Genomic DNA, 72,089 nt, shown 5'->3' on the forward strand with positions numbered 1-72,089 from the left:
ACCGAAAGACGAGAGCTGAGCCTCTGCGGAGGTGGGGACATGTGATCAAGTGGTAAGGCTGATGAGAGAGACCTGGTGAGGCAGTCTCAGCGCTGAGAGGAGCGGAGGCCTGGGCAGGAGTGGCCCGTGCTCTGCGCTACATGGAGGACAGTCCCAGTATGAATCGGTGACAGTCACCCTGACATCATGAGGATTGCCGCAAACACCAAATAAATGAGGAACTGATCTTTACAGGCGGGTTGCCGGTGACTGAGGCCCCTTGCTGCCTCAGTGCAGTGCTGGAATACAAGCCAAAAGATCACAGATATAATTTGGGGACTCACAGCGTACGCAAAGAAATTGCCACTGCCCTGCTGAGAGCAGGACGGAGGAATCTCTCTGAAATACGCAAGTAGACTGCTCCATACCAATAAACAAAAATAGAAATAACAACAAAAAAAACAAGAAAAAAACAAAGCTTTGCCTTCCGTTATTACCAGGTGATACGCTTGAGAAACTAGCTGCACAAGCGACAGGAAACTGAACAATACATATTAAAGCTCCAGTGCATCTCCCATTGCAAGACACCAGAGGGAAGGCAGTAGTGAAGCCTCCAGCTACCTAGTCTGAAGCACATGTAGTGCTTGAGGATCTGCAGAACCGCAGCATTGCATCTCAGCTGCCTACACCCTGCCGAGGAGGGAGACCAGACAGGAAACTCCCAAAAGTACTCTGACAGGCAGCTTGAACCAATATAACTGTGATTCACTGCACTGGCAAAATGGGCAGAACTGAGGGCAGACAGTTAAAATTGCAATTTGAATCCAGACAACTGGCAAAACAAACAAATGACCCCATGGGCTCCCCAGAAGAGCGTGAGGGATTGCCAGATGATTCCCAAGAATATTTGGGCATAAAACGCTACTAATTGCCATGAAGTGCAGCCTGGCATCCATTGAGACAAAGATGGGTTCTGTGTGCACAAGATTAGGCTCCAAGGCGCAGAAACTAGACAAGAGTGACTGGTGAATACGAGAGGCGGAGCAGAGGATCTCCATCATGGAAGCTCTTACAGCTACCTGTTGGGAACAGATACTAAACTTGGACAAGGTCCTCAAACTCATAGCAGCTAAAAACGAAGATCTAGAAGCGCAATCGAGACGCAAAAACCTGCGATTATGGGAATACCCGAGTCCACTGATACTAGGAAAATGGGGGAATATGTTGAAAAGTTGCTCCTCACGCTATTTGGGGAAGACTCCTTTTCCGAACTATTTATTGCGGAGAGAGTCCACAGATCGCTTATGGCTCACCCGCCTCCGGGTGCTCCAGCACACCTAATCATCGCCTGGCTATTAAATTACAAAGACCGGGACCCGGCCCCTAGGCTGGCAAGTGAGAAACAAGCATTAAACTTCAACAGTATCCCTGTGTCCATCTACCCTAACTTTACCATCATGGTGCAGGAGGCCAACAAAACAATTTGTTGCCATCAAACAGAAGCTGCATAAAGCGCAGATCGCATATGCAGTGCTGTATCCAGCCCAATTGTGAATGACCTACAAGGGGAAAGACCTAATGAGCCCTCAGCAAGTTCAGGAATTCCTGCACAAGCACAGCATTGACCAGCAGAGAAGAAATGCCAAGGAACCGCTATCAGGGCAGAATCATCCACTTCTGACATTGACTAACATACTGATCTAACGACTCCTGAGGTGTCAGCTCCAATATTTTCACTGTGGGAGGGCCCTAGGTGGTGTCCCTGCCCTCCTCCTCTAGCCCTCAGGGCACAATGCATATCTGGAGGGTGCACCTCTCACAATGCTCGAATATGAAATGCTGAGACCATTGGTTTACCCATAGGCACCCTCTTCAATGGAGGAGGGAGATCCTGCCTGGCTCCTGGAAGAACCCAAGCAGGTTACCCCTGTTATATCCAGTCTATTGTTTGGTATACGTATTGCTTATGGGAAAGTTCATTTATACATGGTGAGTTTATGTATTCATGATGGGATTGGGTCGTCAGAGTGGGAGGAGGGTGGAATTCTAGAGATTAGATAAGTTGTGCCAACTTCAGTATGTTTTGAGTCGGTCTTATCAAAGGGTTCAGTTGCTGATTTCGCACTACACAAAGTTCCATGTAGAACATTGTCCTCTCATGCCTGATGTAGGCAGACAGCACACCGCAGAAACATACAAGACCCCCTCATGCGAGCTTCTAAAATGTCTGACATGTAACATTCGTGTGCTTGGTGATCCACACAAGCGCTGGCATGCTTTAGCCTACCTGGACAGGCACAACATTTATGTGGGTCTCTTGCAGGAAATGCACTTCTCTCCCTCAACGTGGGGAACCTCTGCTGCACGATGAGCCATATGTAAGCAATACTCCACCTACTCCACATATGCTCAGGAATCCTTATCATTATCCGTAGAAGAGTGACATTCCAACTACAAGGTTCCCTAAATGATGACCTTGGGTGTTGCACCATAGTCTGGGGCAGCTGTGGTCCCAAAAGGTTATTATTGTCATTTGTTATGGTCCTAATCCAGATGATCACACATTCTTTAATAAACTGTGGGGACTTGTAGCTGACATTGGCCCATGCCCTATTCTGCGGGATGGGAACTTTAATCTAGTAGTAAATGCCACCAAGGATAGATCGGATAAACCCACACATCAAATGGAGTGTCTGCAAAACATATTAGGGCTATTATGAAATAAAACTCCCTGATCGATGCCTGGAGAGAGGATAACCCAATAGCCAGAGAGGGCACATATTACTCTGGGATCCATAACAGCTGGTCTCGAATAGATGACTGGCCTATTTCTAAGCAGCTTAGTTCCTGGGTAGGAGAGGTCCGGCACCTTGCGAGAACCTGTTCTGACCATTCACCTCTCCTGGTGGTGATGGTGACGCCAACCAGGGCCACTGGTTTCAGTAGTTGGAGGCTGAATCCTGAAGTTCTCCTTGATGTGCCAGTCCACGAAGTGCTTTGGCAAGAGGTGGTGGACTTCCTGGGCAGAAAGATAGCCTCTGTTCCTTCTATCTCTACAGTTTGGGAGGCTTTTAAAGTAACTATCTGGGGCTTCTGCATTGCGAAGAGCTGCGGAGTGCTGTGCACCCTTCTCACTGACCTCCAGAACCTAGAGAAGGGACTTACACAGTTGGAGACCCTTCAGGGTACCTCAGCAGAACCTCAGATACAGGCACTATATGGACCACCCTATTGGAATATAAGGAGGTGGCATAGAGGGAGCGAAGATATAGGGAGAAATATGCCAGAGCCTGTGCCTATGGCGAAGGTGAAAGACTGGGCTGAACCATCACTACCATGACCCACAAGGTTGTGTCAGCAAATGGCATTTTCAAGCTGATGAAGTAGTGTTGGGCTGGATCACTGATGCTCAGCAAGAGTTTTTATCATCTGACTTCACAGAGGATGAAATCAGGGAGGTGATTATGTAACTACAGTCGAGTGAAGCGCCGGGGATTGATGGCCTCCTGGCGGATTGTTATAAAGCATATGCTGACTTGCTGATACCTATACTTGTCGAAGTGTTTCATGAATCTTGACATAAAGGCATAATACCACCATCAATGCGAGAAGCAATGATCCTTGCCCTGCTGGAACCAGGCAAACCACTAACTGACTGCAATTCCTGCAGGACACTGTCTTTTATCAATTGCGATGTCAACCTTTTTGCAAAAATACTTACCAATCACCTTTACATGCTCCTCCCATTCCTATTCGTGCCTGACAATTCTGGATTTGTTCTGGGATGATCAACATTCCATAACCTGAGAACACTCTTCGCAGATATAGAACTGGATCTGGACGACATGGTGAATTTTTTGGACACCATCAAGACCTTTGAATCACTGAAACAGGACTTCCTACTGGTAACACTGTGATGTATGGGCCTTCCCGATAGATTTCTAGTCTGGATAGCTCTCTTATATACTCAGCTCTCCCCAAGGAATGTGAATAAGTGTCTCACCCTCTGAACCGACATGGATCTCTAGGGGTACTAGACAGGGGTGTCCACTGTCGCCCCTTGTTTTTGCGATTGCAGTGGATCCCGTGGCTGCCAACCTTCAGCAGAAACACTGAGATTTTGCTATTAGATACCCCTCTAGGCACTTGTTACTCTTGCTTTACGCAGATGATATTATATTGTCCCTAAGGGAGCCGCAAAGTAGTATGAACACAGTACTTAGGGAATTTGTCCATTTTGGGGCACTATCGGACATACAAATTAATTGGGGAAATCGCAGATTTTTCTACTAACTTCCCACATGACATCATTTACACCCGACTACCCTCCACAATGGTGCAACTCAAAATTAAGGTATTTAGGAGTAATGGTTATCCTAAATAAGGAACAAATGCTTGAGGCGAACTATGGTGTAGTGCTTTTGAACATTACATAGTGTTACGAGACGGATATCTTTGCCGCTATCTCTGGCTGGCCGCACGTACTTGATGAAAATGATTATCCTCCCCAAGCTCTTGAAAGTCTTTCTAAAAATTACCTTACAGGCACAGGCGTGATTTCTTTCAGGGACTTGGCACCCTAATGATCAGGCTAATATGGGCGGGTAAGCAACTTCTCATCAGTTGAGATATCCCGGTGCTTCCCTTCTCCCGGGGTGGAATTTAAGTGCGCACTTTGAACTTTACTTATTACTATTGTGCAAAAGCCCACTACGCTATATACTGGTATAAACCCACACCCTACTTACCACACCTGGCCATAGAGGAAGGATATAAGTCCCCACTTCCACCTACATCCTATCTGGGGGCCCGCTGCACTTTCCTGATGCGGTTGACTCTACAGTAGCATGAACTACAGCTGCCTGGCATGGGTTGGCATGACATGCAAGGAAAGCGGTACTATATTCACCATTACTTTCACTTCTCTATAATCCCTTGGTACTGATCACTCATGAAACAGCATGCCGGAAACTTCTGGGGCGGCTCCATTGTACTAATTGGGGAAGTTTGTATGAAAATGACCTATTTGGAACACAAGAGCAGTTGCCTACGAGGGACCTGTGCTCTCCATTAGATGTGTACGTGTATATACACCTCAGATACAATGTCAGGGCTGTCACCCCCAACTTCCCTGAAGAACCCCAAACACTGCTTATATTACAAACAATGTTGCAGGCGGAATCGCAGCTTCGACTTGTATCCAACCTCTTCAACACTATACAAGTGAAGGCACCTCCTAGGGGTATTGGAGCAAGGGATAGATGGTAAACTGAATTGAATGTAGAACTAACAGATGACATTTGGGCCGCATGCTGTGTTCACACGAGATATGTCGCCTCAAGAAGTTGTCTCCGTATTACACACTATAAATTTCTGCATAGAGTGTATTACACTCTCCCTTATAGACTATATCAGTATAGGTTGCGGAAGATAACAGATGCCAGCGGTGTCACATGTAGGGAGCTGATTTTCTCTATCTGGCATGGGCATGCAGTGCTATTCAATCATACTGGCAAGATGTGGAAAGTGCAATGAGGGAAATGGTAGACTCCACTCTTACACTGACACTGCTGCTAGCCCTAATAAAATATGCCCCACAAATCAAACCTTGCTATGAAAAATTGGTTGTGTTGGCCTAACTATTAGCAAAACGTAGAGTTGCATGTCGTTGGGGCAGGGATCGAGCTCCCAAGTTCAACAAATGGCTACTTGACCTAGTGTACAGTAACAAACAACTAACATTATATGCTGAAAGCTTGCCCCTAAACTCCAGGCAGAGAGATATTTGAGACCCTCTGCGCAATTACTTGTTGCTGCATCCAGACACTACCACTTCTATCAGCCCGAATCATCGTCAGACTATGCACGACTCATTGAGCGGTGCATGGAACGGAACGCAGATTGAGCTGTCTTGAGGCCCCTATTGAGTGTAACGAGTACCCAAATGTAGATACTGTGATAAGCCTCATGCCTGAATGACTCTTCTATAATTGCTCCTTGTTACTTTTTGATGCATGTTTGATAGCTGAGGGGATAGCAAAATAATGAATAAAGATTTAAAAAAATTGGTTGCTGTATTGATTGATATAGGGAGGATTGTATGCAGTTAACCACACTCCCCACTGAGTCCAAATATCCCATCAACCTCAAGGAAAGTGTTTTTGAATCCTCACCGGGAGAAAAAAACACATTACCAGCCTCACTGCTGAAGTCTCAACTCTTCACACAGCTCACTGAACTTCACCTCAGAAACACCAGCCCCTGCTACTCAACCTGCTCTCCGATCTCACCCTTGGATTCCTTCCGAGCATGCTCACCTCACCGCATAAATCCTGCGAAGGGAGATTCAGCATTACCCAAAGAACCAAGCAAGTACAACCAACAGATTCACGGCCATTGAGAAGAGGTGGAGTCAGCAGAGGACAGAAGTCAGAAGTTGAGTACAGGTGGTAACATTGTCACCAGGGTCAGCTTTAGCACTGGTGGCACCTGATGAAACAGTTTATTTTGTCACCCACCTCCCAATGACCTCCTTCTCCATGGATGTCCTCACTACAACTCTCCAACAGTGCCCCATATCACTCCATAGCACCCTCTCACATACATTTCATTTGTTTTATAGTGCTACTCATTCCATGTCTTTGGAAACCGTCTGGAATGGGGATAATCACCCTGAACCCTATTCACAAAAGAAGTAGTAAATCCTCACCTGTAGATTTACATCCACATGATATTTTTTCCCTTCACCAATGTTCCTCTTCACCAGTATTCCCTTTAGCAAACCTGGAAAGCCTCGACTGGCGTAGGTTTCAAGACTTGATAGTGGGAATGACTGTGCTTTGCGATCACCTCTTTTTGTATTTTTTTTTCATTTTCATTTATTATTCTAACATGGTTATCCACGATGTGAGAAGGGTAAATCGAAACTTGCTTCAGATTTAGGTACACACATGTCACAACACGTAATTGTATGTTCACAATACGTGTATTGACACGTGAATGTGCATGTGTTGTGAGACATGCTTATGCTTTGGCAGTCATTTCGAAATGGGTTTTCTTTAATGGAAAATCCATTTCAAGTTTTCCGGATGATGCTTGCGCACACATGCGATTGGCAATAAGCGTTGCCAAAGCCAATAGCTTGTTCTTTTACAGTCAGACTCAACGCTTGATTACGAGCTGCATGTAATATTTCGAACCATGCATAAACTCCTGTTTTAGCACGGGACATTATTACGAGTTTAAAGATATTTAACGCATCCGATAATTATGGGATGTGTTAAATAACTCAACATTTGTTACATTTCAGGAGGTCAAGCGTGCCGAAATGTAACGGGGGACATACGATATTTACCATATCATGCGAAATCCGGTGATTTATACACCAAAATCCGCATGTTATTCCCCATGAATTCGTTATAGGTGTTATTTATCGTATCCAAGAAATAACGAACCCTCTGGTATTATTTTTTATCAGCAGCGATAAATCACAGCTTAACTCGCAAACATGCCTTTATTGGCTTTGTCATTACTATGTGTGAAAGCATCCGCATTAGGGACCCGATTCACAAAATGACTTACGACTCAAAGCTACGATTGCTGCATTTCTCAGTGCTGAGATTCTGCCCCAATCGTGGAGACTCCGTCTGAGTGCAAAGACTTGCACTCATAACTTTACAATTCTTAAATCCCACTGTGAATAGGCCCTAGGTTTATTATTTGGCAAGTAGATGTAATGAGTTTAAATTTGGGCTGATCTGTTATAGTCAAGATCAGCTCCCTCGTGGAGAACCAAATTGTGTTCCTGTCTGGATTAAATATTGGGCCAGATTTAGTGAGGCTTTGCACCAGTGCTAGTGTGGTTCAAAGCAAAATATGGTGATGCAAATAGGCACGTGTGAGCTACTGTTCAGCGCAACAGTTATTTTGCTTTTGAAAGGTAACCTTTTTACAGCACCAAAACCACGTTGACACAAAGCTCAGTCAACTAATATAACCAGACTGGGCTTTGTGTCAAAAACATCAAAGCAGGTGCAAAAAAGAGGAAATGTGTCAGCACATATCCAGTGCACATGACCCATTTGCTGTTGTCCACATGTAGGAATTTGTACTGGAAGACATGTTTCCAGTAAAAAATGTATACTGGACTGTGCACTCTCGCCTCGGTGCCATGATGCATGGCAGTCTGTGCACCTGTGAAGACAGTAGAAGGTCAATTTTAGTAGATATGACTCTGCTTTGTGTTTTTCCCTACACTCAACCAAGTGCAGCTAACTTGGAGGCTGTGCTCGGTTGTGTGAAAAATGTATTGGTGCTTACAGTTTGGTTGGCTCAGCCACTAGAAAATGTAATGCTGTGTTGTTCATATCTGGCTTGGATAGAAAACCATCACTAATCATGTTCTTAAACTTAAGATATTTGAAACTTACATCATGCGATAAATCATGGTGCACCCTGTATTTTATCCCCATGGTAAATAGGATCAAGCAGAATCAGAAAACAGTGGTAGCACTCAGTTCTAGTTTCTTTCAACCATTGACATCAGTGCTTCGTTTAAGTTGGTGGTTGCAGGTGGGGCCCACTATCACTCATTTTTGGAGGATGAGAAAGACAGAAAACCAGTAACAAGGACAAAACAGAGATGAAAAAGAACCCACAAGAGTGAAAAAAGGGGGATGGAGAGTGTGGTGGCAGGACAAAGGGGCTTCATGTGTAAAGAAGACTATCAGCATTGGTATTCAGCAATCCAACATTCTCAGCTCTGGCCTTCTGAGAAAAAAACTTTGGGCACCAGTACCTATTATTTTACCGGGTGAGCACCACACATGTCAACATTTTAGAAGAGCAAAGTGGGAGATTTTAAAAACATAATTTTGAGAATGTATTTCCCCCATTGACTTCTATTGGAGGAGATGCAATTTGAGGTGGGAGAAAAATCGTGAGTCTCTCGCCTGAATCGGGTCTGCTGGCATGTATGAAGCACTGAGGCACATGCATACCTCAAAACCAACACCATGACAGCAGGTGTATTGAGTTCTGAAGCAAGAGGGCAGAAATATATTTTTTATATCTCAAATTATAGGCATATACCACATTGTGATTTACAGAGCAAGAGCATGTGAGAAGTGTCATGCCATTTTATTACACTCTGTTGACTTAAACATTGCACCAAGGTTTCTGTCAATTTCCCAGCAAGGCCAGGTAGTCAAATATGTGACTGTCTGATCTTTTCTATAGCTCACAGGGAACAATTTTGCCATGTATCATAACATGAAGAGCTTTTCACAACACTGCAAATTTTATATTTGTTTTTGCTTTTTAAAATAATTAGGAGGAATGGCATAGTTCAAGAAATCCATTCGATTTCTGCCTTGGGATAATGTTGTCCTTCGCCTTGGTTTTACTAAATCAGTACCAAGGGGGAATTGGATAGGGATGCAGAGGAGAAAGCTCTGTAGCAAGATTCTGTGAGAAAAACTTTTGTAAATTTCGGACAGGGAATTTGCTGGAAATGCCCATCACAGGAGAAAAGGAGAATTACACTGTAACTGAAGGCAGCATTCGAGTTAAGAGAGTTGATTAGTAGGAACATCAACCCTCTGTAAAGGTGGCTACACTGAGGTGTGCGGAAATTAAAATTATGATGGGCATAGGCCGTAACAATGCCTACTGGAGTAATCGGTTGCCCTCTTGTTGCCAACTCTTGCATTTTATTTTGCATCACTAAGGAGCGGATTCAAAATCTGAAGGGCCCTAGACCGAGACTGCTTGATAACACTGCTGTTAAAGGCCATCAGGATATAGTCCACAGCTCTGGTGCTGCGGCACTGATTAAAATTGCAAATGGCAGTGAACCCTGTAAAAGAGAACCCTATAGTCAGATCGAAGGGAGGCTCTTAAAATACTGCCTAGGAGCTTGAAGTTGTCAGTGCAGAAGCAAACGGTTTTTAGCAGCAATGAACCATAGCATGAGATTATTTATATAGGACTGTAGACTGCGATTAGGATGTGATTACAAACTTGACTTTTTCCTGTAGCTTGTAGTTCGATGCCAGTCCCTCCGGAATTTGCACAACGCTTTGGAAGTGATTAGTCTGCATGGTGCATGCCATTCTATCAGTTCTAATGGGGAGCCCATCATCAATTCACACACTGTATATTTTGAGCAACTATGAAGTAATCTAGATGTTAAGCAAGTATTATAAACTGCATCATGATGATCCAACCCGGTACAGAGTTTCTCATATACAGGGGGTTATTACAACTTTGGAGGAGGTGTTAATCCGTCCCAAAAGTGACGGTAAAGTGACGGATATACCACCAGCCGTATTACGAGTCCATTATATCCTATGGAACTCGTAATACGGCTGGTGGTATATCCGTCACATTTGGGACGGATTAACACCTCCTCCAAAGTTGTAATAACCCCCATAATGTTTTTAATTATATTTTAACAGTGTTTAAAAATAGTATGGGTACTTATCTGGGGATGGGTGGGCGGTGCTCACAGAGTTGTACTCCACAGAATACCCTGCTTAGCGCTTCCGAGATCAGGCACATTCAGGCCAGGGTGGGTCACCATAGGCAACGAAAGCTGCAATTTCAGGCCTCTCGTGCTGACACAGCCCACCGGCCCGGATCCTGCGGCTCTCAATCACACCTGCACACTCCCCTTCACCAGCTGCCCTCCTTCAGAAACTTGCTACGGAGGGCCAAGCACGCCCCATGTCTTGCACCAGCCTTCTAATCGCTTCCACAGCACTTAAACACAGCCTCAGCCTGCCCTTTTGTTAGGGCCCCAGTACAAGCAGCAGCAAACCACCTCACCACCAGCAGTCTGGTATCTTCACAAAGTGCCTAGCCTTGCTTGCCACTGGACTCGATGGCACTCTTTCAGGCCACACACTGTTTCTGGTGGGGCTGCAGGACTACCACTCAGCAGTTGATGCTCCCCCAGTCTCCAGATCTCACTGCTGGCCTCTAAACCATACCATATAACACCACTTCCTTTCCCAGGGACTCTGGAGAGGCAGGTTCTTTTCAAGTGAGCTTTAACTGCAAGTTTCCTTTTTTTCCAAGTACAGACCCCTCTCCTTTGTAAATGCTTTCCATGCCCACTGCTGGACCCTGTGTGCACATAGAAGCAAAAGCAAAACAAGGGTCTTACCTGCTGGATCCTGGGTCCTTATTGCCATCGGCCTGGCTCTGCCCCCTACTTCCGGGCTGCTGAAGACAATGAGAGGAGGGAGGCCTGCTTTCGGAGCTGACGGTGCAGCCCCTCAGCAGCAGCTCCATGTCTCCGACCGGCAGAAAGCAAAGCCTTAGCTGGGGGTCTCATTGCCTGTTGTAGGGCAAATGCTGTCTTCATTTTGGGCTGAGTGTAAACTGCGCTTGCACTGTGTGGCCCATAACTGGGCTGTAGTGCGCACCCATACTGCTGAGCTTTGCTCCGCTGCAGGGCTAGCAGAGTTTTTGGCTGATCTCAGCTCTCCAATAGGAGTGCGGTGTGCCAAAAACCCTGTTAAACCCCGTCAGTGGATCAGAGCTCACCAACTACTCATAGTAATCACTTGTCAAAGAAGAAAATTTATTATAAGTTTTTGATGCGTTCATTATTGTTTGATGACGCTTACAAATGGCGATGTTGGCTGCATCTCTGTGGCACTTTCAATGAAGGCACATTTACTGAAAAGCAAAGAAGATCTAGATTTCAGATTATTCTAGGTACTTGACAAAACTGTCAGTGTCAAGCTGATGTTTTTTTTTATTCTACATTTCCCTTGGGCAGCTCTCCGCCGGGTGTATTTTTCTTTATCCATTTGCGCTCACCATTAGAGAAACACAGTGACCTCTGGTGACTGCAGCCTCGAACTAGCTTGAGATGCGACTATAGTATTCACAAGCAAGATAATAGGAAATAGCGATCTTTCTACTAGCAATTCCACTCTGGCAGTTATCTCAGCAAATGAATGCTTTAATTTAATTTTCTTTTCTATCCTACAGCTCCTCCGGTTCAAAGAAATGCACCGTGCCCGTCTACTGGGAACACGTCCAGTCGCCTGCAGTACATTAAAGCTTAGAATTTTTTTTTGTATTAACCAGAGCAACGGTGTCACAAAACGCCAATCTATTAAGAGTACATTGACAAATATTCATGTTGAGCAGTTTATTTTACAGTTAGGGATAATATTGTGAAGTGCTTATACTCTGGCAGGTGAATTCAAGAAAACAGTGAATGGGGTCTTTTCTTTGTCACAGGTGGAGTTGGAAGGTTGACAAAAAAGCGGGTTGCAAAATGAAACCTTTCCTGAAAGCCAAAAAGAGTGTTGCCGACAAAAAAATGAAACATATGTTTGCTCTATTTTCTTTTAATGAATCAATCACCCCTTACGTTTAGGGAATTCTTTGGTTGCACACAGTCCTATTTGCCTGTAAATATTCACTGGTTGTTTGGGCGGTCAGTAGAAAAAGATCACAAGTCACTAGTGCATGCTCAGTTCCCATCCTGGTGACTTTAACTGTGCCTTAACAGCGATGTAAATTGGAGTGTCCGTGCAAGAGTCGAAGCCTGCACCCTTTTCAGCCCTTCAGCTGCACCCAAGCGCTGGTTTGCTCTAACTGTGTTTCTTCCATATGCCACACGGTGTTTGTACCACACTGCAAATACTAGGGTGGGGCTGGAGATTGCCCATGGCCCACGAGCTAACAACACCACCTACCAAGGACTGTGGGCCACCACTAACATCCCCAGAAGCCTGAAGGGTGACTTTGTGATGGTACAGATTATTGGGTGCCCTTGTGTTCTTGCCTGCAACACCACCACTTTGGCCTTCAAAAAGATCAAATCTAGCTTCTAGTACCACAGCTGTATCTTCTGTATATGCTCAGCCAGGTACTTTTTCTGGCACTATTCCATGAAGGGCGACTGCACCAGAGCATAGTCAGCATTGCCAGCAGGAAGAGACAATTTTCCCATATAACATTTTATTATTCTCCGTTATTGTTTCTAGGTGCCCATTTATCCACCGAACTTAGATTAATTGGTGCTAGCCTGCACAACAGTTGTGACATCTTTCTTAAAAGCATCTTCCTTTTTAGGTGGGGTGATGTGATTGCCAATGCCTTGAAAAATTCAGTGTGGATGCTGAGGGGCATATTAGAGCATGCGTTTTAATGTATTTGGCCCTGAAAATTGCCTGATATGCCTGCATTGATACATAAGACATGGACATACATCTGATAAACCAATGAACTGATCATGACTAAGGGCCTGATTTAGAGTTTGACAGATGAGTACTCCAATGCAAAAGAGAAAGAGTACCCCATCTGCAAAACCCTAGGTCCACCTGTCTTATTTAGAGACAGACATATCTTATATTTTCCATTGATGGACCCCCATTGGTTCCATAGATGAAAAACTTAATCCGATGGCCTGATGGGGTAGAGGCCACAGAAGGAAAGACATCACACTGCCTACACTATTTAGGGTGGATGGTGTAATGTATATTATTTCTTTGGATCACTGCAAAAAAATAATGACCACCACACCCTGGGAGAAAACTCCCAAGGTATGTTGGTCATCAGTTCTTTTGTTTTAAATGAAACAAACTCATTTCCACTTTGGTAGTTTGTTTGGTCTTTTGTTATTGAAAAACAAAAACTTTGAAAAGGTTTGGTGAATGACTGGGTTTGGTAAATGGCTGTCAAAATCAATGACGGCTATCCATCAAACTTTGTGTGCATTGAAAGGAACCACACAATGGCGGTTCTGTTCAATGTACAGAATGACTGCTAGGCTGGCGGTCATCTGAAAATTTGATGGACAGTACTCTGTCCAGATAGTGCAGGTATTGCACTCCACCACTCTGATGATCAGAGTACTTACTATCTGTCAAATCATAAATCAAGCCCTAAGTCTCATGATGGAAGATAACATCCTCCGCCACCCTGACAGATGGAGTACCATTGCCAAACTCTAAATCAGACCAAAAGCCTTGTAGATCCCAAGCACCAATATAGAAACCATGGGCCAGATGTATGAACATTTTTTGCACTCGCATACGGTGCGAATCGCAAAATTCGGCCGTTTGCGAGTGCAAAAAAGTGGTCTGCGATGCATGAAAGGCATTCGCAGACCACAAATAAGAAATCGCAAAAATTGCGATTTCTTGCGTTGCGACCTGGTTTTGCGATTCGCAAAATCCACATCGCAAGGCGATGCTGCAAAAAATCGCAAATTGAGATTTTTCGCAGAATGGCATTTTCCACATGCAAAATACCATGAAATGAAACCAGGTGGTAACCTGGTGCAAAAATTTAAAAATGCATTTAAAATGCATTTTTAAAATGAACATGTAAAGCACACATGCCCTTTTGGCATGTGTGCACCTTACATGTCCCCCAAAACATTTTTGGGGTGCAGCAGAGGGGGCCACAGGCCCCCAGCACCCTGGGCATTTGCATTTCCAAAATTGCAGCTATGGGCCAACAGGCTCATAGCTGCGAATGGGGCCGGTATCACAATTTGCGATTCGGTAATAGCATTTGCGATTTTTAAGAAATCGCTATTACCGAATCGCAAATGTGATACATGGCACTTTGCGAGTCGGAAATATCGATTTCTTAAAAATCGCTATTTCCGAATCGCAAAGGGCTGTGATGATACATCTGGCCCCATATTCCTAAGGTCACCAATAATTACACTACAAAATATAATGGGCGCCAAAAAACATGTTTCGCAGTCTGCTACCAGCTCACCAATTCTCCGCACAAGTTTACTGACTTTTTTCAAACACAAATCTGGAATAAAATTGAGGCTAAGCTTATCTCGCTCAAAATCAGCCACACAGAAGCATTTGCAGCCCAGTAGGCCTTGGTCAGAATGCATGAAACTCCAGGGTTTCCCCTGCCCCTATTCTTCATGTCATGAACCACAGAAAATGAACCTAAAATAAAGAACACATATTGGGAGAATTATCATATCGAAAACACTGGCCACCTACACCTCCTGCTTTATCTAATCAGCAACATAATTGACCCCCAAAGAGTACCAAAAATATTTAGTGCCATCACACACTGAATCTGCCCATATTCTATCTGCTACATTACCTATCGCATAAAATGAACCCAACATAAAAATTGTGGGTATTCAGTATCCACGAAAGCCATTCAATTATGTCTTCCTTGTCTTCCAAAAGAAATGTGCAGCTAACACACACACACACACACACACACACAAACACACATATACACATTTGAATAAAGACATTCACAAACAATATCAACAATTCTTATAACATTGTTTCTAGACCTTAATATCCTGGAACTTCAGTGCATGTACCTTTAGGTCCTTCTTTGACGCATGTCACCAGCTGTATAAAGTAGACCACAAATACACAGAAATGCCCAACAAAACATAAAAAAAATGTTTTGGTACATACTCCCACCATGTCGCAGCCCTTATTCAGTGTGTGTCTTACTACAATTTAAAGAATAAAAGCCCAAATTTAGCACAAAATTGGAGTTGCACTCTTTGCCGCAACCCCACCACTCTACCTGCATCACGCCACCAACTTTAGAAAATGATCCAGCAATAATTAGTTTTTTCTCATCCTCTGACAGCTCCAATCTTTCTCCCTATTGTACCAAAATTGTAAACTGAGTGGAAGCTAGTAACACAGGTCCCACGTGCCCCAAATTAAACAGACCCATGCAAAACAGAGCACACAAAAGTATGCTTATAGCACCACAGGCTTTAATGTGTAATACATGCAACACCAGGACCTCCCATTAACATCTGCCTTCTGAGACCAACCACAGAAAATTAACCCAAAACAAAATAAAATATAGGGAGCTGCCACCTGCCACGAAAACCCCACTTCTTTCCTTTTTGTCACCAACAACATAAATGACACAGGAAAATTGAGAAATAAATAATCAGGCCCTCCACATTTCACAGACTCCACTCTCCCACTTGCATCTCCAACTGCAGAAAATGACACACAATATTTAATGATTTATGTCCTATCACAAGCTCCCTCTGACGATTTTGACATCCTCCTAAAATTAGAGAAGAATATGATGTAAGTTGGGCCTTGGCTGGACACACGTATACACACACTCATTCTGCACACAAAACAGCTTCATGGCCCCGTTAGGTTTGTTACGGATATTTGTGCAGTTCTAGGGTCTCCTGCTCCACACCTCTAACTGGCGAAAATCATCCCTACTAAAGAAATGGACACCAACTACCCTTCTACAGACTCCCCCAATGCCTTACCCTGTCCAGGCAATTTTGGCAAACAAAATAGAATTGAGATATTACAGAACAAAAGATGAGTTCAGTTACATCACCTGTCAAGGATGTTTGATTTATTCTTGGTGAGAAGAGAGGTAGAATCAGACTAACTATTAGCTCCATATCCAAGGACAAGTAGATACTCCATGTAATATTATCTGCTTATACTTTCATCAATCCTTACACTGGTTCTCATTTTTTGCAGCTGTCGGCAACAGCCCCTCTCAACCGACACTCAATCAATCACCTACTCACCATCCTCTCAGCTATGTTGCCCTCACTCTAACTTCCCTGGATGGGACTAGAGGCAGAAATGCTAGAAACAGATGTGCTCCTCTTACAGACAGATTGATCTGTTGATTCTTATCTGCTCAAAAAGTTACTTGACCAAAATACGATTATAGTATGAAACTTAGAACAGAAGCAGGGATCGGAGGTGGTAGCTCTATTGGCAATAGCGCAGATGTTAAAGTGCAGCCATATTTTAGCTTGGAAGTTAAAGACATATTGGAATAGAAATTCAAATAACCATGTATTGTGTCTATCCATTCAAAGTTGCCAAATTCAGGGTCACGAATAATGCAAAAAATTTGCAGCTCCTTTTAGATGTCTGATACGGAGGAGGTTTTTACAGAAAATGTTGCTATAGTCTTCTTCTTAATTAGACCTACACAAAACTAATGAACGAGCAAATGTAATGCTCTTGATAGCTCAAAAATACCAGGAGAAGCCAAAGCTTGTATTAAAACTACCAAATATACCAATTCAGTGTTGGAAATGGCTCTTGGTGCGGGGTCATCCCTAAACATTTGGCTTCTGACCTCCTGCTTTTGATTCTGTGTTGAATTTTGTTTTTGCTGGCTTTAGGACTCTGGGCACTTTACCACTGCTGAACAGTGCTAAAACACAAGTGCAGTCTGTCTAAACTGTATTAGTGATTGGTTCATCCATGATTGGCATATTTGATTTACTAGTAAAGTACAGTGCACCATGTGTGTCCAGGCATTGTAAATCAAATGATACTAGTGGACCTACAGCACTTGTCGTGCCACCCAGATGAGTAGCCCTGTAAACATATCTCAGACCTGCCACTGCAGTGTCTGTGTGTGCAGTTTTAAACTGCCATGTCCACCTGGCAAGCATACCCACTTGCCAGGCTAAACCCTTCCCTTTTACTATATGCAAGTCACCCCTAAGGTAGGCCTAAGGCAGCCCCATGAGCAGGGTGCAGTGTATTTAAATGATAGGGCATGTAATAGTGTATTTTACATACCCTGATAGTGAAATACTGCTAAATTCAATTTTCTCTTTTGCAAGGCCTATCTCTCCTATAGGGTAACATGGGGAGTGCCTTCAAATATTTTTTAAGTGTAATTTCCCATTGGGAGCAGATAACAATTTGGAGTTTGGGGTCTCTGAACTCACAATTTAAAAATACATCTTTTGGTGAAGTTGGTTTTTAAATTGTAAGTTTGAAAATGCCACTTTTAGAAAGTGGGCATTTTCTTGTTTAACCATTCTGTGCCTCTGCCTGTCGGCATACCCATCTGGGTCAGGATGACAGTTGGGTTATTAGTGAATTCCCTGTAGACAGTCACACAAAGGGAGCTGAGGTGTGCCCTACATATCCTGAAGGGTCTTCATGAGCTACAGTGATAGAAGAAGCTGACACTTGCACCTGAATAGGGCTGTGCCTGTCCTTACACAAAGCAGTCATCAACCCCTGGGAAAATCAGGGTCTTGTGCACTACAAAGTCTTTTCTTTGAAGTTTGGCTACTTCAAAGGGAGAAATGGATATAAGTACTGGACTCTTGACCCCACACAGATAGACTCCCTCTGGAAAGGGGACATTCTGCCTGGAAGAAGAGCTGCATGCTGTAGGAGGGACTGTCACTCTGCCTGTTGTTTTGCTGTGCTGACCTGCTGCTTGCTGCTTCTGTCCTGGGAGTGACCCAAGCTCTGACTACCTGCAGCTCCCATGGCCCCATGGTGTGATCGTGGCAATGCGAAGTCGACGCGTCACGTCTTGACCTGTTGGATTCATCGACCCCTCGGGATTGTATGGAACCAACGCCTCACCATGCAACCAAAAGGAAGCATCACCTCACCTCCCCTGCCTAGCAGTAAGGTACCAACACCTCACTTCCCTGGTAGCAGGAAGGAACTGACGCCGCACCTGCTCCACCAAGGCTCACCTCCCCAACTTCATGCAATGTCTTTCTTTCCTAATTTTTCAAGGTACTGTACCTGGGGTCCATGCAACTCCATGACTAGCCCACACTCCCTCGCGAGTGCTGTCAGACTGTTGGGAACGCCTCAGTCAAGACGTCATGATAGCCCCAGTTGGAGCTACTGTTTTTCTAAGTGCTTTACTAAGATTTCATCTTTGAAAATTCATATCTTTGATTGTGTATTTTGGATTTTTTGTCACTTTGGTCTTGATTTACTTGGATAAATGTTGGCTATTTTTCTAAACTGGTGTGGAGTACTTTTGTGGTGTTTTTACTGTGTTACTGTGTGTGTGTGTGTACAAATATTTTACACTTTGCCTCTGAGATAAGCCTGACTACTTGAGCCAAGCTACCAATGGGATGAGAAGGGGTTATCTTGGGTGTGTGATTCCCTTACCCTGACTAGAGTGAGGGTACCTACTTGGACAGGGTGCAAACCACTTCCAACTAGAGAGCCTATTTCTAACAGGCAGCTAATGGTCTTCCCGCTGAACTTAACCTTATTTTGTCTCCTGTTTTCTTTCTTATCTTACTGAGACTATTTGACTCTATATAAGAAAAGTAAATCCGACCTAGGTAATATGGGAGAAGCTGTTATAACGATCATTTCAAATCCAAAAAGATTCCCCCTTCTCAGTGGAAAGTATTATTCTAGCTCTATTTCACAGATTGATGCTAAACTGGTAAAAATTGCCTTGTGTGTCAATGACATCCCAAATCATACTTCTGACCTTGCCCTTTCTTTTTCTGTACTTCAACAGTTAAATGCTGAATGTACTCAACAGTTGTGTAATAAGGCGATGAGTGAGAAGTTATAGGCGCTGTGTTTGTGTTCCAGCTATCAATCAGCTCTTTTTACCAGATCTTAAATATTTGGACATATACACAGACCCACTTTAGATGAGCTAATTGCACTAAATTGTGATACTAAATAAGCATGAACACATTGGAACAGACTTCCCTCAACACATACTGGAACTGTAAATATTATAAAGATGTCAGATCTTCCAAATGCCATACTTCTGCCTGACATATTACCACTCTATTTTGACATAACTTTATTACAAGAAGCACAGAGCTTATTAGTTCAGTTTGCTTGGGCTCATAATTGAGTTAGACTTGCATGGAAAAAGTGGAGAGGAACAGTGCTCTGGCCTTGCCCGGGTTACAGTCATTCTGCTGGGTTATCCAGTGCAGGCAAATCTCATCTCTATTTAAGCCACAGACTAATTTAAGGGCTTATGATTAAATCCAATTTATATCCCATGATCCCTTAATAAAATCAATACACCTAAATGTCTTAAGAACATGAAATATGCAATTGTACCCTCATGTTTCCAAATCTGGTCTGATGTCAGTACAACACATTCACTTCCATATTATTCATATTATTCATATTATGCAAATAGACTTTTAAGATTCAGGTTCCTCCAGCTGGTCTTGTGGTTTGGAAATTTTAAGCTACAGAAGGATCCAGATACCTGCTTAATTGTTCTGGTACTTCTCCATTCATGTCCTGGGGCGACATGTGACCTGAACTAACATACAGCTATGCAAGTTTCTTACTGATTGTACACCTGACAACGATTCCTCCTTGGAAGGTGGCAAGAGTAGTTCTCCAGCAACTGCCTGGCTGGCACTTCAAAATATTTTTGCATTTGCTATACCTTACTTTGCAGCCAGCCAGGTTAAGGTGGGACTATTTGTATAGCATGCACAGTTTTAATGGACCCCTGTGAAGAGGTCCAGAGTGAATCCAGAGTCTCCTTGGAGCCATTACAGCTGTAACATTCGTCTAACAGATGACATGCAAATGTTCTGTAGTTACCTCACACTGAGTGAGTATTGAAAGGCAATATTTGTGATAGCTCAGGACATGTTTTTTCCCAGAGGTGCACTTAATACTTCACTGGTTCAGTTTCACACTTTCTTTGCTCAAGCATAACATGACACTCTTGTACAGATGTTGCTGTACCAGTTGTTATTGTGCCTTGTCCTTTTGAGCACAAGTTCAGATTAGTGTGAAATGGATTGAGTAGTGGTCATGCTGAAATCATCTGAAACTGTAATGGCCTAATTTCCTTCCTCAGTCTAGGTATACTACCAGACTTTCCACCAACATCCCCTCTCTCTTCCACAACCAGAACTCTTGGGGTCCTTTTTGATTCACAAATGGTATTGGATTAAGTTCTTGTAAAAATAGACATGATACTGGCAGATTAATACAAAAATATGCCTTAACTTCACATTTAACTTTGTATGACACCCCTTAAACTCACTCATACAGAGTAGTTTGGACTACTCCAACAGCATGCTCATGAGTGTTGCTGAATATCCCTCACTCCCATGGACCAGCTTATCAACTTCTCAGTCAGGGTACTTTTTATCCTTTCTTAATAAGAACCCACAGGCGCATACCATCTTGGAGCCCATTAGCTCTCAGCCACTTATTTGGTCTAATCTAAACTAAAAACACAGATTTTCAAATCTATCAATATTATGCCTCCTTTACCTCACCAATGCTCTCTCCCAACATTACAAACAAATTTCTGAGATCTCCAAAACTTCTCCTACTCAGAATACCTAAAACTTCTTGTGTCCACTGCTTTAACCCCTTCCCTGAGAAACCTTTCCTTTCAAGCTTAAAGCTTCTCCCACCTTTCTTGCTATAACATTATTGTTTGAAACTCCTTACAGATGTGTACATATGTATATATACTTTTGTATGACAATCCTCCTACTCATTTATTCCCATGTTCCATCCACCCTTTCTTTTCACTTGTTTTTTTTCTATATTAACAAAGGACATTGAAATCTATCCTATGTACAAAAACTCATTCCTGTTCAAAATGTTGAATCGCCTACACAAATAAATGATTGCTGCTTCAACAGTACCCCTCTGCAAACTACAAATGAAGCAGTTAAACTTGAATTAGGCATTGTGCACTTTTTACCTATTCTATATTGAGGACTTAATTCACACAGGTAACTTACACTTTACACTTTTGAGTAAGTTTACTACTTTTCAATTTCACAAATTCCAAGTGTAAGTTACTACTAAAAATACAAGCATTTGCAATGCAATAGGTCTCACATTTGCTTGAGTTAGAGCTATTGGCATTGTAAATGCATAACTGGACTTGTCTTGCCCCATAAATTGGTCAAACCTGCTGCATAATGTGTTCCTCTCTGCCAGATAATTCCAGTGGCCCTGCATTTAGCTAAAGCACTTCCATTTATCTTCTTCCTCTATCTGCAGCAGAAAATGAAAATATTGCCTTTATTATATTTTTTATATTATTATTTTGGGGTCCCCCAGCCTCGTGTGGGGACTCAGAGATGACCTAGACGGAACGAGCAGGACGTGTAATGAGTTATGGGCAAAAATGGTTTGTAAATCTGCAAAACATTATGAGGGGAGTTTCTGAGTGCATAGAATATTGTAGTATCCTGACTGTAATGCTCAGAACAGCCACTAGAGGGCACCATAAAAAAAATAACATTTGAAAGAAATATGGCCATGTAGCCATACGGTCAGCATCTAGAAGGCATAACAATATGAAAACAGAATGGCAGAAAATAATGCATTGTAACCATATATTTAGCTCTTAGAGAGGATAGTGGCTCACACATTTTCAGGTGTAGGAGGCCTACTGCAATACTAATACAAACAAGGCCCTTAAACCACAAATACTCCCAGTTGTAAAACAAAAGTTCCAGCCATGAGAGAGCTTAAAAAGACACTGGACGGTGGGAGAGGTTACTATTTTTCCACACCTCATCCTAGGGTGGGGACCCAGAGATAACCCAGAGATGACCCAGACAGAAAGAGCACATTGTGCTGAATGGTTTGGTGTTGGTCCCATTGTCGTAGGACCACCAGAGGCTGAATTATGGGCAAAATTGTTTTGAAAAAGAAATGCCTCACAAAGCATTATGGAGAGAGTTTCCCAAGTGCAGTGAATAATGTAGTATTAGCCCTCCCACTGTGCCAGGAGAGTCACATTAAGGATTTCTGAGTTTATTTCTGTTTTAAATGCTCTAGTTTGTATATTGTTTGTAGTTACAAAACTATCAAGATCACAAGGACCAAACAGGTGGCAGCTTGAAAAATGCCATACTTCACAAATGTAAAATGCTTATTCTTGATGGTTAGGTTGATGGGGCATTCCAGTGACAAGAAAATTACAGTTCTCTTTATCCAGTCCAGCACCACTAACAACAATAATACACATTCCAGAAAATTCCTTTTTTCATGGCAACATTTTTCATCAAATGTCCCTTTAAAACCACACGTAATCTGCTCTATCATTGAAGCGAAAAGAAGAGAGACCTCCAGAAAACTTAATTGGGATGCTTTTAGTAAAAGGAGTAGCCAGGGCCCACCACATTTACACTGTGACACCGCTCACCACCAACAACATGCAAAGGAGACTCTGGGGGTCATTCTGACCTCGGCGGTAAAAGGCCCTTACCGCCGGTCAGAAGTCCGCCATTCTACCGCCGCGGCCGCGGTAAACCGCCACGGTCATTCTGACCACCAACTGTGAAACCGCCAACAATCCGACATCCAAGGAAGGCCGCCTCATCAGCGGGCCGCGGAAAACTGGAGATGACCAAACCTCCACCGTCACGCCAACACAAACACGCCCATGCCATTCTGACCCACAAATCCACGCGGCGGTCTTTCAACCGCGGTATTCCATTGGCGGTACACACCGCCGCGCTCAAAATACACACACAGCTCCAAAACACAGCCACATTGGACAATTTGAAATACACACACCTGACACACATACAAACAACACTCCCACACATCCAATCAACTATAAAACACACACCCACATCACCCACAAACCACCACTAGTTGGAAATCGGAGAGAAGGCGAGAGAGATAGAGATAGAGAGAGCGAGCACAGCAATAGAAAACCCCAACACACACAGGAACCCAACTTCATCACCCACACCACATCTACGCACACATCACCACATATCACCACGCACATCACCACAAACACCACCCCACACCTCATCCACACCACCCCATGGCACCCCAAAGACACCCCAGGTTCTCGGACCAAGAACTCAGGGTAATGGTGGAGAAAATTATAAGGGTTGAGCCCCAGCTCTTCGGCACACAGGTGCAGCACACCACTATAGCAAGGAAGGCTGAGCTATGGCAAAGGATCGTAGACAGTGTCAACGCTGTGGGACAGCATCCCAGAAATCTGGAAGATATCAGAAAGCGATGGAACGACCTACGGGGGAAGGTGCGCTCGATGGTGTCGCGACACAACATCGCTGTGCAGAAGACTGGCGGCGGACCCCCACCCACTCCACCCCAATTCACAGCATGGGAGCAAGAGGTGGTAAACATCCTGCATCCTGATGGCCTCGCTGGAGTACACGGAGGAATGGACTCTGGTAAGTCGAATCTCAACTACTTCACCCCCCCCCAACCACCAGCATGCCAACCCCCTCCTCACCCCCAATCTCAACCCCCCAGCACACAACCTCCCTGCCAATGTCTCACCAGCACAACCCACCCTAAACAACACCAACCCCTGAATGCCAACACAAACCATAGACAGCCACCACCAAAGTATGACCATTGCACATACCCATAAACCCCCCCCCACCACCCTCACAACACCTCCCACAAGGGAATGCCAGCACTGGGGGCCAAGGGCACTCAAAATGCACGCCATGGCACACACCGAAACAATAACCATACTCCTTTACCCCTGCAGGGCCCGAACGCCAACACACCGCCACGGAGGGTCCAGATTTGTCCATCCCACCCCCAGAACAGGCCCCCAGCGAGGACAGCAGCTCTGTCGACCTAGAACCTGATGACCAGCCCGGACCATCGGGGACCTCTAGACAGTCGGTTCCCCACACACAGGCACAGGCCACAGCAGACCCAACCCCCTCTGGGAACACAAGCACAGCTCCCACCCAGCGGGCCCATGCCTCTGTCTCGCGGACGCATCAATCAGCGGTGTGTCCGCCACTACAGGGCACCCAGGCTGACCCAACACCCCAACAACAACAGGGACCTGGGGGCAGTGGTAGTGGGCACACCGTCCAGGGGACAGAGGCCCGGGGAAACAGGGCAACTGGGAGGGCTGCTGTGCGACAGGGGGGGGAGGACAGGCCCAGGGAACCGACTCTCCAAGAGGCCCTCACCACCATCATGGGAGCATACCATCACTCCCAGGAGACGATGGCGACGGTACTGGCCAGGTTCACCGAGATCCAGGCACAGCAGGAGGAACGGTACATGGGGTTCAGCAATGAACTCAGGAACATCGCTACCGCTATGGGGACCATAGTCCAGGCCCTCAACCGTATAGAAACCACATTGCGGGACCATGTGGCACCCCAAAGGGCCCCTGTCACTAGCCAGGAACAGCCTACCACCTCCGCCGGCGCTAGTGGTCAGGAGGCCCCCACAGAACGACGGCCCACCAGAACCCCACCTCCTGCTGAAGAACAACCACCCCGCAAGAGGAACCTGAGATCTCAAAGGAAGACAGAGTAGGATGCCAAGACCCCCGCCAGCCTAATATCCCCCCGGATGTCATTCCACTGTCCCACAGTGTCACCCTGTCCAACCTTGAACTGCCCCTGCTCCATCCTTCCACAGGCATATGGACAATGCACCTGTGCGACCGAGAACTGGACTCTGCCATGGACATAACTCCACCCTCACCCATCACCGTTTTAATATCATGTACCAATATCTAGCACTAAAAATAAATCACTCATTGCACTGAAATCATTCTGGAGTCAGCCTGTATTATTTACAAATGTATAACACATTACTGATCAATAATGTTCTGTTATTTATGTGATGACAACATACCGATGTCAATAAGCATTAGTCCATGGGCTAACCAAGCAGAAGTCACGCAGTGGGTCATACAGCACTGAAAAGGGAAGGGAAAATCAAACATCAGTTTAAAAGAACTGAGGGGAAATACACAAAGTAAAGATGCAGGGGGCTTTCAGTAAATGTTAAATGGCGTGGGTGATTCCTACCTGTGTGCTACTGAAAATACTGTTGGATAACTCTGTCCCTGTTGTCTGGGTCGTCCTCTTCGTCTTCCTCCTCTTCACTCTCCGCAGGCTCCACAGCTGCTTCAACACCACCATCTGGACCATCCTCCTGCAGGAAAGGCACCTGACGTCGCAATGACAGATTGTGAAGCATACAGCAGGCCACGATGATCTGGCACACCTTCTTTGGTGAGTACATCAGGGATCCCCCTGTCATATGCAGGCACCTAAACCTGGCCTTCAGGAGGCCAAAGGTTCTTTCAATGATCCTCCTAGTTCGCCCGTGGGCCTCATTGTACCGTTCCTCTGCCCTGGTCCGGGGATTCCTCACTGGGGTCAATAGCCAAGGCAGGTTGGGGTAACCAGAGTCACCAATTAGCCACACATGTTGTCTCTGTAGCTGTTCCATCACATAAGGGATGCTGCTATTTCGCATCACATATGCGTCATGCACTGACCCAGGGAACTTGGCATTCACATGGGAGATGTACTGGTCAGCCAAACAGACCACCTGGACGTTCATAGAATGGTAACTTTTCCTGTTTCTGTACACCTGCTCATCGTCTTTTAGGGGTACTAAAGCCACATGGGTCCCATCAATGGCACCAATTATGTTGGGGATATGTCCAAGGGCATAAAAATCACCCTTCACAGTGGCCAAATCAACCTCCTCAGGGAATACAATGTAGCGCCGCATGTGTTTCGTCAGGGCAGACAACACTCTAGACAAGATTTTTTAAAACATAGGCTGAGACATTCCAGATGACATGGCCACTGTTGTCTGGAATGAGCCACTTGCCAAAAAATGGAGGACTGACAGAACCTGCACTAGAGGGGGAATTCCTGTGGGTTGGCGGATGGGGGACATCAGGGCTGGCTCCAGCTGGGCACACAGTTCATGTATAGTGGCTCGGTCAAGTCGGTATCGTAGTATGATATGGCGTTCTTCCATTGTCGACAGGTCCACCAGCGGTCGGTACACGCGAGGATTCATCCTTCTCCTCGCAAGTCCCAGCGGACGGTGCCTAGGAAGGACAACATGGAGCACAGAGTCAAGCAAATCACAGGTACGTTCACCACTGCATGCATAGCACACGATTATCTATGTATTGAAAGGCGTGTATGTGTGGCAATGCAAGGCCTAGGCCTGTGTGACGCAGTACAAATTATGCCATGTGGGCCCTTGAAATGGCGGCTGCCTGACCTGTGAAGTGGGACAATGGGATGTGAGGTCAATGCGCTGGCGTGGCACACCGTGGCGGTAGGCGGTCGAAGACTGCTATACGAAGCCGCATTGGCTAACATTGAAGCCTATGGGTTTCAGGAGCCAATGACGAGGTGCGCCGGCGGTCGCGGTACGCACCGCCGCGGTACGCACCGCTGCGGGCGTGACCGCCATTTTCTATCTGCTTAATCACTCGAGACCTGATCATCCACAGGAGAGGACCTATACTGCAAGTGCTGCTGTGACCTCGGTCTGGAAGTGACAATGGCTGCTGCGACTGGGGAAAGGGCCCCTGCCTTCACGTCTGAGGAGTTGGAGAAACTTGTGGATGGGGTCCTCCCCCAGTATGCGTTACTCTACGGTCCTCCAGACCAACAGGTAAGTACACTGGGTGCACATTGAATGGGCTATGCCTGTGTGGAGTGGGGTGGATGTAAGTTGGTGGGGTGGGGGGCGAATGAGGAGTGCAACGCACGACAGATGAGAGCATGTGCCATATGGCAAGGTTGGGGAGGGTGGGCCAATCGCATCTAACATGCAGAAAATTGATGATTTTTCATTCCCACCCTGTACATGTCAAATAGGTCAGCGCCCATCAGAAAGTGGACATTTGGCGTGCCATCGCCAAGGAAGTCCGGGCCCTTGGGGTCCACGTCAGACGGGGCACCCACTGCCGCAAGAGGTGGGAGGACATCCGCCGCGGGACCAGGAAGACCGCCGAGTCACTGCTGGGGATGGCCTCCCAACCTAGGAGGGGTGCCAGTCGTACCCTGACACCTCTGATGTCCCGGATCCTGGCGGTGGCCTACCCTGATTTGGATGGGCGCTTGAGGACATCACAGCAGACACAAGGGGGTGAGTATCAGCACATTCTGCTATCTCTCTGCGCAGTGGAGGCGTCTGGGTGGGGGAGGAAGGTTGTGGGTGACATTATGCCAGGGCGCTTTCTGTAGTGTAGTCCTCTCCTTTAGGCATGGCCCTGTGCTCCCGGCCCCCACCTCTGTAGGGTGACAAGTACAGCTATCGATGGTCCAGCATCACACATGTGCGCCTTTGTCGTCTCTAGACCTGTTGTCCCAGTCAGAAGTACTGAGTAGTGTACCCCGAATGCGCGGCTTAGTGCATGAGGCTCCTGTGTCTGTCCTCTCCGCCAACGGTGTTGACATTGCATGCACTCAACCTGGTCTTCTTTTTTTCTCCCCCCACCCTTCTTCTTCATCTTCTTGTGCATGTGTGCATTAGCATCATCAGGCGGAGGAGAATTGGCATCGGAGCACGAGGGAGCTGCAAGTCACAAGGCCCCGGTGGGAACAGGAACAGACACCGAGGGCACCAGTGATCCGGAGGGCGAGGGGAGCACCACAACGGGGACCGGTGGTGACACCAGCGACAGCGACACGTCCTCGGATGGGAGCTCCCTAGCGGTGGCGGCAACATCCGGGCCCCCCGCCTCTACAGGTACAGCCGCCACCCAGCGCACCAGCCCCGCCCTCCCAGCAGCCCCTCAGCCTACGCTCCGTGCCCGCTCGCCCAGGAAGGCGGGCGTCTCCTTCGCCCCAGGCACCTCAGCCCCTGCCCCTGTTACCCCTGCTGCCCTCAGTGAGGAGGTCATTGACCTCCTTCAGACCATCATTGTTGGGCAGACTACCCTTTTGAATGCCATCCAGGGGGTAGAAAGAGAGGTGCATCGGAGCAATGCCTACCTGGAGGGCATTCATTCGGGTCAGGCTGCTCATCAACGATCGTTCAATGCTCTGGCCTCAGCACTGACGGCAGCCATTGTCCCTGTTTCCAGCCTCCCTCTTCTGACTGCCTCCAGCCTGTCTCTGTCTCCTGTTCCTCAGCCTATCCCATCCACACCATCAGACCAGCCTGCACACACCTCAACACCCAAGGGCAGCTCATCCAGACACAAGCACCACAGAACCCACAAGCATTCACGCAAGCAACACCCAGATGCAGACATTCCAACAGTCACTACCACCTCTGTGTCCCCCTCCTCCTCGTCTCCCTCCTCCCTCCCTGTGACGTCTACACTCACACCTGCATGCACACCACCATCAGCCAGTGCTTCCATCACCAGCACACCCTCCAGTTCAGTCCGCACACGTGCAGTCACCACCCCCACTACCATTTACACGTCCCCTGTGTCCTCTCCCACTGTGTCTGTCACCCCCTCTTCCAAGACACACAAACGCAGGCAGACACCCACCCAACAGCCATCCACCTCACGACAGCCTCCAGCACAAGCACCTGCACCCAAAGACAGCACACCTGACTCTCCTACAACCACATCCTCTTCCTCCACTCCCATCACCACTTCTCCTACCTTTTACCTTGGTCCTAAGAAAGTTTTCCTCGCTAATCTTGACCTCTTTCCCTCCACTGACCCACCCCCTCCATCTGCAAAGAGTCCCAAGAGCACCTCAGCCACCACCAGCCCAGCTTCGAGTGTCACTGTGGTGCATGGGTTCTGGAGTCCACCCTTTGCCAGCAGTGACACTTCAATCAGCAGCAAGGGGACAGCCAGCCCCCCCCCAGGCAAGAGGACCCGGAAACTAAAGGGCCGCCGTGAGAGGACTGACACGGCGGCCCCCAAGGAGCCAAGTTCGCCCACTTCACCAGCCACAACAGCTAGGGGAGGCAAGGGCCCGAGAGCCCCATCTAAGGAGCGAAAGGGCAGCAGGGCGGAGAAGTCAGCCAGCAGGAGCGCGGAGCAGGAGGGGCCCACAAGCCCCATCCCGGGTGTTAGGGAGAACACCAAAGGGCCCAGGACTCCGTCACCGAAGGGTCCAGCAACAGCACGGTCAGAGGGCGACTGAGCAGGGAGTCCAGGCCAGGTCTGGCTCCCTTGACTTACTGGACTAGCACCGCTGAAGAGGGCCCCGCCGTGCAGAAGAGCACCGCTGAAGAGGGCCCCGCCGTGCAGAAGAGCACCGCTGAACAGGGCCCCGCTGTGCAGAAGAGCACCGCTGAAGAGGGCCCCGCCGTGCAGAAGAGCACCGCTGAAGAGGGCCCCGCCGTGCAGAAGAGCACCGCTGAGGAGGGCCCCGCCGTGCAGAAGAGCACCGCTGAACAGGGCCCCGCCGTGCAGAAGAGCACCGCTGAATAGGGCCCCGCCGTGCAGAAGAGCACCGCTGAACAGGGCCCCGCCGTGCAGAAGAGCACCGCTGAACAGGGCCCCGCCGTGCAGAAGAGCACCGCTGAAGAGGGCCCCGCCGTGCAGAAGAGCACCGCTGAAGAGGGTCCCGCCGTGCAGAAGAGCACCGCTGAAGAGGGCCCCGCCATGCAGAAGAGCACCGCTGAACAGGGCCCCGCCGTGCAGAAGAGCACCGCTGAACAGGGCCCCGCCATGCTGAAGAGCACCGCTGAACAGGGCCCCGCCGTGCAGAAGAGCACCGCTGAAGAGGGCCCCGCCGTGCAGAAGAGCACCGCTGAAGAGGGCCCCGCCGTCTCAAGCACCGCTCCGCTGGGCCCTTCCTGTCAAGCACCACTCCGCTGGGCCCTTCCTGTCAAGCACCGCTCCGCTGGGCCCCGCAGTCTCAAGCACCGCTCCGCTGGGCCCCGCCGTCTCAAGCACCGCTCCGCTGGGCCCCGCCGTCTCAAGCACCGCTCCGCTGGGCCCCGACGTCTCAAGAACCGCTCCGCTGGGCCCTTCCTGCATGCACTGTTAACGGTTCACTGTGCCCACCATGCCTCCTCGACCAGTGGAGACTGTAATCCACTTGGGAGACTGTGGCTTTGCACTCCCCAGGATGGCACAGTGGGCAACCCACCCACTTGTGAGACTTGAGAGACTGTGGCTTTGCACTCCCCAGGATGGCACAGTGGGCAACCCACCCACTTGAGAGACTTGAGAGACTGTGGCTTTGCACTCCCCAGGATGGCACAGTGGGCAACCCACCCACTTGTGAGACTTGAGAGGCTGTGGCTTTGCACTCCCCAGGATGGAACAGTGGGCAACCCACCTACTGTAGAGACTTGAGAGACTGTGGCTTTGCACTCCCCAGGATGGCACAGTAGGCATGGTGGCCCCTTCGTGGTTCTGGCGTCGTGGACTCATGTGGCTGTGGTGCCCCCCCTTTCCCTTCCCCCTGAGGTGCCTGTAGTTGTTTCATCAGATGCCCCTGCAGTGTTCTCTCCAGAGGACTCAGGTCTCCTGTGTGGGCTTTGCCCTTGTGTTGTTACACTTTGGCCCACGGACACTTCGATTTTCTTTTGATGTGCAGGACTAATTGCCTTGGTTATCCATTGCACTGTATATAGACTTATTTTGATATTGATTTTTTGGCTAGTTGACCATAACTTTTCAGAGCCTATTTTGTACATAAATTTTTATTCACAATTTAATTATGTCTTTGCATTTATCAGGGGGGTTTGGGTGGTGTCACTGTGACTTGTTGCTCTGCATTGGTGTGTACATAGTTTGGGGGGTGGGGGTCTCATATGTGTGTGCCCGTAAGCTTTCCTCCTCCCCCCTCCCGTGTGTCGTAGGTGCAGTACTCACCGTTGTCGTCTGCGCCGGCGTTCGTACTCGTGGTAGATGAGCAGGTAGACGAGAGCAGGTAGTATGTTTATTTCGGGTTCCATGCTGTCCTCCTTCCTCATGGAGTGCGTAGAGGAGAGCGTTTTCCCGTTCGTAGTCTGTTTCCGCCGTGTTTTTATCGGCGGGGCTCCCGCCCCGGAAAAGGTGGCGGATTGGTGAGTTATGATACTGTGGGCGGTACATTGTCTGCCGCCTGCCTGTTGGCGGTGACCGCCGCGCTGTTTGTCTGTACCGCCGCGGCGGGCGGAGTGTTAATGTGGCGGGCTGTGTTGGCGGTTCCCGCCAGGGTCAGAATTCCATTTTTTGGACCGCCAGCCTGTTGGCGGGTTGGCCGCCGCTTTATCACCGACCGCCAGGGTTAGAATCACCCCCTCTGTGTCAAGAGATGAATTCAAATGATGAACACAAGAAACTTAATAGAGGCCCAATTAAGTAGTTGAATGGAGTGATGGTGTGATTTCCATGCCAACAGGAAAGAAAATGTTGAAATCAATACAGCTGAGAGATCAAATTTTATTAAAATATTAGTGCAAAAGAAGTTACCACATGGTGACTAATTAACCCACATTCAAAAGCCTAACAGAGGAAATAACACGAGTTGTAAAATGTGCACGTTTGAATTATGGTGGACCATGTGGCCACCATTCGTAATAAACATTACATCTTAACATGAGAGTTTTTCATTTATATTAAATTAAGTACTAATATGGATTAATGTTAGGAATGTAATTGAAAGTATTTAATGAACATTAAGTAATAGAACTTATATTGAATTAAATGAATTTTATTCATGTGAGTTACATGTGTGCAGAAAAATAAATGCATGTTTAAAATTATTTTAACATATTAGAAATAATGTTTGCAATTAAAATATGTTGCTTTGTATGTTTGATCTGAATTGTAAGGTGCAGAATAGGTTTATTAATGTATTGAATGTATTAATGTATATTGTGCCTTTTTTATCTTGACCAGGCCTGAAAAGTTTCATTTTGCAGCAGTAATGGAAAATCACTTCTTTTTCTGTCCCCTCTGACCTGAATTCTTCCCCTTGGTTCTTAATGTGAAGTTTAATGTCCTATTGTATTGAAGGTAAGAAACATGTTTCAGAATTAAAAATGTTGCATTATTTGTTCTACTGGTCGAACCAGAAAGGAACCTTAGGAAGCTCATGATTCGAATGTAAAACAGGAGTTATTTTGCAAGAGAAAACTCTCATGTAACAAACAACTAGATTAATGAAATATTTTGTTGGGATTGTGTGAAATCATTCAAATGACAATTCACTTTTGCTGAGAAGATTTGGAATAGTTGCAAATTCGCTGATGCCATCGAGAGTCATTGGGCACTGAATCTGATGTTTAGAGTGCTCACACCTGAAGGACCAATCGAGAGGACTGTGATTATTTTTATTAGTGAGAGTTTTTTAAATTAAGAGTTAATTCTTCTCCTGCCTTGAAGCTGTTCAGAACCCAGTTTAAGTCTGCTGTCGCATTCTGTTTCCTTATGTCCCCAGATAAGTTTTCTCATCTTAATCTTAATTGCCCAATTTTGTTATTTTGTTCAGTATTAATATACCCAAATAATTCTGAACTGCTAGTCTGTCCTATGTGCAGCCTAAGATCTGCACTGTCCTAATGCTGCTGTCAACTTACGTTGGAAAAAGGTGACCATCCTGCCTGATGCTGCCACATCTATACTAAATGTGGTTACTTGTTTCCTTTTCAGTTAGGTATTTACACCAGCATATTTTTATAGTGAGTTGTCCTATTTAGGTGTTTTTTCAAATAATTATTGTCTTTCTTTTATTTTTGCTTTTGCCCACATGTGTTTGTCTGTTCCCACACATGCAAGTCTAAATTTGTCTTAGTGATAGGGATGGCCCAGCCCTGAAACCTGCAATCTGAAATTGATTGTGTTAACTATATTTTGATGATTTATTGATGTCACCATCATCTCCCCTGAAGTCCGGTAATAATGAGCATATATTTTATTGTTGCTGATCTATATTATTCTTTTGGAGTGTTTAACAGTGTTGATGATTAGTAGGTTAAATCTTTTCAGATTTCTTAGTCAGCCTATGGTTTTCATTTATGTTCATAACTTACTTTTGCGCACCATATATGTGACATTGATTATAAGATTGTAACAAAGCTTTGAAACTTTATTCAGTTTGGAGTTTGTTTATGTTAAATTGTTTATGTGTCTAGAATTGGTTATTATATAATGTAATTTATTTGTGATTGAATAATTCTGACTACTACACTCTTCACCAAGCCCAAAGATCTAATCAATCTCTAAAGGTGAGAATAGTGATGGTGTCTCAGCTTCACGCTTGGGGTTTCTTAACTTGAGCCAAGGAGAAAATCTTCCTGGCCCAAGCGCGGCAACACAGCCAACACAGACCAAGAAGGTTAGACCTTCCTCACATGCAAGATGTTTATTTGGACATATGGGGCTGGGGCAAAAGCCAGAGGAGAAAGGCCAGTTATACATTATAGGCTGGTCCAGATCACTCCATACCCACACCCGGTGTGAAGAATCATCATGGAAAGCAGAACAACATGGCCCAAAAAAGGAGGGTTATTTTTGCTCTGAACTAGTGCCGATAGACAGGTGTTGGGGAATTCCTAGCACATTCTGTGACAGGAACTGTTTTCTGTAGTGCTAAATATGAAGGTCACAGACTCTGAGCAGAAGGAGAGAAAGAGAAAGAGAGAGAGAGTATATGTGTGCTTGTATATGTACATGTGTAAGTGTGTGTGCAAAGGTGTACATTGCTACATTGAAGTGTACACCCGGAAAATGAGGGTGGTTTACATTGTCTGCAGTGCAATGCAATGTGATTGTTTACAGAGTTGAATGAAGATGGTGTGGCTTTTTATCTGTAGCATCCTTAGGTAGGGATAAGAATGTGACCTTTCATTCATCAACTGCCTTCCCCATGGTAACAAGCAATGATCAGGATGATTGTAGGTCTTTCCATTATCTCTTGCTGCCTCTTTTGACACTGCTTGAGCAAAACTCTCTGGTTATTTCCTTGTGCACAGTTCAATTTCATATCAACTTCCACGACTAGCCACTCAACCAGCGTCTGTGAAAGCCTGAGGTCCTTTTCACCAGATCAATGATGTGACCTCTGCATCTACCAGTTCCCTCCCTGCCATTACTATACACGCTGATTTTAATGTGAGTGAGTCTAGTTATATGATAAAGGAGTTTAAAGGCATGGGAGAAGGAGTAGTGAAGGTCAGGCACCTTATACTCCCTGTGCTCCTGTAAGACAGCAGATGGCGTTTTTAGTGCTTACATGTATTTTAGTCAGAGATGAAGCCACCAGGCTAATACCACCCTCCTTTACTCAGTGATTATGCCTAAACAGTACTTTGCCCCAATTGCCAGAGTAGCTCTGATGTTGGTCCTATCAGGGTTGGCAGTTATTTGTTGTCATCCATGTTGAAAAGTACGATGCATAGCAAGTCTGCTGCTTTCAGTGGATGGACTCAGCTGAGGCAGCTTTCCTGATCTCTATCCCTAATAAGTCTTTGAACACACCAATGGCTCATTTGACTGTGCATTGCATAGGTGGATGACTCATGTTGTTGTTATTTTATGGTAATGTGTGAGCCATGAGAGATTGTAGTAGTGGATACGTTTACACTGTTATATGTGTTTGCACATGCAGTTCATTTTATAGAGCACAGTTCCTATACCTTTTTCTTTGTATTTCAGCGAGGCCTCTGCTTTTGGCCCAGATGGAAGCATCATGGAAGGAACCTGGGATGCATTTGAAGTGTAGCATAAAACATGATTGTGCTCAACTTGGCAGCTGTACATTAGGGTTAACATATGTTTTTGATTGCATTAGTGAATTGGGGGCTACATAGTTGGAGGTGAAATGTATATAATCTATGATTTCTACGTTGAGGGGAAGCAATCTTTAAAATATGTCTATGGTTGCATTAAGAGTAGCGGTGTCACTGAAAGTTGGCATGGCATACCCACTGCTTAATTTGAGCCAGAGGTTTCCGGTCCTCAGCACCTGCACCTAATTGTCAGTTCTGGCTCTTATTAAAGTCTGCCACATGGTGGCACTGTTTGCTTAATTTAGAGACAAGCATAACAACAGTTGTTTGCTAATTCATTACACCTTAAAAATTACCAATACCAGCTGCCCAAGTCATTCTTATAGTTTTGGGGGCCTGGAATAGTCTGATTTGTCACACTTGAGGAGTGCAATGCTTATTAGTTGTCAGTACTGGCAGAGGCAATGGGTGGTGCAAAGTGCGATGCCTTCTGACAGTACTCAGTCACCTATTTTTTCACAAAATAAGCAATGGGCATACCACATTAAATGGTGTTGTTTCCATTGATGCAGTAGGTGCAGTGGTGCCACTTCCCAGAAGCCTGAGGGGCCCACAGATCCTTGAATCTTTTTATATGTGCAGTTGAAAAAGCTGCGCGGGGCCCCATTCCCTTCTTTACACTATGGGCCATAGCACACTGGCTACGCCACTGAGTCAGGGTGCAAGAGTATGAATTTAGGGACATGTTTTTTTTCCTTTACATTGAGGGTCTGCATGTTTGCAATGTTCTTTCCTATCCAATCCAATGTTTATACCTATTCTTTTCAGATTCTTTCCATATTCTTTCCATCTCTTTTCACTGTAAATCGTCAAGTGGATGTTTGCTTCAGAATAGGTTTGTAGAAAGTCATTTGTAGTTCTGATACCTGATTTGTGAAGTTAAAATTGAAGGTATCCAGTCATGCATGTCAATACACAGTATCAACAGTTTAGACAATAATTTCAATTTCTGCATTAATTATTGTCCATACTGTTGATACTGTGTATTTCAAACTACTTCATAAAAACATCCTCAAATTAATTTGGCTAATACACCCCTCCACCGTATATTGAGTTTACTCCTAGGTTTAAGGCACTTTACCTAGTCAGGTGCTGCTGTTAGCCACTCCATTATTTTTCTAAAAATAGGGTATTAGACATTTGGTCTCAGCAAATAGCTCTTCCCTTCACAATTCAAGTTTGAATTCAGACTATTTGTCAAAGAGGAGAGTTTTGATAATTTTTACATGGCATTTAGTGCAACTGTCTTTTCAATGGCCTTACCCAGGAATGGTAATTGTGTAATAGGCTGGCAGTTTGCAAGTTCATAGGAGTCTATGTCTGGTTTAGTTAGGAGGTGTATTATTTTTCTTGTCTTGAGGTCATTGAGTAGCATGCCTTGAATGAACCATGTTGATGATGTTCAGAAGTGGCTTAAGGGTGTTGCCACAGAGGACCTTCACTATTTATGCTGCAATAATGTTGCCTTGGTGCATGTTTCAGTGAACTGAGACTTGAAGTGTTCTCATGGCAGAGGGAGTGGAGTGGTTTCATTTTGGTCTATCCCCGGGTAATACCACTGGGCAAATGTCTAAGAATTATGTGCTGTCAATTTTGTGTCTAACTATCTTGATCTTCCCCTTGAAGAATGTGTTGCTGGAGGTGGATTACTCATTTAAATGCTGGATGGATGGGCTAAATGTTAAAAGATTTTAGGGCTTGAGTCCTCCGATTTGCTTCTCTGCGTCTGTTGGAGGCTTACGTGATGATTGTAATGGCATTTTGTAGCATGCTTCAAGTGGGATACAAGGTTGTTCTTGGTTGGGTGGTCCTCCTCCAGCTGATATTGACACCATTGTGTCCCGTTCCATCTGACTTAACATTTGCAGGCAGTGAATCATTGTGTGTACTGTGGTGCAGATGGCTTAGCTTCACATGAGCTGTCTTTGACTAGGGGTTAGTAAAGGTTATGGTTTCAAAGTTGTTTTAGTATGAGAGTATGCAGTGAATGTCAAGTGCAGAGATAAATCCAACCTCTTCAGTTGAAAAGGTCCTCATTTCCAGGAACTCCACAAACAGAACTATACAAATCATCTGAAATTCAGTGACAAAAATCAATTTCTGTATTTCAAGTGTATGTGAGCCTCCAAGTTTTAAAAAGAGAAATGATAAAATTGGAGGCAGTTTTCTTAAACTTGAAGAGTATGAAAGTTGTAGCGAGCTTGCTGAGCGTATTGTACAATGTATGTCTTCTTCCATATTCCAATGAGGCTTTAGTGTCAAAGACTGGAAACTCAAAGTTTAGGAGCCATAGCCCATCCTTCAAAAAGTTCTACTATTAAATAACCCCCTCGTTAGCATAAGTGCACACCAAGATGTGCCTCTCGAACACAGTGTCACTCGACCCTTCCATTCCTGTTCTCAAACGCCCACTTGGACATATCCAAAAACAAAATTAAGTATGGCAAGGGTATTTACTCAGAAAAACTAAACCCAATCAACACCAAACAACTTAACACTTAGTGAGTCTCGGATACCACCAGTATAATAAACTTTTGAAGAAAAGTTCAGCGAATGGATATTGCCAGTCTCTCTGAAAATAAATCTGATCAAAACAGAATTCCCACTCCTCTTCTCCAGTCACTCCCCACCCCCAAAACATAAATTCCTTGCTACTCCACATCCACTAGGTATTTATCCTTCCATGTTCCTGAAAACGCATGGGTCGATTTATATCACTGTGGGCAGCCTGCCATTTTATCATGGGGATGGAGTACATTATTCTGCCCACATACCTGACAGACCGGATGCCAAATGTATAAGTTACCACCAAGCAGGCGGTCATCTAAAAAGGCATTGGCAGGAACCGGAGTCACTGTGGTTTCTGTCAATGCATTATATTTTATGCCACAAAGGTGCATCAGCCAGACGTGTGTCCCTTGCTCGCTGCGCCACTGGATTCAAGCTAGTCAGGCTGATGAAGGGTGATACCCTGAAACCGGTCCCAGGATGCTCGTTTCCTGTCCAGGGAGTACCCGGCAGTTCAGGCTGGACTGTTTTCATGGGGAACAGTGTCAAGGCTGATTTGTATATGGCTGGGTCCAAACTGGGGTGACGTGGTGAGCAAAATAACATGGATTAAACCCAGATCTGTGACTGGGGGTAAGTGTTTGAAAAGTTTCAACACTCCATCCATCATTTTATTTTGTTTTGTGATGTTGACAAGTAACATTCTACAGATCTACTGATTGACTGATTAGCTGGAAGAATATGACCAACTAGGAGTGTTAGGACTGTTGTCTGCGATAGAATACACCAGTTACTCATCTTATAATATTTTGTTTAAGGTAAAGGACGCTGATATCACCATCACTCTATACTGTAATAGGATTTGAGCTTATCCAGTACATGAAAAATATCTCCCCAGTCAGCAGTTTCTGAGCCCAAAATAAAAACTGTAGTGGACCCCTGGTCCTAAGGACCTGCCATTTAAGCTTTACCTAACAAGATTATATATCGTCTGGCCTTCCTTCTTTAGTCCATTCTTCAAAAGATGTTTTGTGGTAGTAAAACTCCAGATTAACACATGTGGGCTTTGTTTGCCATGTTTTCAAGACGATCGATATTAAAAATCCTGGCAGTAATAATTAATCGTCTTTTTGGACAATAAAAGCAAATACTTTGCAAAACTAATTTTGGAGAAACTGAGCCATTGGGTCCATGAAGTGTGTTTGCTACCAAGAACTTAAGCTCACTTTAGTCCAGGAAATCCCATCAATAATAACTGTGTTGCTCTCATGATGCATTCACGAAAGTTAGTGATGTCAAACTAAGTACTGTTATATATGTTATATATATGCTTTATTGACTAGATTGCCACTTTCAATCTAGTAGACAGATGCAGCTTATAAGAGAAGTGGCCTTACATGGCTTTAACAGATCTCTATTAAACACAGGTTCACATTAGACTGAGAAACAATAATTCCTGTTTCCCTAAAATAATTGTAACAACACATGGCATACAACGGGGGTGCATGCATTTTTATATACACTAGAACCAAGCAATGGGGTGATTTAAAATTTAGCAAGTGTAAGGGGATTAATTGTATACCTTTTACATTTGGCCCTGCAGTGGCAACCCTGACAACCATACTCAATTATGACATTGTATCAGAAACATAGGGGCAGATTTATGGAAAGTAAAGCCACTTTCCGTGCGTCCCTTAGCACCCCCCTACCGCCGCCATGTGTGCGCCGTATTTAAAATATGATGCACCATGGCCCAGGGTATGGGGCAATGGAGTTATTTTTAATGACTCTTGATATACTCTACAGGAGTAGGGCCAAACTGTTGGTGCTGCTCCTGCAGAGTACGTAGGGGCCCATTCTGAAGAATTGGGCCCCCTTTTAACGCCTGCTCTTGAGCAGGCGTTAAAAGGGCCGTAATAAATGGTGCAAGGTAAACCCATAGATTTCCTTGCACCATTTTACCGGCTCCCCTAACGGGGTAACGTCCCCTTTGCATACATTATGCCTGGCGCAGGCATAATGTAGCGCAAAAGATTACAGGGATTGCATGCATTGCGCACCCTGTAAATACGGTGCGGGATTTTGGCTTTGTTTGGCCACACTAACGTCAAAATAAATGATGTTAGTGTGGTGCAAGGTGGCGCTAGGGGCCTATAAATATTCCCCACTGTTTTTTTTGGGGGACAAGCCTATAATAAGTGGAGTAATCCAACATGGTGTGGCCTCCTTGCAGAATGGCATGGGAGACCTCCGAGTCTCGCTATTTCCAGGGGCATAGCTTGATTGGTAAGATGGGGGGGGAAGGGGCTGAGATTCAGATTTTCCTACAATGGCCTGAGCACATAATGTTAAAATCAGTAGCGTAACGAATATGTAAGGGGGGCACCTTCAAACAATATTGAGGGGGGCCCCTCCAGACTCACTCAGGCAAGGGGATGTGCTCAGGAGGCCCGCTGGAGCTCGGAGCTTGCCCCCCCGCACCACGGGGGCTGCAGGGGCTTTTGTTACGCTACTGTTTAAAATACATTATATGTCACGCAGGGTGCATGAGGTGGGCAAAGGGGGAAATGGAAAGGGAGACTGATGTAGACGGGTGGGAGTACTAAGGAAGAGAAAATGCATTATTTTGTAAAATAACAAACATTGTTAAAGACTTTCTCTAGGAAAGTAGGCATTTCTAGCTTGGTTACCCACACTTTTGGCCTGTTTGTCAGTTTGTTTGACTGTGTCTACTGGGATCCTGCTAACAAAGACCCCAGTAGTTATGCTTCCTCCCTTAAATTTAGTTTTTGGTTACTGTTATCACAGTAATTCACACACAATTGGCACAGTGGTGCCCCTAGTATATGGTACCTAGGTACCCAGGGCATTGGGGTCCCAGGGGATCCCTATGGCCTACAGCATATATTTTGCCACCCATAGGGAGCCCATGCAAAGGCCTCTGCAGGACTGCCATTGCAGCCTGCGTGAAAAGGTGCAAGCACCCTTTCACTGCCATTTTTCAGTACACCAGGGGGGTCATTCTGACCTCGGCGGTAAAAGGCGCCTACCGCCGGTCAGAAATCCTCCATAATCCCGCCGCGGTCGCGGAAACCCGCCACGGTCATTCTGACCCGCAGAAGGCAAACCTCCGAAAATCCGACCGCCACAACAGACCGCCAGACCAGCGGTCGGCGGAAAGGTGGAGGTGACCAAACCTCCACCGCCACGCCAACAGAAATACGCCCATCCCATTACGACCCACGAATCCACGCGGCGGTCATTCAAACGCGGTATTCCATTGGCGGGACACACCGGCGCGGTCAGAATACCCACCAACGAACAAAACTCACCCACATTGGACGATTTGAATCCCACACACCTGATACACATACACACACCACTCCCACACACACAATACAATATAAAACACCCACCCACATCACCCACAAACCCCTACGCTTACAAAATCGTAAAGAAGGCAAGAGCGAGACACCAGCATCCAAAACATAACAGCCACAGCCACTCAACACGATCACCCACACACTATCCACACACAAAACAACACACACCACCACACTCAACTCACTTAAATACACATACTCCACCCCACACATCATACACACCACCCCATGGCACCCCAAAGACAACCCCGCTTCACAGACGAAGAACTCAGGGTTATGGTGGAGGAAATCGTTCGTGTAGAGCCCCAGCTGTTCGGCACACAGGTCCAATACACCAGCATTGCCCGGAGGACGGAGCTATGGCAGAGGATTGTCGACAGGGTGAACGCAGTGGGACAGCACCCCAGAAATCGGGAAGACATCAGGAAGCGATGGAACGACCTACGGGGGAAGGTGCGTTCCATGGTATCCAGGCACAACATCGCCGTGCAGAAGACTGGCGGAGGACCCCCACCTCAACCCCCACAATTCACATCATGGGAGGAGGAAGTCTTGAACATCCTGCATCCTGACGGCCTCGCAGGAGTCGGCGGAGGAATGGATACTGGTAAGTTGAAGCTTCAATACTGCTTCCCCCCCACCTGCATGCCAAATCAGACCCCAACCCTCACCCCCATCCTCGAACCCCACCCTCACCCCCACCCCCATCCTCACCCCCACCCTCACCCCCACCACCATCCTCACCCCCACCCTCACCCCCACCACCATCCTCACCCCCACCACCATCCTCACCCCCACCCCCAGCACACCTATTCCCCGCCAATGTCTCACCATCACAACCCACACATCCCAAAACCTAGGCCTGCATGCGTCCACTAAGCATGGACTCCCATCACCAAAGCATGCCCAATGCATATACACATCCCCCCCACAAGCCACCCTCACCAAAGCCCCCACACACGAATGCCAGCACTTGGGGACACGGGAACCCACAGATACACCCATATGCCACACATTGAAACTATAACCATACCTCTATACCCCTGCAGGACCCGACCGTCAACACACCGCGGCGGAGGGGCCAGAATTATCCACACCCCCCACCCAAGAGGCCGTCAGCGATGACAGCAGCTCTGTCGATCTGGACACCGATGACCAGCCCGGACCATCGGGGACCTCTGGACAGTCGGTTCCCCTCACACAGGCACAGGCCACTATAGACCCTAACCCCTCTGGGAACACCAGCACAGCTCCCACCCAGCGGGCCCATGCCTCTGTCTCCAGGGCGCGTCAATCTGCGGTGTGTCTACCACTACAGGGCACCCAGGATAACCCACCACCCCAACAACAACAGGGACCTGGGGGCAGTGGTAGTGGGCACACCGGCCAGGGGGCAGAGGCCCAGGGAAACAGGGCAACTCGGCGGGCAGCTGTGCGACAGGGGGGGGAGGAGAGGCCCAGGGAACCCACTCTCCACGAGGTCCTCACCACCATCATGGGAGCATACAACCGCTCCCAGGAGACGATGGCGACGGTACTGGCCCGGTTCCAGGAGATCCAGGTGCTGCAGGAGGAACACTATCGGGGGTACAGGGAGGACATCCGAGCCATCAACACCACCCTGGTTACCATGGTAGGGCTGCTGCAGGACCTCGTAAACAGCAGGGCGGACACTGAACAACACCCAAGGGCCCCTGCCACTAGCCGGGACCAAGAACAGCCATCCACCTCCGCCGGCGCTAGTGGACAGGAGGCCCCCGCACAGCAGCAGCCCACCAGACCCCCACCTCCTGCAGGAGAAGAACCACCCCGCAAGAGGGCCCTGAGATCTCGCAAGACAGAGTAGGATGTCAAGACCCCCGCCAGCAATGGATACCACCTGATGTCATCCCACTGTCCCACATTGTCACCCTGTCCATCCTCGAACTGCCCATGCTCCATCTCTCCACAGGCCTCTGGACAATGCACCTGTGTGACTGTTACTCTGGACTCTGCCATGGACATTCCTTCACCATAGCCCCCACCCACTTGAAACCACCCATCCCATTTTGAGCACTTCAATAAACACCTATTTTGCACCAAAATATCAGGAGTCTGGCTGTGATTTCAATAGATTGTAATTGACATGACAGTGCAAATATGTCCTTGTACATGGTGAAGTCAACAAACAGCTGCCACAAAGCTGTAGTCCATGGGGAAACGAAGCACAGGACTCGTAGTGGGGACCCCAGATCTGAAATAGGGAGGGAAAAGCCAAAACTCAGTCATCATACACTGGGGCAAATAGACAGGCAGCAGAGATGCTGCAGAGTAGTTAACTTTTACTAAATTATCTTTGAAATGTTACCTGTGTCCTATTGGAAGTACTGTTCAATGATTCTGTCCCTGTTGTCTGTTTCAGCCCCGTCGTCTTCCTCCTCGTCACTCTCCTCAGGTTCCACCGCTGCCACAACACCACCGTCTCGACCATCCTCCTGCAGGAAAGGCACCTGGCGGCGCAAAGCCAGGTTGTGAAGCATGCAGCAGGCCACGATGATGTGACACACCTTCTTAGGTGAGTACATTAGGGATCCACCGGTCATATGCAGGCAGCGAAACCTGGCCTTTAGGAGGCCAAAGGTGCGTTCGATCACCCTCCTAGTACGCCCATGGGCCTCATTGTACCGTTCCTCTGCCCTGGTCCGGGGATTCCTTACTGGGGTCAGTAGCCACGACAGGTTGGGGTACCCAGAGTCCCCCACTAGCCATACACGGTGTCTCTGTAGCTGTTCCATCACGTAAGGGATGCTGCTATTCCTGAGGATGTAGGCGTCATGCACTGACCCTGGGAATTTGGCATTTACATGCGAGATGTACTGGTCAGCCAAACACACCACCTGGATGTTCATTGAATGGTAACTTTTTCTGTTCCTGTACACCTGCTCCCTGTCTCTTGGGGGAACCAAAGCCACATGGGTCCCATCAATGGCACCAATTACGTTGGGAATATGTCCAAGGGCGTAGAAATCACCCTTCACTGTAGCCAGTTCGCCCACCTCAGGGAAAATGATGTAGTTCCTCACGGATTTCATCAGGGCAGACAACACTCTGGATAACACCTTTGAAAACATGGGCTGAGACATCCCAGAAGCAATTCCCACGGTTGTCTGAAATGACCCACTTGCCAAGAAATGGAGTACTGACATGACCTGCACCAGAGGGGGAATCCCTGTGGGTTGGCGGATGGGGGACATCAGGTCGGGCTCCAGCCGGGCACACAGTTCATGGATAGTGGCACGGTTAAGACGGTAGGTCAGGATAATGTGGCGTTCTTCCATTGTCGACAGGTCCACCAGCGGTCGGTACACGGGAGGATTCATCCGTCTCCTCGCCCAACCCAGCGGACGGTGCCTAGGAAGGACAACATGGAGCACACAGTCAGGCAACCCACAGGTACGTACTCACAGCTAGCACAGTATACGATTCTCTATGCAGTGAATGGCGTGTATGAGTGGCTATGCAAGGCCTAGGCCTGTGTGACGCAGTTGAAATTGAGCCATGTGGGCCCTGGAAATGGCGGCTGCCTGACCTGTGAAGTGTGACAATGGGATGTGAGGTCAATGCGCTGGCGTGGCACACCGCGGCGGGCGGCGGGCCAAGACCGCGGCGCGAAGCCGCATTGGTTAACATTGAAGCCTATGGGTTTCAGGAGCCAATGGCGAAGGGCGCCGGCGGGTGGCGGGACGCACCGCTGCGGTACGCACCGCCGCGGACGTGACCGCCATTTTCTATCTACTTATCCACTTGCGACTTGAACTTTCACAGGAGAGGACCTATACTGCAAGTGTTGCTGTGACCTCGGTCTGGAAGGGACAATGGCTGCTGCGACTGGGGAAAGGGCCCCTGCCTTCACTGGAGAGGAGTTGGAGAAACTTGTGGATGGGGTCCTCCCCCAGTATGCGCTACTCTACGGTCCTCCAGACCAACAAGTGAGTTTAATTCTATCTGGATTTGGGGCCACTGGCTGGCTTGGGGGCCTGGCGGGGATGGGGGGCATGTTGGGGCTGGCGGGGGCCTGGCGGGGATGGGGTGCATGTTGGGCATGGCGGGGGGCCTGGCGGGGGGCCCTGGCGGGGATGGGGGGCATGTTGGGCATGGCGGGGGGCCTGGCGGGGGGCCTGGCGGGGATGGGGTGCATGTTGGGGCTGGAGGGGGGCCTGGCGGGGATGGGGTGCATGTTGGGGCTGGCGGGGGGCCTGGCGGGGGGCCTGGCGGGGATGGGGTTCATGTTGGGGCTGGCGGGGGGCCTGGCGGGGGGCCTGGCGGGGATGGGGTGCATGTTGGGCATGGCGGGGGGCCTGGCGGGGGGCCTGGCGGGGATGGGGGGCATGTTGGGCATGGCGGGGGGCCTGGCGGGGGGCCTGGCGGGGATGGGGGGCATGTTGGGCATGGCGGGGGGCCTGGCGGGGGCCTGGCGGGGATGGGGGGCATGTTGGGCATGGCGGGGGGCCTGGCGGGGGGCCTGGCGGGGATGGGGGGCATGTTGGGCATGGCGGGGGGCCTGGCGGGGGCCTGGCGGGGATGGGGGGCATGTTGGGCATGGCGGGGGGCCTGGCGGGGGGCCTGGCGGGGATGGGGGGCATGTTGGGCATGGCGGGGGGCCTGGCGGGGGGCCTGGCGGGGGGCCTGGCGGGGATGGGGGGCATGTTGGGCATGGCGGGGGGCCTGGCGGGGGCCTGGCGGGGATGGGGGGCATGTTGGGCATGGCGGGGGGCCTGGCGGGGATGGGGGGCATGTTGGGCATGGCGGGGGGCCTGGCGGGGGGCCTGGCGGGGATGGGGGGCGTTGGGCCACTGGAAAGGAAAATGCTGAGTAACTTGAACGTGGTATTTCTCCCTCCCTGTACGTGTCACATAGGTCCGCGCCCATGAGAAGATCGGGATTTGGCGTGCCATCGCCAAGGAAGTCCGGGGCCTGGGGGTCCACCATCGACGGGGCACCCACTGCCGCAAGAGGTGGGAGGACATCCGCCGCGGGACCAAGAAGACCGCCGAGTCTCTGCTGGGGATGGCCTCCCAACGTAGGCGGGGTGCCTGCCGTCAACTGAGCCCCCTGATGTTCCGGATCCTGGCGGTGGCCTACCCTGATTTGGATGGGCGCGTGAGGGCAGCACAGCAGACACAAGGGGGTGAGTACAAGCATCATCTACTCTGTTGTCGTGCAGTGGAGGTGTCTGGGTGGGGGAGGAGGGCTGTGGGTCCCCCTAGGCCAGGGCGATATCTGTAGGCTGGGCACCCCCGTAAGCCCCTGTGTCCCCAGCCACCACCCTCAGTAGTGTGTCAGTACAGCCATCCCTGGGCCGTGTCATCCATGGGTGCAGTTGACAACTCTAGGCGTGTAGGGCATGTTCCACGGAATGCGTAGCGGACCCCAAGTGCGCAACTTAGTGCAGGGGGGATCTGTGTCTGTCATGTCCGCTAACTGTACCGGAGATCCATGTACTCAATATCCCTTTATTTCTCTCTCCCCCCCCCTTTTTGTTTGTCTTTCTGTGCTTGTGTGCATCAGCATCATCAGGCGGAGGAGAAGTGGCATCGGGGCAGGAGGGAGCTGCATCTCACATGGCCCAGGAGGGCCATGCCACAGAGTCAGACTGGACCAGTGAGACGGAGGGCGAGGGGAGCTCCACGACGGGGACGACTGGAGCCTGCAGCGACACGGACACGTCCTCGGAAGGGGGCTCCCTTGCGGGGGTGGCACCATCCGTGCCCCCCGCCATTACAGGTACAGCCGCCACCCAGCGCACCATCTCCGCCCTCCCAGCAGCCCCTCCGCGTTCGCCCCGTGCCCGCTCTGCCAGGAAGCCGGGCATCTCCTTCGCCCCAGGCACCTCAGGCCCTGCCCCTGTTACCCCCGCTGCCCTCAGTGAGGAGGTCATTGACCTCCTCCGAACGCTCATTGTTGGGCAGACTACCCTTTTGAATGCCATCCAGGGGGTGGAGAGGGAGGTTCATCGCAGCAATGCGTACCTGGAGGGCATTCATTCGGGTCAGGCTGCCCATCAGCGATCGTTCCAGGCTCTGGCCTCAGCACTGACGGCAGCCATTGTCCCTGTCTCCTGCCTGCCTCTACTAACTCCCTCCTCCCAGTCTCCTGTTCCTCTGCCTGTCCCACCCACACCATCAGACCAGCCTGCACACACCTCAACACCCAAGAGAAGCTCATCCAAACATAAGCACCACAGATCACCCAGACATTCACACACGCAACATTCCGATGCAGACATGCCAACAGTCACTACCACCTCTGTGACCCCCACCTCCTCGTCTCCCTCCTCCCTCCCTGTGACGTCTACACTCACACCTCCATTCACCTCACCATCAGCCAGTGTTTCCATCACCAGCACACCCTCCACTCCAGTCCGCACACGTGCAGTCACCACCCCCACTGCCATTTACACGTCCCCTGTGTCCTCTCCCACTGTGTCTGTCACCCCCTCTTCCACACCACACAAACGCAGCCACCCACCCACCCAACAGCCATCCACCTCACGACAGCCTATCCCTCCTGCACCTGCACCCAAAGACAGCAAACGTGACTCACCTACAACCACATCCTCTCCCTCCACTCCCATTCCCACTGTACCTACCACTCTCCATTGTCCCAAGAAGCTCTTCCTCGCCACTACTAACTTCTTTCCTGACCCTGAGCCCCCCCCTCCTTCTCGTCGGGGTAAGAAGAGCACCTCAGCCACCACCAGCCCTGCAGCCCCCTTGACAAGGGTGCAGGGGTATTGGAGCCCGCCAGCCCGCATGTCTGGATCTTCGCCCAGCAGCAAGGGGACAGCCAGCCCACCCCCTGGGAAGAGGAGCAGAAGGCGGAAGGGGCGCCGCAGGAGCCCGCCTTCTACATCCCCCCCGGACACCACCCAGAGACAGTCACCAGCCACAGCTCCAAAGGGAGGCAAGGGCCACAGGCCGACGACTAAGGAGGGCAAGGGCAGCAAGTTGGAGAGGTCAGGCAGCAGGCCTGCTGCCCAGGAGGAGCCCACAACCCCCATAGCCGCTGCCCCGGGAGGAACCGGCACAGCTGCCCCGGGAGAGCCCACCACCCCCATAGCCGCTGCCCAGGGAGGACCCAGCCCAGCTGGCCAGGAGGGCCCCACCACCCACAGCCCAGGTGGGCAGTGAAGGAGCACCATCCCCGCTGCCCAGGAGGGCACCACCAGGCAATTAGCAGTTGGCCATAGACCGTCCGCCGTCTCAAGAACCGCTGAACTGGGCCCCGCCGTCTCAAGAACCGCTGAACTGGGCCCTTCAAGGCAAGAACCGCTGAACTGGGCCCCGCCGTCTCAAGAACCGCTGAACTGGGCCCCGCCGTCTCAAGAACCGCTGAACTGGGCCCCGCCGTCTCAAGAACCGCTGAACTGGGCCCTTCAAGGCAAGAACCGCTGAACTGGGCCCCGCCGTCTCCAGAACCGCTGAACTGGGCCCTTCAGGGCAAGAACCGCTGAACTGGGCCCCGCCGTCTCAAGAACCGCTGAACTGGGCCCTTCAGGGCAAGAACCACTGAACTGGGCCCCGCCGTCTCAAGAACCGCTGAACTGGGCCCTTCAAGGCAAGAACCACTGAACTGGGCCCTTCAAGGCAAGAACCGCTGAACTGGGCCCTTCAAGGCAAGAACCGCTGAACTGGGCCCCGCCGTCTCAAGAACCGCTGAACTGGGCCCTTCAAGGCAAGAACCGCTGAACTGGGCCCTTCAGGGCAAGAACCGCTGAACTGGGCCCCGCCGTCTCAAGAACCGCTGAACTGGGCCCTTCAAGGCAAGAACCGCTGAACTGGGCCCGCCGTCTCAAGAACCGCTGAACTGGGCCCTTCAAGGCAAGAACCACTGAACTGGGCCCTTCAAGGCAAGAACCGCTGAACTGGGCCCTTCAAGGCAAGAACCGCTGAACTGGGCCCCGCCGTCTCAAGAACCGCTGAACTGGGCCCCGCCGTCTCAAGAACCGCTGAACTGGGCCCCGCCGTCTCAAGAACCGCTGAACTGGACCCTTCAAGGCAAGAACCACTGAACTGGGCCCCGCGTCTCAAGAACCGCTGAACTGGGCCCTTCAAGGCAAGAACCGCTGAACTGGGCCCTTCAAGGCAAGAACCGCTGAACTGGGCCCCGCCGTCTCCAGAACCGCTGAACTGGGCCCTTCAGGGCAAGAACCGCTGAACTGGGCCCCGCCGTCTCAAGAACCGCTGAACTGGGCCCTTCAGGGCAAGAACCGCTGAACTGGGCCCCGCCGTCTCAAGAACCGCTGAACTGGGCCCTTCAAGGCAAGAACCGCTGAACTGGGCCCGCCGTCTCAAGAACCGCTGAACTGGGCCCTTCAAGGCAAGAACCACTGAACTGGGCCCTTCAAGGCAAGAACCGCTGAACTGGGCCCTTCAAGGCAAGAACCGCTGAACTGGGCCCCGCCGTCTCAAGAACCGCTGAACTGGGCCCTTCAAGGCAAGAACCGCTGAACTGGGCCCCGCCGTCTCAAGAACCGCTGAACTGGGCCCCGCCGTCTCAAGAACCGCTGAACTGGGCCCCGCCGTCTCAAGAACCGCTGAACTGGGCCCTTCAAGGCAAGAACCGCTGAACTGGGCCCCGCCGTCTCCAGAACCGCTGAACTGGGCCCTTCAGGGCAAGAACCGCTGAACTGGGCCCCGCCGTCTCAAGAACCGCTGAACTGGGCCCTTCAGGGCAAGAACCGCTGAACTGGGCCCCGCCGTCTCAAGAACCGCTGAACTGGGCCCTTCAAGGCAAGAACCGCTGAACTGGGCCCGCCGTCTCAAGAACCGCTGAACTGGGCCCTTCAAGGCAAGAACCGCTGAACTGGGCCCTTCAGGGCAAGAACCGCTGAACTGGGCCCCGCCGTCTCAAGAACCGCTGAACTGGGCCCTTCAGGGCAAGAACCGCTGAACTGGGCCCCGCCGTCTCAAGAACCGCTGAACTGGGCCCTTCAGGGCAAGAACCGCTGAACTGGGCCCCGCCGTCTCAAGAACCGCTGAACTGGGCCCTTCAAGGCAAGAACCGCTGAACTGGGCCCGCCGTCTCAAGAACCGCTGAACTGGGCCCTTCAAGGCAAGAACCGCTGAACTGGGCCCTTCAAGGCAAGAACCGCTGAACTGGGCCCTTCAAGGCAAGAACCGCTGAACTGGGCCCTTCAAGGCAAGAACCGCTGAACTGGGCCCTTCAAGGCAAGAACCGCTGAACTGGGCCCCGCCGTCTCAAGAACCGCTGAACTGGGCCCCGCCGTCTCAAGAACCGCTGAACTGGGCCCTTCAAGGCAAGAACCGCTGAACTGGGCCCCGCCGTCTCCAGAACCGCTGAACTGGGCCCTTCAGGGCAAGAACCGCTGGCCCTTTGGCAGACGTGCCAGGGCAGGATCTATCTCGGGCAGGGCTGCAGGATGTCCTCTGGCCAACTTGCCTCCTCCAGTGGCAGTGGGGTCTGTTATGGACTGTATGGACTGTGGCTTTGCTCTCCCCAGGATGGCCCAGTGGGCAGGCCACCCACTGTATGGACTGTATGGACTGTGGCTTTGCTCTCCCCAGGATGGCCCAGTGGGCAGGCCACCCACTGTATGGACTGTATGGACTGTGGCTTTGCTCTCCCCAGGATGGCCCAGTGGGCAGGCCACCCACTGTATGGACTGTATGGACTGTGGCTTTGCTCTCCCCAGGATGGCCCAGTGGGCAGGCCACCCACTGTATGGACTGTATGGACTGTGGCTTTGCTCTCCCCAGGATGGCCCAGTGGGCAGGCCACCCACTGTATGGACTGTATGGACTGTGGCTTTGCACTCCCCAGGATGGGCCAGTGGTCATGGAGTCCCCTCGTGGATCTGGCGTCGTGTACTCAAGTGGCTGAGGTGCCCCCCCTTCCCTTCCCCCTGAGGTGCCTGTCCTATTTTCTTTCTGATGCCCCTGCAGTGTTCTCTCCGTGGAGTTCTTGTCGTGGGACTGGGCCTTGCCCCTTTGCACAGGACCCCTGTGATCCACGGACAGTGGTTGGACTACATTTAGTAGCTGTATATATTTTGTACATAGTTTATTTATTTATTTGGATTACTGGTGTCCATATTTCAATATATCTGGCCGTTTATGATCTCTTCTTTTGGTCTTTGCATTATTTCGGAGGGGGGTGGTTTGTGGGTTGTGACAGTGATCTGTGGGAATGCATTGATGTGTGTGTTGTAGTGGGTGTGGGTGGGTGGGTGTGTGCCGGTAATCTTTTCCCTCCCCTGTGTCGTAGGTGCAGTACTCACCGATGTCTTCCGCGCCGCCGGGCGTGCTCCTGGTATATGAGGAGGAATAGGAGTGCGGGGATGACCTGTAACTCTGGCTCCATACTGCCGGAATCTCGCGTGGAGTGCGTAGAGGTGAGCGTTTTCCCGTTCGTAGTCTGTTTCCGCCGTGTTCTTATCGGCGGTGCTCCCGCCCCGGAAAAGGTGGCAGATTGGTGGGTCGTAATAGGGTGGGCGGTACTTTGTCTGCCGCCGGGCTGTTGGCGGGAACCGCCGTGCTGTTTGTTTGTACCGCTGTGGCGGTCGGAGTGTTAAGTTGGCGGGCTGTGTTGGCGGTTCCCGCCAGGGTCAGAATGCCATTTTTAATACCGCCGGTCTGTTGGCGGTCCGACCGCCGCCTCTCCGCCGACCGCCAGGGTCAGAATGAGGGCCCAGGTCTCTTCTGAGTCACCCCTATGGTAGGCCTTTTAGCCAAGAGGGCAGGGTGCAAAGTATCTGTGTGTGAGGGCACCCCTGCACTAGCAGAGGTGCTCCCATGAACTCCGGGGCCATTTTCCCAGACTTTGTCAGTGCGGGGACACCATTTTATGCGGGTACTGGACATAGGTCACTACCTAAGTCCAGCTACATAATGGTAACTTTGAACATGGGCATGTTTAGTATCATACATGTTGGAATCATACCTGAATGCTTTTGCAAGCATTGGTTGTATGATTCCATGCACTCTGAGGGTTCCTTTGAGGGCCCCCAGTACTGCCATTTCAGCCTTCTGAGGGTTTCCAGGCAGCCCAACCTTCTGCCACCTCCAAGACAGGTTTCTGCCCTCCTGTTGCTTGAAAAGCTCGAGCCCAGGAAGACAGAACAAATGATTTCCTTTGGGAGAGGGGTTTTACACCCTCTCACTTTGGAAATAGGTGTTACAGGCTTGGGAAGGGTAGCCTCCCCATGCCACTGAGAATGCTTTGAAGGGCACATTTGGTGCACTCCTTGCATAAACCAGTGTACACCAGTTCAGGGACTCCCAGTCCCTATTCTGGTGCGAAACTGGACAAAGGAAAGGGGAGTGACCACTCCCCTGTCCATCACCACCCCAGTGGTGGTGCTCCGAGATCCTCTAGAGGGTCCCTGGGTTTTGCCATTTTGGATCCAAGGTTGGCAGGGAACTCTGTAGGCATCTGAGTGACCAGTGCCAGCAGGTTTCGTCAGAGCCCCCTCCTGATAGGTGGTCATCCAGATAGGTGACCAATCCCCTTTCAGGGCTATTTAGGGTCTGTCCTTTGGGTAGTTCCTCAGATTCAGATTGCAAGACTCCAACAGGAATCCTCTGCATCCTCCACTTTGACTTCTCACCGAAGAAACTGCATCTAGACTCTTCAGGACTCCACAAGCTGCAACAAAGAAGCAAGATGCCTTCTGCAACATTGTAAATCTGGCTCCTTCCAGCAACTGCAACATTTCCCCGATTGTGCATCCTCTGAGGACAACCTTTCTTCACCCTCCATCAGAACAGCAAAGGAATCTCCCTTGGGGTGAAGGAGTCACTCCCCTGCTTCTGCAGGCATCAACTATGGCAACGACTGGCTGTGTGGATCTCCTCTCTTTTTGAGCGGCATGGATCCTGCATCACAGAGGGTAGACTGAAGTTGTCCTGATGATCCACTGATCCAACTGTCGAACTTTGGTGGAAGTAAGCACTTGCCTTCCCACGCAGGACAGTACCCCCGTGCACTGCGTCTTTTGCAGCTGCCACAGTTGTTTGGTATCCTTCTCCAAGATCTTTGTGCATCTTTAAGCTCCAGCCCCCAGCACTCTACCCTGCGACGCACAGCTCCCTGAGTGGTTCACCGGCGGCGTTGTAGCCTTTTTTGTAGTGCTGTGTTGGCCTTTTCTGAAACTTTCATGTCCCCATCCTGTGGGACTCCTGTGGGCGCTGAATGGTCTTCTGTGGGCTCTCTGTGCTGCTGAAGGCCCCCTCTCCTGGGTAGAGTCCACTTGGTCCTTCCTGGTTCCCGGAAGCACCACTTTCCGCTGACCGCGAGCTTTGCGCGTGCCAAGGCTTGTTGACAGACTCCGACGACACAAACTCGACTGCAGTCCTCCATCTTGTGTGGAACATCACCTGCATCCTCCAGGAACCCGACTTCATCTTCTTGCACCTTCATTCTGGTGGGTAGGAGCTCCTGCCCTTCCTGGACTCTTCTGTGCTTCTTGGACTTGGTCCCCTTTTCCCACAGGTCTTCTTGTCCAGGAATCCACTGTTGGTATCTTGCAGTCTCTTCTGGGTTTTGAATAGTTCTTCTCTACTTCTCTGTGTGTGTTCTGGGAAACTTACTGTGATTTACTCTTGTTTTCCTGGTCGCTGGGGTGGGTTGTGGTACTTACCTTTGGGCTTTTCTAGTACTCCCAGCTCCCCTCCACACACTACGCTTGCCTAGGTGGGGACCGACTCTTGAATTCCACTTTCTTCGTAAGTGGTTTGTGCTCCCCAAGGCCCATTTCTAACTATTGTGATTTTCACTAATTGCACAGTTTTATGCCTAGTTCCGCATACTAGTGTTTATAATTTGTGTATTACTTACCTCCTAAGGGAGTGTAGTCTCTATGGTATTTTGGGTATTTTTGTAACACTCAGTGTCTCTTTCATGTGTGTGAGTACTAAGTATGACTACAGTGGTATTGCATGAGATTTGCATGTCTTCTAGATAAGCCTTGGCTGCTCATCCTCAGCTACCTCTAGAGAGCCAGGCTAATAAATACTGCCTACACTACACTAATAGGGGATAACTGGACCTGGTATGAGGTGTAAGTACCATAGGTACACCCTACACACCAGGCCAGCCTCCTACACTTTCAAAACAGAGAGAGAAATGAAGAGTATGTTTGTTTTTGTCTGTCTGTATGTAAAGGTTCAAGCTGAAATCCAACAGATACCGTCATCATGCCCGACTGAAAGCACCTGTTTCAACTATGTAGCAGAAAATACATTAAGGGGTGTAACACCTCAAACACCCCCCACCCCGAAGCTACGCCCCCACCTATCTCTCCTATATTCATTAGACAGGGGTGAATGGGGGCCCCATGAATGATTGTGGACCCCTAAAGGACTGGGGACCCCCTTGATCATAGGTGCTGCTGGGGCCTGTGTTACATCCCTGCCTGCAATCATTAAAGATAGTAATGGTGCAAGATAGATGAAATTACACAGAATGTTATATTGATCAGTATTTTTAACAAATAATTACATTTACTCAAGAACTGAGAAACACATAAAAGTTGCATTTTAGCACCATTAGTATTTCGTCTTTGCAGACTTGGCCTGCATACTCTGTGGAACAAAGGCCTGGAGCTTACCGTGACTGACTGTCCAATAAGGCCCATTTTTATGGGGAATTGGCATAGTTCATCGTGGCAAGTCTTCTTCTTGTACTACCCTAAGCCAGTGTGAAAGGACAGGAATGCATTGTATTTACGAATAAGGTGGATTCCTGAGCTTTACCCCTGCGCTGGTGCACAATTGGCTGCCTAGAACCAACGCAGGCACCCTTGCCCCATGGTGCAGGGGTGCCTGTGTTGCATGCAGGATTCTTTTTGTGCAGGAATGGATATCTTCCTGCACAAAAACAATCCAGAGAGGTGTTCTCGTCTTTCTATGTGTGCTGCAGAATGCAGTACACATAGAAAGAGGAAAAAACGAGGGCAAATGAAAATATTTCCACTTGTTACGCCTGCTCTGGGGAGGTGTAATGTTTTGGTGCTGCCCCAGGTTTACGTGATTTAGTAAACCTGAGGCAGCGTCAAACTCAATTGGTGTTGCATGGGAAAACCCACCTCAATACCCATGGAACACCTCCCTGGCAGAGTAAGGCAAAGCAGCGACTTGCACTGCTTTGTCTTACTCCATATCTATGAGGCCATTGAAAGCCATGTAAAGTGGCTTTGCATAGCTTCACAGATATGGTTCAAAGGCTTGCGCTGCCAGACCGTCAAAAAAGTGATGCTCCGGTGACACAAGCCTCTCAGAAATATGCCCCCCAATGCATTATTTGATACATGGAGTTCATGAATATCATCATTTTTACTGGGGCAAAAGCCAATTCGACTTCATCTTGCGTGCACAGGGGTGGGATGCTGACTGTGGTGTGGAGGGCTAGAGCCTGTACCTCTTGGTGGAGGATCACAAAGCAGTATGGATGAGCCCTGGTCTGGAACAAGAGCTTGGATATTGTGGTGACCTTGTTAGTTATGCTTCAGATCATGGTGTGATTAGAAGCTGCTGCAGTGGCTGTATGTGGTTCTATGTTTGTTTGAGGAATACCATACTGATTGATTACCTATGTGTCCTTGCAAGTCATGTTGTCTTCTGGGTTTCTCTTCAGTGGTGCTGCAAGGCAGTCTTCTCTCCAGACTGATGGGGCATTGAATGCGAATATCGAATGTTTGTTTGTCAGGAGCAAGTTATTCACAAAGGTCAAGCGTGTCCCGGAAAAGGCTATCCCGGCCTGGGAAACGTATAATCAAGCTCTTTCCAGTGCCATGCCAGAATGTACAGCCTCTCACTTTTACCATTCTAAGATGGCTTCCTTTTAAACCTAATTCCTATTCTTCCCTCTCCACAAACGCTAGCACATTTTTAGTGACACAGTTCTTCTTCAGGTTATTAGAGAGCAAATATTAAAAATAAAATGGGAGTAAATAAACTGTCTAAGTATACTAAAAGAGCTTAATTAGAGAAACTTGATTTAGAAATATAAATCGTGCATGTTTGAAATGTGGTTGACATGGTGTCTACCATCATGAGCTCTATGTTTAATAAATAATAAATAACTTTGAAAATGTGTTTTGATAAATCATAACCTTTGTACCGACAAAAGATAATTAATTTTTGATGACTAGAACTAATGATGTGAAATTATAATGATTAATTAACTTTATGTACTAAATATGAGTTGAATATAAGAATTGTTTTATTACTCATGCATTAGCATTAGTAAAAGGCCTAAGCTTTAGGATTTTCCACAGTACTGTGTTGAGATGTTATGCAAACTTCATTGAAAATCTTTTGCAAACATTGGGGGTTATTCCAACTTTGGAGGAGGTGGTAATCCGTCCCAAATGTGACGGATTTACCACCAGCCGTATTACGAGTTCCATAGGATATAATGGACTCGTAATACGGCTGGTGGTATATCCGTCACTTTACCGTCACTTTTGGGACGGATTACCACTTCCTCCAAAGTTGGAATAACCCCCATTATTTGTTAGCTAATCCATTGAAAGCCCACAGTGGGAATCCACTGCTGTTTTCACTCTGTTCATTCTGTACTTCCTTATGAAAACTATTGAAAATTTAAACAATGGTCTTTAGTTTCTGGTAGGAAGTAATGTTAGTTAAAGTGTCATGTTCTTTGCTGTTTTATTTAGTGTTATTAATCTGCTGAAACTGCTGACTAGAGAAGAGTGTCAAAATAGGCCTATCTCGAAGAAGCCATGAGGAACGTTACAAACTGAAGAAGAGATGAAATTCAATTGGAGGTTCACTGTCACACCACATAGGGGGTTATTCTAACTTTGGAGGAGTGTTAATCCGTCCCAAAAGTGACGGTAAAGTGACGGATATACCACCAGCCGTATTACGAGTTCCATAGGATATAATGGACTCGTAATACGGCTGGTGGTAAATCCGTCACTTTTCCGTCACTTTTGGGACGGATTAACACCTCCTCCAAAGTTAGAATAACCCCCATAGTCTTTTTCAATAGTAGTCTAGTTTGTAATTTTTGGGACTTTAATTTAGCAAAGTTTATAATGATGTAGTTCAGTTGAGTAAGAAATAATTGCAGTGAAGATCAGACTGACATGTTTATGATTCTACAGTTCAGATACTTAAGTCAAATTTAAGTGAACTGTTGCCCTTTCATGTTCCTGAAAGAGCAACAGTTCAGTAAAGTTGGACTTAAGGCTGAAGACCTGATATTCCTGTGCCTTGCTGATGAAGACTCTGATAACTGCTATCTCATTTAGTAGAGGTATAAACAATGTGCATTTATTTTTCTTTTACAAGTTCCCCTTAGAAATCCAACTTCGTATTTTTTTTAGCGCCATATTTTAGATGTTTTCCAAATTAATATTTGTCTGATTTTGATTTATGCATGTAGCAAAGTCCAGCCCCACACATGCTTTTACAATTAGTATTTGGGAGCAAGAATGTCTGACCCGATAATTCAAATGTTTGTTTATTAATTGATTATGACTGATTCAACTGCACAGCTAATGAAATCTGTTGTTATTTCACAAATAAATCTGTTGTCATTCTGTATAATTCTTTTGGAGTGTTTAATGGTAATTGCTTTTATTAGATTGAGATTCTTCAGATGTTTTGGACAGCCTGTGTTGTTTCTGTATTGCTATCATTTGGTTTTGTGTATTATTTATGTGACTTTAGCATTGTTAATATAAGGGCAATAAATGTTTAAACTTTACTAAATTGGTGTGGTAATTCAACCAATGGCTTCTGAGTTCAGTGTTATCTTTATGAACCAAAGCCAGTAGTTTTTTTCCAGTAGGCTTTTTCATCCAATTAGAGACACCTTTCTGCAGACACAGGCTTCCATATGCTTTCTATATCATATAGATCAAAGTGGCTACTGAAAGGCATCATCCATATTTCACATAGACTGAGTCAAGGACCCAGAAATATGTTTTTGTGTTCAGCTGTTGACACATTATAGTAGGGGATGTGCTTTTTGTGTGATCCCCAGAGATTTTTCACTCTTATGAGACTAGACGTACTTGCCTATTTTGATTCTGTAGTTCTATGGTGAAGGAAGTGCACCTTTGGCATAAAAGGTAAAAGTCACATGTGGGCTGCAGTGTTGAATCAATTCACTCACATGACAGAACTAAGCAAAGCTGCAGCAAATACACGTCAAATGACAATCTTTTTAACTTCTGTCAAAGTCTTCTTTTGACATTAAATAAGTCATCTATAGGTAGTGTTTGGAACCTGCAAAGCCTAGTTGAGATAATGTGAAAAGGTCACACATCTAATCTTTAGATTGGTATGTCCTTACAGCAACATTATACACACATTTGCCTATGGTAGAAATAGCTTCCAGTAAGATTCCAATTATGAAAAGATGCATAATTTCTATACCTGAGATTGGGAATTAACCAAAAAACAGTTCTTGCACCATTGTGATATTTTGCACACTAAAATTCAGTGGTAAACTTAGATTAATACCACTTACTGCTAGGAGTTATAGTATGTGGCAATGGGGAGTGGTCAGGGACAGAAGACGGTATAACATGGCATGTTGATTGTAATCAGGACCCTATCGTGAGGAAGTAGTTTGATAATGGTTTCTTCCCAGCCATCCTGTATCAACTCAAAAGAGCAGGGAACCTGGCTTTCGAACTGGCAAGGATTAGTCTTCAAAAGGAGTTTCACCATTTCAATAGGACAACAAACAATGGGGACCTGTAAGCCTGAAAGTCCCCACAACATGTATTCATAATATTGCTTACAGGAAAATAACAGGACATGCTAGAAAGGATGGTAAATTTAAGTGTGGGAATTTTGTTTGGATTGGATTAAAGCAGAGAATGGGCAGGGTGTGGCTTGGGCCCAAGAGAGATGGCTGCCTGAATGGCAGGCTCCATACTCCATACACCCTCATGCTACCAGCTCACCCATCCTGACAAAAGAAGTGTGATTTAACATGATACAACGCACAAACTTCTCTCAGCAGTTCCTCAGATAAAAATATGACCTAAGTTTTGCACGTGAGCCTGACCACCATCTCTGGATCCCCAGCAATGAGGCACCTTAAGATGGTGACTGTCTCCCTGCTCGTACAACTCAGCGGGGTGTCCTGAGTTTGAGGCGATCTACCTGAGGACACCTAGTTTGTCCGCCCTTATGACAGCATCCCATGAGGCAATAATCTTCCACATTCTGCTCTGCATGGCTGCTACTTCATGTTCTCAAAACCACAACATCAGTTAAGTGAAACACGCTTACCGCAAGGGCTCTACTTGCAATATATCACTGCCAAATCAGCACTCTCCTGCCAAAACAGTGTACTGCTCTGATCTGCGCACTCCAGCATTTAACTCTCCCGCAAAATAATCCATTACCAGTAGGAATCACCTTCACTTGCCAAGCGTGACCACAGGCCTCTATAGAGCAACCTATCTGGCCTCAGAGGCCTCACAGAATCCATACTTAGTGTCACCTCATCGCTGCCTCACCTTGTGCTGCCGATGCTTCTCACCTACCTCATGAGGATACCAACCTGTCTTTATCTCCATCTGCTGCCATTTCAGGGTTCTGGGACCTTGCTAGTGGTATTCTGTCACCATCGCCCTCTCACTAGTTCCTCCACCTCGCAATGCCTGACTCTGAAATGGCGACCCTGCACCCCTCACTGCCTGCTGTGTAATCCACAACCTGGGCACCCTACTACAGCGCACTACTTAATTCCAATCACTGATGACTTTCACCCCTCCAGGTACAAACCAAATAATGCCTGATCACCGCTTAGTAAGATGTATGGCTCTCCGATATAAAGATTATATCAGTGCTCATTGATTAAAGAAAGACTCATAATTCACTGTGTCCTCTTTGCTGGTTCCGTGATTAAGGACATTCTTAAGGGAAGTTGCCAGTTTAAAGCTAATTGGGAACTGAAGGTCATCCCAAAATACTAGATAAAGACTACGGAATGCGCCATTGTGTCTCAGATTAGCCATCAATGTCTCTTTGAGGACTACTGTGCTCCACATGTGCTCCACATACCTACCCAGGTGTAGTTGGCAGCCAGCAAAAAAACATATTCTTCCTGCTTCCCATAAAGGCCAAGTGATTATAGCACACACATCTATAGTCACGGAGGCTCTGTATTTATGCTAAACTCCCCATAAACTGTTTAGCTCTCCCTACAATGATCCACAATGAACGATCACAAAGGTAGAAAATTGATGGCCGCATTTTGGGGGTAAAGGTGGTGGGTGGGTTAGGGTAAGGTGTTTTGTATTATTCTTTCTTGTTTCTTCTTTCTAACTCCTTTTCACTTTCAGCCTTTCTCCCTCAGGCTCTACGATTCCTCTTTTCTACCTTAGAGTCCTCATTTTTGTAGAACTGATATGCAGTTCTAGTGGGTGTATGTTCTCCCAAATGACCTCCCTGCACAATAGGCTTGGGACCTATCCAGGCATACAACTGCAAGCGCCAGGTTTTTTACACGTGCCCATACTCCACACTGCGTTTGCAATCCTATCTCCAAATACAGGCAACTGATTAGAAAGGCATTATATCATATTAATAGCCCTAGCACAACTCCTTTGGGTGATTGCCCCTATTCATCTACATACAACATTACTCCATCCTTAACCATGCCTCAACACAATAATCTCACTAAAAACCAAGGGATTATCACACCCAGTAAAGCGTAAACAAACCAATGACTACCGCAACAAATTACGGGGGAACATAATTCTACTCCAAGGAACTCATATAGAGTCCACCAAGGATGCCAGATTCTATGGTCCATAGGTCACAGACACATTAATCTCACCAGCTATAGATAAAAAACAGGGTTATCACCTTATTCTCCAGAAAATCCAAGATTAAATTCTATCACACACACACGACCACCAGGGACACAGGCTTATTACCATGACCTCCAGGCAAAAAAAGGACTACCCATCATAAATATCTACTTCCAAATGACAACTCGGTCGATTATTGGAAAGAGCTAGGCAAACGTATCTCTGAAATTCTTGATAACATCGGCATCATTGTAGGTGGGGATTGAATCTATCAATGGACGGTGTCCTTGATAGACTTTCCTCACTTAAATTCCCTGGTAATTGATCACAAACAAATTAAACTTTCTATGAAAACAATGCCCTAGTAGACATATGGAGGTTATCTAATCCCTCTGACAGCAACTATATGTTCTATTCCTCTCCTCATCATACATTTTTGAGAATTTATTATGTTTTAGTAGACAAATCCCTTTTCCCCTCATTTCATACCCCAAAATTGAACCCATAATAATCAGTGACCATGCTTGCATATCACTAGATCTCACATTCACTAAATACACACAACCTCCGAAGATATGGTGACTTAATGATGTATTTCTTGAAGATTAAATTACCAAATGCGTCATTGCTACAGCAGTATGCCACTCTCTGAAAGAAAACAAACTGGGGGAAACTTTTGAAGTGACCAGCTGGGAGGACTTGAAAGCCTGTCTCTGAGGCACCCTGATGAACCTTTCAGCTGCTAGAAACAGATCCCTGAATAAACGGCCTCACTCAATCGAATCTGAGTTCAAGACCGTAAATCAATCCATTAGACACTCAGCAGGTTCTCACAACATCCCCAAACTACACGAACTACAACAGGAATATAATCAAAAGGGCGCAGAAATGGGTAGAGATATTCAACACAGAGAAACTATCCAATAAAAGCAGAGGCAGAAAGCCCTTAACTAACCACCTGAAATACTCCAAAATCCGATCCACCATGTCACCCATCAAAAACAATTCTGGAGTATCTGTTACTACCCCACGGGAGATCCTAAAGGTTTTCCATGAATATTACTCCAAGTTTGACATCCCAAGCACAACAATCAACCAGGAGGATTGTGTTTCCTACCTGAACTTATAGTTTTCTCATTAGCTTCCCCAGAAGACAGATCCCTTCTTAATGCCCAATCACCTGGGAAGAAATTTGCTCTGATCTCAAATCTCTCACTGCAAGGAAGGCTCCAGGGACGGACGAGTACTCTGTAAAGTTTTACAAAACTTTTTCTTACCTTCTATCTGACCCACTCCTAGCCCTTTTCCACTCATATGCCTCCACAGGCCTCGTCCATAGCTCAGGCTCTGAAGCCACCATAGTCGTTATCCCAAAAGAGGGCGAAGACCCCCTGGATGTCAAAAACTACAAGCCAATATCATTAATTATTATTGACAGCAAACTATATGCCAAAGTCCTGGCACGAAGACTAGAGAAAGTGATCTCAAAACTTATCACCCTGTCACAAACTGGTTTCTTGGAAGGCAGATTGGCTGCAGACAACATTTAAGTATTTGCCATGCACTTGAAAATGCTCGGTCAGCAAACTAACCAACTGCGGCGACTTCACTCGATGTGGAAAAAGCCTTTGATATACATGAGATGCTAGGGAAATTCCACTTGGGCGATGATTTTAATCATATAGCCAATGTATTATACACGGAACCCATAGCGGAGATTAGAATAAATGGTTGCCTTTCAGGCTTCTTTCTATTACAACAAGGCACCAGACAAGAATACCCATTCTCCCAGTTCCTATTCCTTTTAATAACTGAATGTCTCCTCTCCTCCCTGAAACAGAACAATAACATTAAAGCAGTAAATTTTCATTGAGGCGGGCAATTAGTAGCAACCTACGATGACAACGTGCTAATATTCACTGAAGACACTGACACAGCAATTTCCCACATTATGTCAAAAACTGAAATATGTTCTTGAGTTTCTGGCTATAAACGTAATTGCTCCAAAACAGAGGTCTTCTCCATGAACAGTCTCCGTACTCCCTCATTTTGGACCATTCAGATATGAAATGGCAATCAGATTCACTGGTTCGGAAAGCATCTTCAATCCTCCCTCACGATTAACAAAAACAAAACACTTACCAGAATCAAAGACCTGTTAAACTCGTGGTCTTCCAAACACATAACCTGGTGGGTAGGACATAAACTGCTAAAATGTTGATCACTCCACCAATCAACTTCCTCTCAAGTATGCTGCCCATTATCCTCTCCACTGCTTTCTTTAAAATGGTGAATAACATATTTTGGATTTCCTTTGGAAAAAAAAAAGAGATAGAATTTCCAGCCCCATCCTTAAACTGAATAAGAAAAGGGGAGGCCTAAATATGCCTGGTTTTCATGGATACCAACAAGCTTTTATAGCAGCTCAGGGCAACTGGTGGTTCAGAGAGGTGGGTGAACACTCCCCACCATGGCTCAAAATGGAATCTCAGTTAGTACACACCATTCCCCTGAGCTCTACCCTCACCAACAGTGGCCTCCAGAAACTGCCCTTGGCCCATTTGTTCCCCATAATCACTGATACAGCTTTCGCCCTCATGCAAAATTACAAGGTGCTAAACAACTGTATCTCCTACTCCATTATAGCCTCACTATGGCACAATCACACAATCAAGCAAGATGGAAGAACTGTGTTCTGGGAATAATGGTCCAAAAGAGGTATTAACTCCTTTGGAGACTTAGGCACTCCTACAAACTCTATTCTGTTTCCTGAACTGAAGGGATGACACAACCTTTCTCAGATCGAATTATTTAATTTTCTAAAAAAGGAAAGAACCACTAGATCTCTGCTGAAACCACGTACTCTGGATCTATCTGGCCTACTTAGAAAACTCAAAAGACTAGGCAACATCACATATATATGAACTACTTGACCCTCCTAGAATACACCTCCTCAACAATTTGAAAAATAAATCATCTCAGTACATACCAAAAAACCTCACATTACACTTTTCGGATGCTACCTGGAATAGAATCTGGCAGTCCCCCTTGCTGGCTAAAATTACACCTGCAATCATGCATTATTGATTCTGGGTGACACATAAAACACAGTAGACTCCATACAGACTGCACAAACTTGGGATATTACAATCAGACAGCTGTTGGCACTGTGGGGAACTCTCCGCACACTAGAACATATGTTTTTCGTATGTAAATTGATTCAACCGCTCTAGTTCAAAACTCACCAGATGTTTAATGACATCTTTAAGGTTCAAATAAAAGCGTCCTTCCTAATCCTGATTTTAGGATTGGCGGCACACCCACTCGACACTGGCCTTCCAACACATGACTTTCTGCTATTATATATGATGTTTGCCCTGGGTTCCAAGACAATCCTGTCGGAATGGAAATCCACCAGAGAAATCTCCTTAAACAAATGGTGGAAAGCTTTGGCCCTCATTATGAGTTCTGCTGTCTTTTTAAAAGACCGCCGAAGCTGCTGTATTCAGCATACCGCCAGTGCTGGCAGCATGCTGCCTGCCCTATTAGGTGTTTTCCATTGGGCCAGCGGGCTAAAACAGTGTTTCCACCTGCTGGCCCAGCGGAAAACTCACCACATCATTGAGACCGGCTTGTAATCAAGCCGGCGGCAATGTTGTGGTGCATCGGGTGTGAAAGCACCTGTTGCGCATTTCACTGCCCGTAATTTGGGCAGTGAAATACGGGACGGGCTTTCCATGGGGCCCTTGCACTGCCCATGTCAAGTGCAGTGCAGGGGCCCCCATGGACAGTGCAGGGGTCCCAACGCCCCCTTTCTGCCAGGTTTTGCATGTTCGTGAGACCACCATTCAAAGGCTGGTAGAAAGGGGACTCGCAATTCCCAGGGCAGCGCTGATTGCAGCGCTGCTCTGGTGGAGTGCGACCGCTGAGACCGCCAGGCTGTCGACAGACGGCAACCTGGCAGTGCCAGTGGTCGGACTGTGGCCCATCTGCCACGGTCATAATAGGGAAGTCGGACTACCCTGTCTGCGGCGGTCTGACCACCATCACGAGTGTGGCGGTCTTGAGACCACCACACTTGTAACGATGGCCTTTATGTGCAACCAGGAGCGTGTACAATGTAATGTATAACAAACTACATAACACTTCACAAATGAGCTACCTATGGAACACACTTGATTCATACCCACAAAAAGTGGATCCCCTATAGCCGCATCATAACTGGCATTTCTCCACACTCCCAACAAGACTAATCCAAACCAACAAATATGCCTAGTAGAACTAACCTCAATACAGACTCTGCTGACTCAATTCCCCCTTCCCCCTCTTTCTCTCTTCATCCTCTCCCCCATCTACTCATCTTGAGCTCATTCAGGGACCTCCACCCGCCTCCCACATGAAGTCCCCAAAACTCAGCTCCCAACTACTTTAGGATATACTATTAATGAATCTCTCAATTTTCCCACCAGGCATGAGAAAGGTTACACTAACTGTAGTTATTGTGCTACGGTACTTATCCATGATACATCTCATATGTTTCTACTTAAGGCTGTGCAAGATTATAAAACATTCTCTGCAGTGTATCATCACTATCTACTCTGTGTTGGAAAATGGCATTTCTGAAGCATCACCCCAAACTTTTTGCCTTCTTCCTCTTCTTTTCTTAACTCCTTTTTGCCTGCTTTAGGACTTGTTACCACTGCTAACCAGTGCTGATGTGCATGTGTTCTCTCTGTAAAAACATGATAACATTGGCTCATACCCAATTGGCATATTTAATTTACTTGAAAGTCCCTAGTAGAATGCACTACATGTGCCCAGAGCCTGTAAATTAAATGTTACTAGTGAGCCTGCAGCACTGATTGTGCCACCTACATAAGTAACCCCTTAACCATGTCTCAGGCCTGCCATTGCAAGGCCTGTGTATGCAGCTTCATTTCCTCTACAACTTGGCATTTAAAACTACTTGCCAAGCCTTAAACTCCCCTTTTTCTACACAAGTCACCCCTAAGGTAGGCCCTAGGTAAATGATAGGGCAGGGTGCTATGTAGGTAAAAGTCAGGAGATGTACGTATGTGTTTTATTTGTCCTGGTAGTGGAAAACTCCTAAATTCGTTTTGCACTACTGTGAGGCCTGCTTTTTTCATAGACTAGCATTAGATCTGCCCTCATATACTTTTTGAGTGGCAGATTCTGATCTGAAAGGGGTAACAAGGTCATATTTAGTATGGCCAGAATGATAATAGAAAAACCTGCTTATTGGTGGCATCTCCCTTGTGCATTTCACGCAGACAACCACAAAAACAGGGTAGTCAGTCACACCTGCATTCATCAGCATATTGAATGGGTCTTCCTGGAGTGGAAGGGTGGCGGGCCTGACACTTACATTTCAAAGGCCAGTGGCCTGCCCTCACACAATGGACTGCTAAACCCACTAACGGGACCCTGGCAGAGAGGGCTGACCTGAAAGGGGAACTTGTGCACTTCAAAACCACTCTCCCCCACTTCAAAGGAATTTTGGGTATATAAAATGGGTCTCTGACCCCACCAATCCAGACACTTCTGGACCTACACCTGCACTGTGTCAAGAGGAACTGTCTGGCTGCGCAAAGGACTCATCTTGACTGCTTTGCTGAGAAGGACTGCTGCCCTGCTATAGCCCTGCTGCCCTGCCGGACTCTGACTGTGCTGAGAAGGACTCTGTCTTCACCAAAAGGGCTCTCCAATGGCTTGGATTGAGCATGCCTCCTGTTTTCTGAAGTCTCAGGGCCAAAAATACTTCATCTCTTCAGGAAACTTGTTGTGTTTTGAAAAATGACACACCACCTGCAGAAATCGCCGAAAAGCACGCCTTGAGAATGAGAAATCACCGCACAGCCGACCAGAATGACGCTTCTCTGATGTCCCAACTGGAAATTCAACGCAGCTCCTGCCATAAAATGGAAAATTTGACGCATCACCTACCAGATCGATGCAGCACCCGTACCTTCTTCCAGCGCATGAAGGATTTCCCCCACATCATCCCTGGGCATCAAAATATACCCGCACCACAGTGAGGAACCAAGACTGCGTGGCAAAAAACAACGCATGCCCCTTGCAGAATGGAAAGAAACAACCATTGTCTGTGCTGCGTCAGAAAATTAGACACACCCTACTTTTCCACACATCTCCTTCTCTGCGATCTCTGTGCATCGTTATTTTTGACGCATACCAGGTGCTGTGAGTAACAAAAAGACAATTGTTTATTCTTAAGGATTAAGACTCTTTTAAACCTTTTTAAAAGTGATATTTCAACTTATTCTTATTGGATCTTTGTCGTTTTGACCTTATTTTATTTAGATAAATATTATCTATTTTTCAAAACCTGTGTGGTGTATTTTAGTGGTGTTTTCACTGTGCTACTGTATGATTTATTGCACAAATACTTTACACATTGCCTTCTAAGTTAAGTCTGACTGCTCAGTGCCAAGCTACTAGAGGGTGGGCACAGGATAATTTGGATAGTATTGTGACTTACCCTGACTAGGGCTGTGGTCCCTACTTGGACAAGGGTGTATACCTCTGCCAACTAGAGACCCCATTTTTAACACCCTGTAACTGTTTTTTTTCTCTTAATCAAATTGTTCAAACAAAAAAAACAGAGAATAGGGGTTTGATCCAGTAGAGCCCAAGGAGGGCGGGGTCAAGGTAAACCAAAGAAAACAAAAAACTCCTCTCAGCTATTAATTACCTTATTCGTTGCCACACAAAACAGTCAATAAATCCTGTTTGTATTTATATATTTGTTTTTCTCATATTATTTTGCGTAGTGTTGCTTATTCTATTATTTTTCTTACTCTTTTGTTATACTCAGAGAAACAAATTTCAGACAATTAAATAAACACATACATGGTAGAAACAAAGACCAAGGCACAATAAGAAAATACAACATGGATTGAAACAATACATTCATGGTTCAAAAATTGCCTGTATATAAAGAATATGTCCACAAATTAGACAGATTAGTTAGACATATAGAAAGATTCATTGGACAAATAGGGCTGTCAAGGGAAATTTGACAAGTAGCTACCCTTGGATCATCACTTAAGCGTTAGTAAGAATTAATCAATTTTGCCAACATCTGGGCTGTGATGGGGGACCAAATGAAAAAGCATCTGAATTCCTGGGTATTTTAGTTCTTGATTTCCCTGAGATTATGGGGGTTATTCTAACTTTGGAGGAGTGTTAATCCGTCCCAAAAGTGACGGTAAAGTGACGGATATACCACCAGCCGTATTACGAGTTCCATAGGATATAATGGACTCGTAATACGGCTGGTGGTAAATCCGTCACTTTTCTGTCACTTTTGGGACGGATTAACACCTCCTCCAAAGTTAGAATAACCCCCTATGTCATGATCTTTAGGGTCAAAAGGAAAAGGTCTCTCCCCTCTTTCGGGCTAGAAATCGCTGGCATGTTTTGACCTCCACATAGGTGGGGATGTCTTTATTAAGCGGTCATCCTCTGGGTTGGGTTTATTTTTCGAAGGGTGGGCAACATTTGTATTTGTATGTTTGCGATTACCACAGGTCTCCCTTTATATTACTTCCGGAAAAAGATCTTCAGGACAAAAGAGGGGAGCAAAAAAACAGTACATATTTACTCATTAAGTAAATATGAGACCCCCATGTTGCTTGCTTTGTATGTATGTACACAGAGGAAATACCTTATTATTTCTTGCTAAGGTGCTAATCTTAGGTGCCCGGCAGTCTTCCTCATGACTGGGGTGGGGCACAATGACCACACCTTACTTCTGGGTGATTCTGCGGTTGACTTGCTTTTCGTGCATATACCAGGTGGAATACAGTTTTATTACGCCTTACGCATTTTGGTGGATAGCCACACCTGGCTTCAAGTATTAGCAGTGTTGGTGTTTGCAGGTTTTTCCTAGTTTCTTGTCATTGGAGTGGGGTTTCTGTGATTGCTTCTATTTCTGCTGCTCCACATAGATGTTCTCTGCATGACGCATGGGTTGGCCGCTTGAGAAATGTGGTCTCAAAGGGGTATGGCAGCCTATAGTGTCAGCGTAGTTATGCTGAGAACTGAATTTATTTCATGTATATGCACTCTCATGTAGCGTTAGCTGCACGTCGGCTGTCTTGGTCCACCTCACACTTACTTTATTCACATCTGGTCACTGTATTGTGCCCATGTCAGGCAGAGCATGTGGTTGTTGTATGTATATTTTGCCTCTAGTTTAAAGAGCATATAGAGTTTTTAAATTATGCTTTGTTTCTTCTTCTAGGAGACAATACCTCTGGAGATGTTTTGCCCTCATAAGCTTGATGGGAAATGTAGTTTCTGCTTGAGCGGTGGCCCTCATTAGTGCACATTAATCTATAATTCTTCATGTGCGTAATTTGTGCACATGGCATAAGCACCAGTGGGCATTGCGGAGCATGTGTTTTTTTTCTGAGGAGTTGACATATAGGGTTCCTACTCCATAGAGACCATATCCATGATGGCCATATCTAGTTTCTTGACACCTGTGGATCGTTATAGGTGTGGGGGGGAGTCTACCTTTGGGGTTAGCTGGACCAGCCAGAATTTTCATGATGGCCATCCCAGCCCTAGAACATCACCAGGGGATTAGAGAAACCCATCAAGCAAATATTTTTCTCAGAGATGTTACACATTTTTTATTTCCATCAGTTCATTCAGTTCTGTTTCTGCTGATTGCCTCTTCACAATCATAAAGGCTTCTTGTCTCAATAGTGCCCTGTTGTCATTTGTTTTAATTGTCCTTAATACTGTCCAATTCAAGTCTGATAGAGAATGTTTTGTTCAACGAAATGTTGAACTAATGGATTTCTAAATCTGATCCTTGATTTGTGTTGGCTGATCCTATGCCGACCCTTGGGGGTTCATGTTTCCTTTGAGGGCGAAAAGACGGGGTTCTTCAAACACGTTAAGAGCACAGAAAATGAGGCAGCACGTGAAAGATATTCCAGTCATCTTCAGTGAAGTGAATGAATACCTGGGAGACTTCTGCTGTATTGGGACTAAATGCTCCCGAGATTGGATGTAGTTTATTGATTAAAACTGCAGAATATATTAGCAAAAAACTGCTTAAAGAGATTTTGGCTCTGGAAAATTCGATCAAATCAATGCAGCGATCACAGACGCAAAAAAACTACTGCTACGAGTAGAAAAAGAAATTGGAGACTTCAACACAAATATAGAGACCATTAAAAAGAAGAAATTTCAAAAAAGATATTGACAATGTATTAAAAGATTTGGTATATCCTTACCTATGAGAAGAATTCTACAATTCAGAAAATACCTAATTCCTTCCCCAATATATAGGAAGAAGCACCAGAAGATTCATTGGATTTACTGACAGTTCAAAACAAGCGACTCAGAACCTTCTACTAGTACATTTGACAGTCAGACCTGGGGTTGTTTTTTTAGGAAGAGGTCAAAGGAGAGGGAGAGGCAGAAGATGGGTGAATGCATTTCAAGGATGTTCTGTGAATGAAAATTTCACTTAAAAAACAAAAGACAAGAGGCATCTGGAAAAACAGGAAGGGTTCATTTAATTACACATTACGGCCAGGAGGGCAGTCACAGAACCAGGGTCTGAGGGCTGTCTCTTGTTGTACCTAGGATTGAAGAAGGTCTTTATACATTTCTCTGGTGTGATAAAACCATAAAAGACATTGTTTTCCTGGTAAAAAGTGCAAACAGTTGTCACTGAGACGTGAATACAGTCCCAGACAATGAACGCATGTGGGCCTTGACCTGACGTGGGCACAATGTGGGCCAGTGAGTATGTGTCCAGATGTCTGGACTGAGGGTCATGTGGTTGCTATGTATGCTGTGTGTGCTGTGTCCAAAATAGATTAAGAAGATAAGAGGGTGAAACCTTTGAAGAATGGATCAATAAGTCAGAGGAGCTGTATTTTGGTGTGGCTCTAGGGAAGCCTGAAGGAGAAGTATTTCTCCCTGCTAAATCTGTGGATGGAGTCTAGAAATATTAGAATAGCATTCCTAAATTACTTAATTTTTGGTGCAAGAATGCCTTCCAATGGCTGCTTTTAGTAGTGCACATAGACCATTGTTGATTTCTAGACCCCCAGTCCTAATGGGATGTTCTGACATTTTCCTCAAAAGATCATATATCCTGATCTCTTTATCCAATTTCTGTAATTTTGGTCTTGTATTAAATTTACATTTTCTTCTATTTAGCACATTGATTTGGTAATGTTATTATGTTTCCTGGCTTTAATGTTATTTGGATATTGTATACCACATATTTCTCTAGGGGGGAAATCTGCTGCTTTGTTCCTATACTGCAGAGGTTAAGCTCTATTGAAAATGTGTTTACCTAACAAGACACTGGATATTTGGTTGTGTAGAAGTCTTTGCCCCAACAAATAAACAATAATCTGAAAAAAAAGGTTTACTGAATTTTCTCAAAGAGTAAAAACAAAACAAACAGCCAAGAGGTTAACCTCTTTAAAACTGAAATTACCAACTTCGGCAAACCTACAACTGAGTAGTTCAAGAGGTTTCAAGACACACTTGAGGTGGTTAGAGTTAACTAATACAATTATCTAAAAGATTAGGTTGGATCAGGAATAGGGTAATGTGACATGCTAGAGTAAACTTTACCATGTTTGTTAAATGGTTTGAATGTTATCAGTGGTTTATTTCTTGCATTGTAAACCACAGTTTTGTGATATCTGCAAGTTTTTATGCCATCCAAATTACAAATCCTTGCATAAGACCTAGATAGGTCCGTCTGTTGCAATTATCTACATATAAATGATATGCACATTTGTGCAAGACCAGGGAATCAACACCCTGCCATGGAATGGCTCACTATTGTTCATTCATGATTGCAGGATATTTGGTTATACCTAAATGCCTTAAAAGTAGTCCTTGTACCTACCATTTCTCTATGTTGCAAACTACCTTCCATTCAAATTGCCACTCCTCTGAAGTGTTGCACTGATGCCTTTATAGCGAATTCATAACGTGGAGATTACTTTTGATGATGAGTTATCATTTGTCCTACAGATAGTGACACCAAAAGCATGTTTTTCTCACCTTTGCATTCCTAGCAAGATACTCGCCAGGTGGCTGCTGGCCATTCAGATTGGCCTGATTCCCACAGTTATCACAATTACCATCTGAAAGATTTAT

Source organism: Pleurodeles waltl, chromosome 5 (assembly GCF_031143425.1).
Source record: "Pleurodeles waltl isolate 20211129_DDA chromosome 5, aPleWal1.hap1.20221129, whole genome shotgun sequence".
Lineage (NCBI taxonomy): Eukaryota > Metazoa > Chordata > Amphibia > Caudata > Salamandridae > Pleurodeles > Pleurodeles waltl.